The sequence below is a fragment of the Hibiscus syriacus genome, unplaced genomic scaffold (assembly GCF_006381635.1).
Source record: "Hibiscus syriacus cultivar Baekdansim isolate YM2019G1 unplaced genomic scaffold, ASM638163v2 tig00110704_pilon, whole genome shotgun sequence".
Lineage (NCBI taxonomy): Eukaryota > Viridiplantae > Streptophyta > Magnoliopsida > Malvales > Malvaceae > Hibiscus > Hibiscus syriacus.
Genome location: NW_024062830.1, coordinates 399,026 through 459,836, shown reverse-complemented (window position 1 = coordinate 459,836; position 60,811 = coordinate 399,026). Strand labels below are relative to the sequence as shown.

The 60,811-nt window shown below is 34.6% G+C and overlaps 8 protein-coding genes, 1 long non-coding RNA gene, 1 other non-coding gene and 1 pseudogene across 11 annotated transcripts; 4 read left to right on the top strand and 7 right to left on the bottom strand.

Moving 5' to 3' along the window:
* Positions 1-5,148: 5,148 nt before the first annotated feature.
* LOC120138640 lies at positions 5,149-16,499 on the top strand (annotated as a pseudogene).
* Positions 12,749-15,669, bottom strand: LOC120138662 (disease resistance protein RPS4B-like). The gene is made up of 3 exons (XM_039154085.1): positions 14,994-15,669; positions 14,465-14,773; positions 12,749-14,365 (listed from the first exon to the last, which is right to left on the bottom strand). Exons 1-3 carry the CDS (start codon positions 15,636-15,638, stop codon positions 13,115-13,117), a joined length of 2,205 nt encoding a protein of 734 aa, XP_039010016.1. The 5' UTR covers positions 15,639-15,669; the 3' UTR covers positions 12,749-13,114.
* LOC120138664 (disease resistance protein RPV1-like) lies at positions 15,783-17,344 on the bottom strand. Its single transcript, XM_039154087.1, has 3 exons — positions 16,701-17,344; positions 16,143-16,610; positions 15,783-16,069 (listed from the first exon to the last, which is right to left on the bottom strand). The coding sequence occupies exons 1-3, from the start codon at positions 17,060-17,062 to the stop codon at positions 15,790-15,792; spliced, it is 1,110 nt and encodes a 369-aa protein (XP_039010018.1). The 5' UTR covers positions 17,063-17,344; the 3' UTR covers positions 15,783-15,789.
* Positions 17,345-21,893: 4,549 nt separating this feature from the next.
* Positions 21,894-25,647, bottom strand: LOC120138660 (disease resistance protein TAO1-like). Of its 2 annotated transcripts, none has more exons than XM_039154084.1 (6): positions 25,316-25,647; positions 24,491-24,796; positions 22,611-24,409; positions 22,418-22,506; positions 22,207-22,326; positions 21,894-22,106 (listed from the first exon to the last, which is right to left on the bottom strand). In XM_039154084.1, the coding sequence occupies exons 1-3, from the start codon at positions 25,622-25,624 to the stop codon at positions 22,667-22,669; spliced, it is 2,358 nt and encodes a 785-aa protein (XP_039010015.1). In that variant the 5' UTR covers positions 25,625-25,647; the 3' UTR covers positions 21,894-22,106; positions 22,207-22,326; positions 22,418-22,506; positions 22,611-22,666. The 2 variants fall into 2 exon arrangements, with proteins under 2 accessions (XP_039010015.1, XP_039010014.1); XM_039154083.1 differs by having other exon boundaries at positions 22,422-22,506.
* On the bottom strand, positions 25,624-26,959 carry LOC120138639 (disease resistance protein RUN1-like). Its single transcript, XM_039154070.1, has 2 exons — positions 26,481-26,959; positions 25,624-26,392 (listed from the first exon to the last, which is right to left on the bottom strand). The coding sequence occupies exons 1-2, from the start codon at positions 26,957-26,959 to the stop codon at positions 25,624-25,626; spliced, it is 1,248 nt and encodes a 415-aa protein (XP_039010001.1).
* Positions 26,960-33,965: 7,006 nt separating this feature from the next.
* On the bottom strand, positions 33,966-34,038 carry TRNAA-AGC. Its single transcript has one exon. It is a non-coding gene; the product is annotated as a tRNA-Ala (tRNA).
* A 1,088-nt stretch (positions 34,039-35,126) lies between these two features.
* Positions 35,127-38,357, bottom strand: LOC120138663 (protein ESKIMO 1-like). Its single transcript, XM_039154086.1, has 5 exons — positions 37,680-38,357; positions 37,402-37,573; positions 36,438-36,637; positions 36,199-36,357; positions 35,127-35,490 (listed from the first exon to the last, which is right to left on the bottom strand). Exons 1-5 carry the CDS (start codon positions 38,255-38,257, stop codon positions 35,142-35,144), a joined length of 1,458 nt encoding a protein of 485 aa, XP_039010017.1. The 5' UTR covers positions 38,258-38,357; the 3' UTR covers positions 35,127-35,141.
* A 4,835-nt stretch (positions 38,358-43,192) lies between these two features.
* LOC120138616 (omega-3 fatty acid desaturase, chloroplastic-like) lies at positions 43,193-45,395 on the top strand. The gene is made up of 8 exons (XM_039154048.1): positions 43,193-43,765; positions 43,879-43,968; positions 44,047-44,113; positions 44,196-44,288; positions 44,377-44,562; positions 44,648-44,728; positions 44,819-44,956; positions 45,040-45,395. The coding sequence occupies exons 1-8, from the start codon at positions 43,287-43,289 to the stop codon at positions 45,223-45,225; spliced, it is 1,320 nt and encodes a 439-aa protein (XP_039009979.1). The 5' UTR covers positions 43,193-43,286; the 3' UTR covers positions 45,226-45,395.
* Positions 45,396-46,680: 1,285 nt separating this feature from the next.
* LOC120138643 lies at positions 46,681-47,071 on the top strand. Its single transcript, XR_005517555.1, has 2 exons — positions 46,681-46,797; positions 46,828-47,071. It is a non-coding gene; the product is annotated as an uncharacterized LOC120138643 (long non-coding RNA).
* A 3,979-nt stretch (positions 47,072-51,050) lies between these two features.
* Positions 51,051-53,523, bottom strand: LOC120138613 (zinc finger CCCH domain-containing protein 29-like). The gene is made up of 2 exons (XM_039154047.1): positions 53,431-53,523; positions 51,051-53,265 (listed from the first exon to the last, which is right to left on the bottom strand). Exon 2 carries the CDS (start codon positions 53,204-53,206, stop codon positions 51,266-51,268), a length of 1,941 nt encoding a protein of 646 aa, XP_039009978.1. The 5' UTR covers positions 53,207-53,265; positions 53,431-53,523; the 3' UTR covers positions 51,051-51,265.
* A 3,569-nt stretch (positions 53,524-57,092) lies between these two features.
* On the top strand, positions 57,093-60,236 carry LOC120138638. The gene is made up of 9 exons (XM_039154069.1): positions 57,093-57,227; positions 57,339-57,518; positions 57,634-57,659; positions 57,759-57,873; positions 57,958-58,125; positions 58,327-58,974; positions 59,089-59,248; positions 59,372-59,558; positions 59,975-60,236. Exons 1-9 carry the CDS (start codon positions 57,093-57,095, stop codon positions 60,234-60,236), a joined length of 1,881 nt encoding a protein of 626 aa, XP_039010000.1.
* Positions 60,237-60,811: the final 575 nt, after the last annotated feature.

Here is a 60,811-nt window from a genome sequence, read left to right as displayed (position 1 = left end):
CTTGAACTCCTCTTTTAACCAATTCGGATTTAACTGCAATTTTTTGAAGCACAATTTGCCAAACTAATGTTTCAACTCTAGGGGGAACCAATCCTCTCCAAACAATCTTGTTCCAGAAATGAACTCTTCTGAAATTGAAGCACAACTCTTAACACAAGAACCGACTGTATAAACCCCATCCCACTGCCTTTCCAGATCAATCCATCGCTAGAATCAATAGATAGAGAGAAGAAGAAATGATGCTCACCAAATTGCACCATTGTTCAAGCTCCCAATCGTTTAAATTTCTTCGAACTTTAACATCCCAAATCCAGCCCGAAGAAAGAAATTCCCCAAACTCACAAAGTTACCGAATTATTAGTTGACAGTGAAACAGTCTAGGAATAAATCTGAAACGGAAAATCAGCAGCCCAGCTATCTTGCCAAAATCAACATGCTTACCATTCTGACATAAAACTTGCACAAACTACGGAACTTACAACCAAATGAGTCTTGTTTGAAATGGTTATTAACCACTGATCTCCACAACAGGAGGATTGAGAAGGAATCTTGCTGTCAAACAATAATCTAGAAGAGTCAATGTTGTATTTGCTACAAATAAATTCCTCCAAACAGAATTTCTCTCATTTGCAAACCTCCAAGACCATTTCCCTAGCAATGCTCTGTTCATAGAAATCAGATTCCGAACTCCCAGCCTCCCTCAGTCTTTGATTTGCAGACATCATCCCATTTAACCCAGTGTATCTTCTTAATACCATTGCCCCCTACCCATAAAATTAGACATAATAGAATTGAGAGTCTTGAGGATAGAAGCTGAATCTTGAAGATGGACAAAAAATACGTAGGTAGTGAGACAGAACGGATTTGATCAAAACCACTCTCCCTACTAAAGAAAGAGTAGCAGCCTTCCAACCTGCTAATTTAGAGTGAAATTCTGTACCACTGGTTCCCAGATACAGAGGAATTCCTAGTAGCACCTAGAGGGAGGCCTAGATAATTAGATGGGAAGTTTCCCACCAAACAACCCGATAGAATCTGCCCAAGTTTTAACCTCCTGTTGGGATATATTAATCCGAAGAGTCTTTTTCTTAAGGTTTAGTTGCAGCCCTGACATAACCTTAAATACTCTAAGCACCCTCTTCACATTCATAATTTGAGTCTTCGAAGCTCCACAGAAATAATTAAGTCATCCGCAAACTGCAAGTGTGAAAGATTAAAAGACCCCTCCTCCTTGCCAACTGTCAAACCAGTAAATAAACCCTCCGAAACAGCTCTTCGGATTAAAAGATTCAATAATTCCCCCACTAGGTTAAAAAGTAAAGGCGAGAGTGAACATCCCTGTCTAAGGCCCTTGGCCATTGGAAACTCCTCGGAGGAACCCCATTAACTAACACTGAGATTGAAGCTGTAGAAACACATCTCCTAATCCAACTTATCCATGTGAAACCGAAACCCATTTTTTCCATCACCTTGAACAAGATAGGCAGTCAACCGTATCGTATGTCTTTTGAAATCAACTTTAAACACAACCCTTTAGCCCTTTCTTCCTCCAATATCAATACCCTCGTTAACAATGAGTGAGCAGTCCAAATTTGTCGACCGGGAATAAAAGCGAATTAGTCGGGCTTATAAGATCTCCTATACTTTTAAGCCTCCTTGAAAGACACTTGGATAATATCTTATACACTCCTCCTACTAGGCTTATAGGTCTATAATCATCAAGACTTCCAATGTTAGATTCCTTAGGAATAAGGGTAATAAAAGTATGGTTAATACCATGTTCCCATTCTTCCCCACAAAAATCTGTGAAAAAACTGCATAATATTCCCCTTAAGAACAGACCAAAACCTTTTAAAAAACCAAGTTCAATCCGTCGGGCCCCGGAGCTTTATTGCTATCACAAGACTTTAGAGTTTCCCAAACCTCCTCCTCGGAAAACTCCTTCTCTAAAAGCATATTCTGTTCGAAAGAAATTGGGAAAAACCAAACCAATATCTTCAACTTCTAAAGTAGATCGATCATTATAAATTTTGAAAAAATGATCTTTGACCTTGGCCTGATAAACAGTTGGATCGTGAGTAGTATTCCCATCAACAATTAAAGCATTCAGAGCATTTCGTTTCCTCCTAACTGAAGCACAGTATGAAAGAATCTTGTGTTTCGGTCCCCATCTTAAGCCACTTCTTCCTAGAATTTTGAAGCCAAATCTGCTCCTCAATTCTGTGAAGTCTCCATAACTCTGCTCTACAAACACTAAGCTCTTTAGCAATCCCCTGAACAGAGCTGTTATTCAGCTGTTGGGCGTCCTCCTCAAGCTTCTGAATTTTCTTTTCCAAATCTGATATTGCACTCCCGGAAATTGATTCTTCTTCCCTGACCATTTCTTGATGGTAGCTTTAGAGTTCTTCAAATACTTAAGATCCCACCTTTTCTCCCAGTCTTCTTACAGTCTGTGATAGAATGTCTGACCATATCCTCAAAGCGGTCTTCCTCCATCAGATAATTAAAGAGTCTAAACGGTCTTTTCCCCCAATCAATACCTTCATCTTTCAATAAAAGCATTGTGATCTGAAATGGATTTAGGAATAAGAGACTGAGAAATCTCAGGAAAAGTAGCTAAAAATTGACCATCCACCAAGAATCTGTCCAATCTAACAAAAGTTGGATCATCTTGGTTATTACACCAAGTGAACCTTCCCCCATTCAAAGGCAGATTAATTAAACCTAAAGACTGAATAAACTGAGAGAAAATCCTCATAGAGAACCTATTCTGTGCTTTACCCACCTTCTCATCTTCACACAAGTAAACATTAAAATCTCCTCCAACACAAACCGGCAGATTTCTGTCCAGAAATGAACACACTGAGTTCTTCAAAAAAACTCTCTTTTTCTTCCTCCACTGAAGGCCCATAAACATTAATGAGGACACTTCTGAATTGATGCAACCTGAATTTCCCTACAACAGCAATGAATCTTCTGTTAATGCAGTGATTTCCATCTCAAACACATTGTCATCCCAACAACATAAGCCCCCTGAAGAACCAATAGCTGGAGATTCAATAACACTCTGAAGAGTATTCAGTCCATTCCTTCTCAGAAAAGACCTTTGAACCTTCTCTACTTTAGTTTCTTGTAACCAAAGAAAAGAAGGATATGAGCTAGAGACCAATCTCTGGACTGCTTTCTGTTTTTCTCTTTTCCCCAAGCCCCTAACATTCCATGAAATTATTGCTAATTTGTCTTTCATTAAAATTTCTTGAAAACCTAACTTCCCCACTGGCAACTCAACTGGCCAAATTCAAGCCCTGTTCTAATTTAATTATTTTGTCCAGAAAAGCTTCCTTCCCCTTAGTAAAGAGACCCCCAAAATCTGACTCACTTGCCATGTGGCTACTGCTTCATCTAAAAGCTCTGAGAATTCTGTAGAAGAGGCTGTAAAAATATTAACATGTTCTAGAGCTTCTCTTACCAATGATCTTCTTGCCCTTCTTTTGCAAAATCCTGATTTGGAATTAATCAAATGACTGTCCGTAACACAACCCTCTGGCTCTCCATCGAGACTACTAATCCCAGCTTTCTCTACTAAATTTGTCTCCTCTCTGCCTGGAGAATTAAGCTCTGCTGCTGTAGAAATCTTTTGTATTGGTGTGCAGACCTGATCACAAACTTTCTTTTGAACTGGAACAACCTGTAACATTAATTTCCTTATGAATCTCCCATGCCAATGTTTTCTCTCCCTCCTTCTATAAACTTTGCTGTAACTGGCCATTCTCCTTCTCTGTAGAGGCTCACTTTTTATGGATAGCGAGCTTCTATGCACCACCATCGCTTTATTTCTTAACTGGCTCTTCAAACAATTCGAGTTAGGAACTATCAGCGAAAAATTAGGATCAGGAACCTCAATATCTACACTGGCAGACGAAGCTGAAATGCAACTGGTCCCTTTATTCTTGTTTTTAACACTGCTAGCCTCTATAATTCCCGTTTTTAACCAGTTTACCAAACTTGTTAATTGTATATCCTGGCCAGAAGGAAAAAACTTTGAAGCCTCCGATCCAGTCAGCTCATTGTCAACAATAGGGCCTCCGGCCCATTAGCCGAAATATTTGAATTTCTGATGCCCAAACCTGCAAACTCACCTACTATGGTATTCCCACCATTCTGAACACCTGACAACCCTCTTTTAATGCCTTTCCCATGTTTAGAAAGTCTTGGAAAGTGCATTTCCCCATCAGACTGTGCTGTGCCGAAAGAAACACCATCATCATTCCACAAGTCAACCTTCTGTCTGAACATCTCTGTTGATTTGACTGAACTTTCCTCATATTCTGACTTCTCCCTGACTCTACCTTCCTCAGACCCCAACTCGCCATACTGTTTCCCATCTGCACCGATCACCGGAAAAAATTTGAAAAAAGGATTTGCATCTTCCCAGCCCGCTCCAACTTTGATCTTAATCCGATACGATCTGCCATAGGATCCAAAATTAGTGAATTCTGGAACATCGAAAGGACTTGCAACTCGCAAAAGAATCCTCACAGACGAGAGATCCTCCCTGTTCTTAGTGGACTCATGGATTTCTACCATACTTCCCCATCTTCCAGCAGCTCGTTCCAAGAAGGATTCATCCCAACATAACAGAGGAACCCCACTTAACTCAAGCTGACAATAAGCCATTGGAACACCTTCTTCATTCAGTAAAGGTGCTAATCTATCAAAACAAAAGTTTATTACATCTCTCTTCTTTGTCCATGCCTCCATCATTTCTTCGAGAGATTTGAAAATGATAACACAGGAATTACGGACATAACCCCAACCAACAATCTGAACTTCGTAACCATTAGTAATGAAGAACTCCTGAACTGACTGTTTTAAATTCAACGTGGATGGGGCAGTAAATGTTGATGGCTTAAGAGGTGGAATTGGAGGAATTATGAAAGATTCTTATGGATCTATCCTGATCACTTTTCTACTGCTGTGGGACCTGGTCCCCCTTTATTTGTTGAGTTGAAAGCAATTAAAGAAGGAATTGATTTATTTCTTTGTTCTCAATGGGCGGTGAAAGGTAGACTTGTTCTAGAGAGTTACTGCTTAAAGGCAGTCGAGTGGATTTCGAACCCTTCTTCGGCCCCTGTGTTTCTTAGTTTGATGGTAGGAGAAATTGGATCCTTAGTTACTGCCAAGGACATAATGGTTAAATGGATTCCTAGGAGCTGTAATTTGGAGGCAGACAAGCTAGCTAAGGAAGGGATAGACTGATGGTTTTTTTGTTTCCTGTTGTTATCGTAGTTATGTTCTGTTTAATCAAGGAGGGTTATAGTGTAATGTGTATCTTATGTATTTCAGGATTAGAGAGTAATGTGTATCTTATGTAATTCAGGTTTAGAGTGCATTTTGTATCTTATGTAATTCAGGTTTAGAGTGCATTTTGTATCTTATGTAATTCAGGTTAATTAATAAATTGGGGTCTCTTTTCATCCTCCAATTAGTTGCCTCTTCATAAGAGCCAACTTTGAGGGAGGTTGTTATTGAGACTTCCTATTCCTATCAAAAAAAAAAATTAGTTGCAGCACAACATAGTTATGTGATCCTGTAACTGAAATTCTCAAGATAAAAGGGAAGAAATCAGTATTTTATTAAATGCAAATTTCTGAGAGAACAAACTTTGAAGTGACAAATCATGATTCGAAGTCTTTAATTGTGATGACCTGAAGCAATTGCATTCACTTTATGATTTCTGGTATTACTATAGCTGTAATCACTGAGGTGGGAACTTTTCTAACACTTCATGTAATACACTTGTTACTTTTGATAATTACTCTGAATACTCAAATAGCTCCTATTATTATCATCATTAGGTTTTAATATGCTTTACTGATTTTTTCACCAATAGGAACATGAAAGCACAACTGCAGGTTTAATGCTGGGTCTGGCAACTTCTTATAGAGGTACTATGCAACCTTCAATAGCAAAGGTATTCTATGCATTTTTGAGGTTTAACCTAGTACCCAAGGGTTCATTGATAAGATTAACATTCTTTCATCATTGCTGATTTACATATATCAGCTATTTCATTTAACCTAATCAATGGCTCTACTCTATACAGTGTCTTTATGTGCATATACCTGCTCACCATCCATCTTCCTATCCAGAGTTGGAGTTACCAACACTGCTGCAGGTAAGAGATTGCATTTCTCTCATTGTATCACTTGCATGCTTGTACGCATTAGGATTTGAATATAGATACATTCATTCTTGTCCCCAGATTGCCACCATTGATGTTTGAACTGATATAAACCTTGCACATGCAGCTTTAGCAAGTAGTGAAGTATTGTTCTTTGAGTGTCTTTATATGAACGTTACAGTTACCTTCTCTGTTCTTTAGAATAATGATCCTTGCAAACTTTATTCTACAGACTGCAGCACTAATGTCACTCGGGCTTCTTTTTGAAGGATCAGCACACCCCCAAACAATGCAAAGATTACTGGTATGATTTTACCTCTTAAGTTTTTTTTCTCATTAACTTAATCAGATTTTTTTTGGATAATTTTAGGTCAAATACAAGCATCCTTATAATATTCTTGAGAAAATTCAAAATATATTTAAATGCACGCATGTATACTTACAAATATGAAAATGGATATACTTACATAATCAATATTTGCATGTATGCACACATGTATACTGCAGACATGCAAGATATATCTTTTGCATCCTGTATTTGTCCAACAAATTTCTGGTAACTGTAGCTTTTTGCATTATTCTATGGTTCCTTGGGTAATGATAAAGCTTCCACTCAAAAAATAATAATTTGGTATATTAGTAAGTCAGTTTCTACCCATGAGTTCTGACCATTCAATTTGAGGTTTTGGATAGATAACCAACTTGGGTTTTGCTTATTTGTAACTGTGATTAAAAAGCATTATTCCTTTTTGTTAGAGTGGTGAAAATTCCTGTCCCTATCATTGTAACATATGCAGTGCCTTTGGACTGTTTATGTGTTTCTCTTAATCCTTACACTCTTAAACTTGCGTATCTCACAGAGTGAAATAGGCCGAAGAAGTGGAGGCGACAATGTCCTTGAAAGGGAGGGTTATGCTGTTTCTGCAGGCTTTTCATTGGGTCTTGTTGCATTGGGTATGTATCATTATGGGCTTCTATATTAATGCATGTCTTAAAGTTATGGTTCAGCTAATTTCTATCTTAACTGAAGGCCGAGGAGAAGACACATTGGGATTCATGGATACACCGGTTGATCGGCTATTTCACTATATTGGTGGGAAGGAAATTCGAAATGTATGCTGCCCATTTTAAACTTGAATTATTCTTTTACATTTTCTTCTGGTGGAGGGTATTGGTTCACAATCAATGCCTTTTGAAACATATTTCTTAGTTCTATACAAAAATAAATGATCTGCTATCCTCACTGAAAAGTTTCCCCCGTTCAATTTGCACAAGGTACCATAGGTGCATTTTTTATTTCATACTACTTTTCTCTTTTACACTTTTTGATATTTTTCATTTTCTTCTAGTTAGTGCTTCTTTACATTTTAGGAGTGGACAGACATATCGGATAGCTAAAGAAAAAATTGGATGAGTATTTTGGGGAGGAAGCTGAATTTTCCAATTGCTTTTTTAACCTTGAATTTCTATACATTTTTTGAAGTGCAAATCCTCTCTCTACTTTCTCTTCTTTTACTAACTATTTTCATTCAGGAAAGGCCCCCCCTGCTTGCTACATCAGTGGATGAACATAACCGGGGCACTGGGCAGGTTTTTTTTACCTCTCATTGACTTAATTAAGCTCCCTATTTATTTTGAAAATTAAAATATCTGAAGGTTGCTGATACTGTTATTTTGGCGTGCTAGATGATGGATGGGACCTCTGTCAATGTTGATGTCACTGCACCTGGGGCTATGATAGCTCTTGCTCTAATGTTTTTGAAGGTAATATTTAACATAGACAAATGTGAGCAGATCATCATGTATATGATGTAAATCAGATATTCACCCTTCTCATTTTTTATGCCAGAGTGAATCAGAGGTGATTGTCTCTAGGCTCACAATCCCCCAAACACATTTCGATTTGCAATACGTAAGACCTGATTTTATAATGCTTCGTGTCATTGCTCGGAATTTGATCATGTGGGGCAGGTAATTTAATAAATGTCTCAATTATTGAATCACACACTGTCTAATCTTCTAGTTTTTAGATCTGAGTTTAGGATTATCGTCTCAGGATTCATCCCTCTAAAGACTGGATTCAGTCCCAGATTCCTGAAATTGTAGAAAATGGCGTCAATAGCCTTGGAGATGATACTATGGATATTGATGAAATGGATGCAGAAACTACTGTACAGGCATATGTCAATATAGTAGCCGGGGCATGTATTTCTCTTGGTATGGTATTCCTGCTGATTCATATGCTATTTACCACATTTAGTCTTGCATATTCTCTTATTCATGTGGTCGTGGACGCCCCTAGAAAGAGAGTGTATCTTAAGTCTGTTATGATTAATTGTTGGCAGGGTTGAGATTTGCTGGCACAAAGGATGGAAATGCACAGGAGTTGCTTTATGAATATGCTGTCTACTTCCTGAATGAGGTCTTACATATGATATGCTACTTCTCAACAAGTACAATTCGTTTTTGGTAGATAACTAAGTAATTTTAATGGCAGCAGATCAAGCTTGTTTCCACTACAAATAGGAATACCTTCCCCAAGGGTTTATCTCAGTATGTTGACCGAGGCACATTGGAGATGTGCCTTCATCTTATTGTTCTATCCTTGTCTGTGGTAAATGAACTTGATAATTTGATTCCTATTCTTATTTTTGTTATTTTGCCTATTTATGCCAAGTAATAGTGGGTGACTTCTGAGCCCTTTTGGAAGCAGGTTATGGCTGGTTCTGGACATTTACAGACCTTCCGGCTTCTAAGGTTTCTCCGCAACCGAAGCTTGTAGATGGTCATGCCAACTATGGTATCCAGATAGTGGTAATGTTTCTACACATTCCTTACTGATGGATCCAATTGAACTATATTAAGTGCTTATTATGTTTTTCCCCCCTGCTGATCTAGGATATAATTCATTATATGCCTGTTTTTATGATCTCATGCTTGTCATGAACTCTCAAATTATATGGAAATTGCAATTTTTATGATGAGAATCTATAAGATAAAGATATATTGATTTATGAACATGGATTCTATAATTCACCTTCTGCAAAAGAAAATCATATGCTGTTTATCATCATATATATCATGCCTTGCATATCCCCTGCATTGCCTTGCCAAATGTCCGCTTGTTGAATCTATGCGGAGGTCTTATAAACCCTTTGAGCATTGAGAGTTCAATGACTCTTCTTCCATTTCTTCATGGAACATTAAGAACATCTCCCAAGCTTTCATCAGAAAACAATGCTAAATGCGTAAGAATGTATGGCTTCTTGGTCACAAGTCAGTGTAGCTTCCCAGAGACAACATATATCATGTTCTTTTGCATTAATTTAAATGGACAGTCTGGCTATAACATGCATTCAAACAATTTGCTTATTTCTAGGGCATCTTAATTTATTCGCATACTCTGGTTTTAGGTGAGCTTAGCAATTGGTTTCTTGTTTCTTGGTGGAGGAACGAGGACATTTTCTACCAGCAACAGTTCCATTGCAGCATTGCTTATCACTCTCTATCCACAGTTGCCTACAGGACCCAATGACAACCGTTGCCACCTTCAGGTATGTTAAGATTTGAGTTTTAAGGTGTTTTTTGGGTAGCTTAAAATTGATCGGGTGGAAATAGTACATGGTTCATTACAAGCAATATGAACAGTATTTTACTATTGATTTTTGACGGTAAAGTCTGGTGGGTTATATTTTCTTGAAGAACTTGAATTCTTTTTCATTTTTCCAAATTGGCACATATGTTCTACTTTTACCACTTCTCTATAAGATACTGCATTTTCCAGGCATTCAGACATTTGTATGTCCTTGCAACGGAGGCTCGCTGGCTTCAAACTATTGATGTCGACACTGGCCTCCCCGTTTATGCTCCTCTTGAAGTCACAATCAGGGAAACTGAGCATTATTCTGAAACAAGTTTTTGTGAGATTACTCCTTGCATTCTGCCCGAGCGTTCTATTGTAAGTTCAAGATCTGTTAACAGATTTCGAAGGATTTTCATTATTTCAGACCTTAATTTTCATGGAATAGCTTTGGAGGTTAATTTGCATGAATCTGCTTGCTTTTGAGTAACACTTTGAGCTTTGAAATAACGTTTAAACTTTCTGTTGCTACTGTAGCATAAACTACCTGTCTGCTAATTCATCTATTATCAAAATTTCTTGCCTTTAATGCTTTACATGCCATGTTGTTGCAGTTGAAGACAGTTCGTGTTTGTGGCCCTCGATACTGGCCTCAAGTGATTGAGCTTGTTCCCGAAAGTATGTGGAGTTTGTTGCTGCAATTTTTCTTGCCATATGTTAATATGCATATTTCTGATAATTTCCCCTCTACAGATGAGCCTTGGTGGAGTTTGGGTGACAGGAATGACCCATTTCACTCTGGTATTCTCCATGTCAAACGGAAGGTTGGATTGTGTTCATATGTGGATGATCCCATAGGGTGTCAGTCACTGCTTTCACGAGCAATGCACAAGGTTTGTTTGCAGAACTTTACTTTAACGTGGCCTTCTTCCCCTGTTATAGTTTCCTTATCATGGAAGTTGATTTATCTTGTCATTTAGGTCTTTGGTTCGACAAGTCTAAGAGCAGGCAATGATGGACCTACTGCTGTTACTGTTGATCAACTTGTCAGCACTTTCTCTTCTGATCCAAGTTAATTGTTTTTGCACAACTCTTCTGTGACCTTTCCTGGAATAGCAAGTAAGTTAAAGAAATCTCTCCTTATTGTTGGTGACAATTGTAAATTATAGAACGTATTGAATGAATTAAAGGTGCATATTGTCATAATCTATTTCCCAAATCAACGTGCTTGCAGATCTGATGTTGACTTCCAGGAGTTTTGCTTGCAAGTATTATTTGAGTGTATAAGCAAGGATAGACCAGCTCTTCTGCAGGTAATAGTCTGATTTAGTCGTAAATTCTTCTTCTTCTGTATAGGATTTTGGTCAATTACATTGCAATGTCAACTGGAAATAAGCTAATTTGTTGGCATACTGATAGTCGGTTGATCAGATCAAGTTTCCTAGACGTGTATATGATTCTTCCCGTATTCCGTATTCATGTCGTCTATTTCTCAATATGTGAATGTCTTTATAATAATCTTTGTTAACGCCTCTCTCTGCTTTTTAGGTCTATTTATCCTTGTACACCACCATTGGCACATTGGCAGAGCAGGTCTCCAGCAGTGATCTTCTTGTTGGCGACTCATTATCTCTCTCTAGTTTGAAGGTACTTTTCTGCAACTTTATGCAACTCCATGTCATTTTACTTGAAGTTCCCTAAAGTTACATGGAAAAACTTCAAATATTTGAACATTACCCATATCGGCCTGTCAGGCACATACCCGAATCTGTAACATATGCCATATCCTTATGTTTTGTAGCTTGCACTGTCCTATAATGAGGCTGTCTTGACTGGAAGGTTGACCACTTCAAATGGCAGCATTGTTCAATCTGTGTTTCTAGGATCTCTTCGGAAACGAGTTGAAGAACTCCTGAATTGTTCAGAGGCGTTACAGAACGATTTGCGTAATTATTTGAACTCTGGTAGTTGGCCTGATGATAGATCCAGAGGAGTGAAAAGTTCTACAATTTTGTCTTGGTATCTTCAATGGTTTGGTGTAGCAGCCCCGGCTACGGTGAAGACAACGGTGGACAGAATTAATCACATGGACATCTCTTCGTCTCGGGTCCCTTTGTTATGTTTGTTGTTACCAGGCACTCACATAAATGCAATTGAAGAGATAAATCGGCTTCTGTTGTCTTCCTGAGTGAACAGAAGAAGGCTTGTGTATTTTAATTTTATGATATTTTTTATTTTATAATGTTATTAGTTATTCAAAATAATTAATATTGTTATTTTTACAATTACGATACTGACCTGAATTGATCTTAAAACAAGTATTCCAACATAAATCAAAATCTGTCAGCATGATGAGTTGAAAAATTTTAGTCTTTTAACAAAAACTGAGCATTTTAACCTTAATATCGTTAGCATTTGGATTAATTTGTGATATCATAAAAGTAGAATGACCAAAGTATAAAAAATAATAAGGATTAAATTTTAAATTTGACCATTATAGAGGGATCAAAGCAATTGTTTTGACCAAAAATTCTGATTAATTAAGTAATAAGTGAGAATACCATACTGTCTTGTTCCCATACTGTTGCACAGGCTCAAGGGCACTTTTGTAATTCCCAAACAATTCCAATTTGCAGTTTCATCAAAGTTTTAGAAAAGGCTAAAGAACGTGTAAAAGGGGCTTATTCCATGTATCAGGCAACCCTGATAAGCACCAATGGATACAGTCTGCATCCGTGGTCAAATTGGCCTGTACCTTCATGGATTCAGTCACATTTACTACTCTGTGAAATAGCCGACGGTTCGTGCTGACATTTGGTGGCTCGGTCACCGGAAGCGTTTCCTTAGCACTATCAGATTCCATTTGAATTCTGCCAACCCGAAATCCTGTTTTAAGGCAGAAGCTAATTACATCATTCAAACAATGAACAATGAGATGACAGATTATGTAATAAAAGTTTAGGATTGATGTGAGGAGGGGACATGCTCGACTGAAGTGAAGTTGGGATGTAACAGTTTCCCCAATCCACTTGGCTCATGTCTTCAGATCTCTCTGATACGCTAATATGGAAAAGAAAATGAAACTCGATTGGAGTTTTCAATAATGCTCAAACAACGTAAGAGACAGTAACACACAAAGAAACTGATATGATGATCAAAATCCAAGAAAAGAAAACATCAACTCCAAATGCTCTATATACAAACCAACTCCTGAGTTCAAAGTTCTTATTCCCTTGAAAATTAAATAGAAATGATTCCTCACTCTTTAACAAGCAACCATCACAAACTATATTTTGTAGAAAGAAATTCAACCCTGAACTCTTTGACAAATCTCAAAAGTATCACAAAGATTAATAAAATAAGTGAACATATCTCAATATTTTAGGCCCTCCATCCCCTTCTTCACCATCATCCTCGGGTCTCATTTTTGTTGCAGAATCAAAATTCTGGTCGGATTTTTCACATCTCATCACATCATAAATGGTATAACTCTCCGCATCCACGTAAAACACATGAACACCACATTCCTCCACTTTAATTTCTCCTCTGGGGTAAAGATTCTCGATTTTGAATTCAAATGATGCGTCCTCATAATCATTGTCTATTATTATCATGTTCTCACTAAACAGAACAAGCACATGATCACACTTGTAGAACGCTTCCGGAATATAAAAAATGCAGCACACACTTGTTAACTTTTCGCCACCGGCGGCTTTCAGTTGGTATTTACAGGTAACTTTAAGACCGCCATATGCACGTGTGAAATCAGCCACAAGGCAGATAGCAAAAGCCAAGAATCTGCTCCCACTAGACCTGTTTGGGGTTATCTTCAAATTTAACCAAGAATTCATGCTTCCATAGCAAAACACATTTTCTGGAACTTCATTTCCTGGGAAACGGCAAAACAAATGACTTCGATAAAAATAACTATTATACTCCTCTCGGAGTATCCCTTTCCTCCTCGCCCATCTCGATGCTAGGGACTGAATTTGAAGCATAGCATTTGCCACAATGTTTTTAATTGAATCTTGGTTCAAGGTTAAGCAATTCCTGAATAACATGGAAACTTTTTCTCCATTACGAACTTCATCACCACCATCATGTAAAGAATGGAATGAATTGAAACAATGATCGGTGAACGATACTGTTTCTAATGATGTGCACTCATCTGCATCCAAGTACCGCAGATATCGTGGAAGCTTCGAGAGTGTTTCAAGGCTTGTGCAACCAGCAAGATCCAAAACGTGAAGGGATTCCAACTTCGAAATATTGCTTGATACACTCTCCACCCTTGAGTTTCTCAACCGCAACTTTCTAAGCCCGACAAGATGCCGAATTGAATCAGGCACTTCTTCTATACTAGTGTTTGACAAGTCTAACTCAGAAATGTTATTTGGGAGTTCAGGGAACTTCTTGAGTGCCGGACATCCGTCAAATTCAAGCTTTTTAAGAGATGTCAAATGATTGAGGCTAGGAAGTTCAACCAAACTTTTACACCGTGAACATATAAGGCTTTCAAGGTTGATGGCTCCCGATAGATTAGGAATCCTCCTTAGTTTATCGCAATAAAAAAGTTTAATCACCCTTAAATTAAGGAGATCCTGTACAATGAAAATATAAAATAATTACAGTACCTCATATCACTGTCTACTTATTTTGGACCGTATCAAAAATAAATAGAAAAAAAAAATCTAAAATACCTGATGATCTTCATTCCAAAGTTGTTCTATCTGACCAAAATGTAATTTCAACACAACAAGATTCTTTGGATTAAAACTTGGAGATAAGGATCTGAAGGGATAATCATTCCAACGAAGATACCTTAGCTGATCAGGAAGAGATACACTATCAACTTTATCTAAGTGTAGCTTCTCATTCTTCGATAATTTCATAGCCCGGACGCCGAGATATCTAAGATTAAACATGTTCTCAAAACCATGACGACATAATAAAATCGGATCTTCCATTAGAGACATGTTTAACTCTATTCCTTCAATTGATTCATTTCCCTAATAACAAGAAACAGTTTATCAAGTACAGGTGTAGGGAAATTTATGGGCATTCCATCAAATTATTCATTATAATTTGAAGGGTTAATATTTGATACACTTTAACATATAGCAACATATAATTAAATGAATTTATATATTGATATATCAAGTATAAATTATAATTAAAACCACACAAATATATCTAAAATAAAAAGAAATAAATACAATTAGCACTTACTTTATTATATTTGAGCACTTGATTCACGTCTTTGGATCTCCACAACCTTCTGTACTTTCCCGGGTCATTAGATCCTTGTCGAGCAATGTCCTTACCGAGATCTTCAAGCATATCATGCATAGAAATTTCTCTAGAAGAATCAGTAGTATGAAGTAGAGACTTGTCGAGCAATTTGCTTATTCCACTCGCTGCACCCTTATATAAGCAATTTATAATTTCTTCTACATCTTCCTTGAGATTCCCTTTCAAGAAACATGCTACGCCAAGAAATATATTCTTACTTATCTCGTCCAACCCATCAAAGCTACTCTTGAAAATATGTTCAAATTTTGGTTCCGCACATTCCTTGAGCTTGTCCACCTCACTTTCCCACTCTTCTTTAGACTTTGTGCGAAGATTAGAACCCAAAACTTTAAGAGCAAGTGGATTGCCTTGGGAGTACCGCAAAAACTTGTTCGATAGATCTCGAAAATCAGGAGGAGGATTCAAAAGCTTAAATGCAAATGTAGAAAAGAGTTGAAGAGAGTCCTTCTCATTTAGAATCTTCACTTCATGTATTGTGTCAGCTCCTCCATTCTTCAACACTTGTTTATCTCTGGATGTTATGATGATTTTACTTCCATCACCAAAATGTTTAACACCCATAAAATCTATTTGGTTCGAGTCATTAACATCATCGAGGACCACAAACACCTTTTTACTCTTCAGCCTCTGTCGGTAAAGGTATCCTATGGAGGGGGTTTTATATCAATTTTATCGGCTAATAGTTTGGAGAGAAGTTCATTTCTTACAGAATTCATTCTTTTGTCTTCAATTTCCTCTCTAACATTTTGAAGAAAGCAATGAGTTCAAACTCTGAGGAGATTTCATGGTATACAGCATCAGCAAGGGTGGTTTTGCCAATACCACCCATCCCCCAAAGTCCTATTACACGACTGTCTTCTTGTTCAATCAGCCTCAAAATCGTTTCTTTCTGATCATCTATTCCAACCAAATCATCAGAAACGCTTTTAGACTGGCGGTTCAACTTTTTTATGACATATTGAACGACTTCTTCAATGAATTCAGTATCAGGTCTGAAAAATATTAGTAAAAATGATTGTCAAAACAAAAACAAATCAAGCATAAGAAGATGAAATATATGGTTACCTATCAAAATAGCCTCCTTCTATAGGCCACCCTTGTAATATACCAACTTCAGCGAAGTCCTTTTTCCACTGTTGCACTTGCAGTAGCCCATTTGATTCATGGTGATCAAAGGAAGCTTTGAAACTCACACTGAGATTCTCCACATCAGAAGGTTTAACGTGGTAAAAGATGGGCAGAACAATATGTTTTTCAGTGCTCATGATGGCAGAGAGTTGGGTTAAGCATGATTCCGAAGAAGCATAGTCTTTAGATAAAACGATTATTGAGAGATTTGAGGCTGCAACTGCCTGAGAGATTTCAATCTCCGCCTTATCGGAGACGACATTTATTCCCGTGTCTTCCAAAGCTTTGAGAAGATGACTGCTGAAGTTGAGGCGCGTGTCGTCACCAAAGCTCAAGAAAACTTGATGCTTCATCAACTTTTGTATAGCATATCCAACAATATGCTTGATGTGCTCGGCTTCAGGTCTTGCAAATAATCAAAACAAAAATATATCTATATCAAATCGAAAACAAAGTTAAGTCAAATATAAGAAGAGCAGAAAAATATATAGTTACTTGTCGCATTTTATATGAATTCCATCTAATGTTCCGACTTGAGCCAGGTCAGCTTTCCATTGCTTCACTTTCACTTGATCAAGTTTTTCGTTTGATTCATGATTATCAAAGGTTTTTTTGAAACTACCACGTAGATTTTTCACATCGGAGGGATCAACATGGAAGAAGATGGGAAGAACAATATGCCCTTGATTGCGCGTGAGGGCCATGATGTGGGAGAGTTCGGCTAAGCATACATCCGAAGAAGCATAGTCGGCAGACAAAATGATTATCGAGAGATTTGAGACTTCAATTGCTTGGGTAAGTTGTCCCGCAAATTGCTCCCCTTTTTCCAATTTTTCTTCATCGAAGAATACATTCATTCCGGTGGCTTTCAAAGCTTGGAGTAGTTGGCTGGTGAAGTTACGGCGTGTTTCACCTCTGAAGCTCAAGAAAACTTGATACTTTAATTTACGAGAAGGGGAGGAAGTTCCCTTCAATTGACAAGAAGGGGATGAAAAATACTTTAATTGGCGAGAAGAGGATGAAAAATACTTTAATTGATGAGACGGGGAGAAAAAATACTTCAGTTGACGAGAAAAGGATGAAGAATACTTCAATTGACTAGAAGGGGAGAGAAAACACTTCAACTGACGAGAAGGGGATGAAAACACTTCAATTGAGAAGAAGAGCAGTTAAATGAAGAAGCCATGAGGAAGATGGCAGCTGAACCTCGAATAGAGTGAATGTGAATTGTAAGCTGTTAGCACTCCCTTGAAACTCGAAGAGGGGTTCAAGAATACAACTTTAAGCAAATGGTGATCAGTTTCAGAGATGGACTTAGGAGGAGCGATGAGATACTAAAAAATTTAAGTTGTTTTAAAATGTTCATATTTCTTTACCACATGACAATGCCACATACTTTACTAGATTCCGGTTTACACTTCTTGGAGCAGTATAATCATTAACTCCCACCTAAACCCAATTTCAATTAAAATTATGTGAGTATTATGTTGATTTCTTTAATACACAAATTCAATGTTAAAACTGATGGATTAAATTGACTTCTATATAACAACTTGAACAATGGTCGATGAGTGATCAAAATAGGAGTAAAACAATTCATGTTATTGTAGAGTGATCAAAATAAGAGTAAAACATCTTTGAGTTTATTTCTATTTCGCGAAATAATTTCGAGAGAACCCTATTCAAATAATTTTTTCTAATTGCATTGATTTCTAAAATTTTATAAACTCGTATCTCTAAAAATTTATAACATAAAATTATAGATGGATCCTTAACCCCATAATCAAAGTCTTTCTCGCGGGCCATTGTGAAGTGAATAATCTATTTGCTAATTGTTTATTCGCTAGTTGGGTTTGGTAACTAAATTCAGTGGATGAAAATTACTTGGTATTATTATAAAGATAAGAGCTTTGTCAAGTTTACTTGGTAAACTACGCCTCATTTTTTATAACATCTCTGCATTTAATTCTACCAATAAAGGTTTTTATAAAGATAAGATCATTGTCAAGTTTACATAGTAAACTACGCCTCATTTTTTATAATATTTCTACATGTAAATCCATGGAAAAAAAATCAAAAGAAAGAAAAATAATAAAGAACAATTCCATGGTTAAGTACACAATTCTTTTTTATTATACAAAATTATATGTGATCTAATCAGAAAACAACTTGTAATATTTTGGCAAAAATGTCATAATAATGCAGTATGGTAAAAAAAATTTCACTGGTTCTAACATTATTTCCTCAAATAAGATATTTTTACAGTACGTCTAAAAATCCCAAGATATCTTGACGTCTTCATTCTAAAAATTTTACATTGCATAATCATGGGATTACTCGGAGTCTTTAGATAAATTCTTCCTCTGATTAATGTGATTTTTGGTGATTTTCCTGAAAAATCATCTTCCTTAAATATTTACGTATCATACACCCTTTGAGATAATATTCCCGATCTAACACCCTTTGCAGAAAGACGCGACCCATACACCTCGACTTACGCTGATGTGACACCACGTAAGGTAAGGTGCGGCTCACGTTAGGGAAGAATAAATAACGAAGGCGCGACCCATGCACCTTCTATCCCACCGACCAACTGACCGTTCACACCCTCTATTCCACCCTATAAATACCCCCTCTCAACTATTTTCACCACACCAAATCCTCTCAAAAACCAAACCTCGTTCAAATTTTATTTATAAGGTATATTTTATTATATTTAATATTTTGTTAGTATTTTATTTAATTATTATATTATTTAATTTTTTAGTATTTTATTTAATTATTTTTTTACAGTTATAAAATAGAAGGCGATCTGTTTCGTTTGGATGAAAGTCTGTATAAGTTAACGGAAACAATGATGTTGGAAATATGTACTGAAGCGACGACATTCTTCTAGTACTTCCATCATGAACCTTCCTTGAAATCTTCATTATCACCTCCTCAAGAGTTATGTTTCTCTTGAAGGATATTTTAACATAATGATTTGATACGAAAACAACGCCAGTTTCATCTTCCCAAAATTTTCCATCATAATAAACAATAGCTGAAATTTGCGTCATTCTTAGAGTTTGAAAGGGAGACATTATTAATATTTACAAAAAAAAACCTGAAACAATTAAATAAATAATATACGAATTAAAGGGTGTTATATCGAGAATATTATCTCAAAGGGTGTCTGACACGTAAATATTTAAGGAAAATGTGATTTTTTTGAGAAAATCTCCAAAAATGCGCAGTAATGGGAGAAAGAATTTAACTAAAGACGCAGAGTAGTTCCAGCAAAATTTTAGCGTCGAGATATCTTGGGATCTTTAGACGTGTACTGTAGAAAATACTTTAGATGGAGAAATAATATTGGAACCACATTATTGTGGGAAAAACACGTTATTGTGGGAAATTTTTTTCTCATACTGCATTATTCTGACATTTTTGCTGTAATATTTTAGGTTAGATTGACATTAATATTTAAGGTTCAAATCAATGGCGGATCTAGAAATTAAAAAACGAGGTCCAAAATTATAATATTATATTTTTAAAAAAATTTGGGTATGCAAATTTCCTTATTTTTCTTATTTCCATTAACAAATTAAACTAAATTTAAATTTTTTCCCAAAATAATGAGTCTGCAAGTGCTCCCCTAGAGAGCCCATGTATCCGCAACTTGTTCAAATCATACGAAATCAAGTTAAAGTTCAAACAATTGGATTATAGTTTTACAGAACTTGCTAAAAGAAAGGAATATCGCAAAAGAAGAAAGAATTTTGTGAGATTTCATTCATAAAATGTAAGATAATTACCTTGTACATCGTATCTCTGTGTATTCAATACATTAATTAACAAATTATCTATAATATTATTGAATTTTTAATTGTAACAATCTTCTTTTTAGAACTTGCATTATAATCGTTATCATCAATTAATTTATTGTTTGCTATAGCTTATGAGACACCTCAACATATGTGCATCATAGAGATATGAGCTCAAGACGGATTATTGAAAAGTTATTTTATTAATGTTGCCTATGATTAGCTTGTCGATTTCGGGAAATAATATACATGTCATAAAGTCTACAATGCGTGTACGAGTATTGGAAGACTTTTGTTAGTGACGGATGGATGATGATTTGATCCAACTTATCCAGATTGTGACGGAAAGATTAAAATTATTGAGATCTCTTTAGGCGCAAATTCGAAGAAAATTAAAATTTGGGATTAAGTTATTGAGAGATTCAGATTTAAACTATCATGCTGGAAAAACCGATCGTTGTCTTTCGCTGGAAAAGGAACGCTCGTCCATGTAATGTTATCAACATTACCATTGGATTATGTGTCCTTATTCGAAGTTCCGAAAATGATCATCTTAAAGATTGAAAAAATAGACGAAGCTTCTTATGGGGCGAGAAAAAATGACTCGAGTTAATTGAGGATTCATCTTTTGACTTGGATAGAATTTGGAAACTAAAAATCCCTCCCAAGTTGCAAAGCTTCCTATGGATGTTGCATATCAATAGGATCCCTACTAAAGTCTATCTTAGGAGTTGGGAGATGAGGATGAATCTAGCTCAATGCAATTATCCTTGGTGCGGGTCTGTATTAGAGTATACATCCGAAGAAGCATAGTCGGCAGACAAAATTATTATCGAGAGATTTGAGACTTCAACTGCTTGGGTAAGTTGTCCTGCAAATTGCTCCCCTTTTTCCAGTTTTTCTTCATCAAAGAAGACATTCATTCCTGTGGCTTTCAAAGCTTGGAGTAGTTTGCTTATGAAGTTCTCAAGAAAAATACTTCAACTGAGGAGAAGAGGATGAAAATACTTGAATCGACGAGGAGGGGAGAGAAAACAATTCAATTGAGGAGAAGGGAAGGAAGAATACTTGAATTGACAAGAAAAATGAAGAAGCCACGAGGAAGATGGCAGCTGAAACTCCAAGAGGGATAGCGGCGATAAATAAAGATGAATAGTAAGATGTTAGCATTCCTTTTAAATGTAACTTTAATTCCACAGGAAAATGGCGGTCGGTGTGTAGACCAGTAGTGAAGGCCTTCTAGTGGGGCAAAATTGTGATGCAAATAATCTATTTGTTAATTATTTATCCACTAAAACCATATTAGTTGGGTTTGGTAACTAAATTCAGCGGATGTATAATAAGAATTCAATTACCAGGGATTATTATAAAGATAAGAGCATTGTCAAGTTTCAGCTGCCATCTTCCTCGTAGCTTCTTCATTCCTGTGGCTTTCAAAGCTTGGAGTAGTTGGCTTATGAAGTTCTCAAGAAAAATACTTCAACCGAGGAGAAGAGGATGAAAATACTTGAATTGGCGAGGAGGGGAGAGAAAACAATTCAACTGAGGAGAAGGGAAGGAAGAATACTTGAATTAGACTAACCCTTATGGATATGGAGGAGTCTGGATAATATAAACATTGTATCAAGTTGTATGTTGAAAAGATATTTTATTTTATTATTATTATTATTTTTTTGAAAATCGTCATGTACATATAATTAGCAGACACAACAGTCAGTCATAAGCAAATACAAACGACCCGTTCAGTAGGGTTACAAATACAAACTTATAAAAATACCCTATCAGCAACCAGTAAAGTAGTAAATGAGGGCGAGGATGATCAAACCGAAGATTAATAGTTATGATTAATAAAATTAAAAGATCAATAGTCAGATTAAATTCTTTGATAATTAAATAGGTATGAGTATAATTCATCATTGAAAATATAACTTTAATTTCACAGGCAAATGGTGATTGGTGTGTCATCCCATAGTGAAGGTCTTCTAGTGGGACAAAATTGTGATGGAAATCACTCTAACATGTCTCTAAATACTGGGTTTGAAGCCCGAACCGCAATAGTGACCGAAATCATGAAGTGCAAGGCCAAGCCTCCCACCTACAGGTTCACCCAACATAGAAGCAAAAACGTTTGTGTATAGTAGGGAGACCATCGAGCATTCAATATCTTAAAAACACGTGATATATTGCTGACTTACGCTACAGTAGAATCCCTCGACTTTTCTTTCTGCTGCAATCCCTCCGATTCTTCCAACAAGCATTCAAGTCTAACGCTTTTGAGCATCCGATTTTGATGGTAACTCCAAAGCTGTTAATATCTGAAATATGATGACATTGATATATGAAAACATAGATGGAGGGATGAAGAAATCATTGAAGGAAAATGGAGATGTCTAAATCTCTACTTACTTACTTACTGCCCAATCCATGGCATGAAACCAATGGAGCTGAATCAAGTCCACCACTGATTCTATGAATTAAAAAACCACCACTGCCTCCTATACAAAGAAATACAATTATCATAAGCAATTAAATTCTTAGTGTAAAAATTTACTCTAACTAGAATCACTAAGTAAGAGTAGTTTTCAATTTGGAAATTTACCAATGCATTTGGATGACAATGGCATTATTGCCATCTCGCATCTGCATACACAAAGATTAAAAGAAGTGAAAATATTTCAATCTTTTAGGCCCTCTATCCCCATCTTCACCACCAATAAAGCTAAACCTTGTTTCTTCTTGAGAATCAAAATTCTGGTTGGATGTATCACTAATGCTATAACTCTCTTCATCCACATAAAATACATGAACACCACATTCCTTCACTTTAATTTCTCTGCCACGATTTCTGATGTAGAACTCAAATGATGCTTCCTCGTAATAATTGTCTCTTATGATCATATCCTGATTAAACACAATGAACACATGATAACTGAAGATCTTGTCCCATCTCTTAGAAACGCGACACTCACTCATGAACTTTTCGCCACTGGCGGCTGTCAGTTGGTATTTACAGATAAATTCAACATTTCTGTATGTATCTGAGAGATTAGCCACAAAGCAGATAGCAAAAGTCAAGAATCTGCTCCTGCTACACCCATTTGGGGCTATCTTTAAATTTATCCAAGAACTCACGCTTCGATTCTCAAACTCATTTTCTGAAACTTCATTTCCTGGGAAACTACATAACAATTGATTTGGAAAAGAACCCCTCCCTTTCCTCCTTGCCCATCTCTGTGCTAGGGATTGAATTTGAAGCATCGCATTTGTCCCAATGTTTTTAATTGAATCTTGATTCAATCTTGTGCAATTAAGGAATGACATGGAAACCTTTTCATCACGAGGAGTATCATCACAATCATGTAAAGAATGGAATGAATTGGAATTATAATCGGTGAAGGATATTTTTTCCAATGATGTGCAATTATTTGCAACCAAGCACCACAGATATCGTGGAAGCCCTGAGAGTGTTGTAAGCCTTTCGCAACCCTCAAGATCCAAAACGCGAAGGGATTCCAACTTTGAAATACTGCTTGATACATTTTCTATCCTTGACTCTCTTCTCAACATTATAAGAAGTCGATTTGAATCCGGCACTTCTTCGATTTCAGTGTATCTTAAACGTAACTCAGAAAAATGATTTGGGAGCTCAGCAAACTTCTTGAGATTATGACATCCCTTCAATTCTAGCTCTTTAAGAGATGTCAAATGATTGAGGCATGGTAGTTCAACCAAATTTTCACACCCATTGAAGCAAAGGCTTTGAAGGTTGATAACTCCGGATAGATTAGGAATCTTCCTTAAATTATTGCAACAAGACAGGTCAAGGCGTTTAAGAGATTCCAAATGATTGAGGCAAGGTAGTTCAACCAGATTTTCACACCCACAGAAGAAAATGCTTTGAAGGTTGATGGCTCCTGATAGATTAGAGATCTTCCTTAGACTCTTGCAATGAGAAAGTTCAAGGCTTTCAAGAAATACCAAATGATTGAGGCAAGGTAGTTCAATCAAATTTTCACACCTATAGCAGCAAAGGCTTTGAAGGTTGATGACTCCTGAAAGATTAGGGATCTTCCTTAGACTCTTGCAATGAGAAAGGTCAAGGCTTTGAAGAGATGTCAACTGATTGACGCAAGGTAGTTCAATCAAATTTTCACACCTATGGCAGCAAAGGCTTTGAAGGTTGACGGCTCCCGATAGATTAGGGATCTTCCTTAGACTCTTGCAATGAGAAAGGTCAAGACGTTGAAGAGATGTCAATTGATTGAGAGAAGATAGTTCAACCAAATTTTCACATCCATTGCAGCAAAGGGTTTGAAGGTTGATGGCTCCTGATAGATTAGGGATCTTCCTTAGTCTCTTGCAATCAGAAAGGTCAATTGACCTTAAATTATCAAGATCCTGTACATTGAAAATATATAATAATTGCATTATCTACTTATTTTGGACCATATGAAAAGTAAAAACAAAAATATGAAATACCTGATGATCTTCCTTCCAAAGTTGTTCTATGTAGCTATCACTTAGTTTCAACACAACAAGATTCTTTGGATTAAAATTTGATGATAAGGATTTCAAGGGACAAAATTCCCAACGAAGATACCTTAGCTCATCAGAAAAAGATACACTATCAACTTTGTCTACGGCAAGTTGTTGAAACAAGAACGAAGGACAAGTATAAAGGATGATACATCTAAGATTATGCATATTCTCAAAGCCCGAACATAATAACAGCAGGTCTTCAATTCGATAAACGAAAAGTTTTATTCCTTCAATTGATTTATTCACCTGGAAATAAGAAACAATTTATCAAGTTTCGTTACAAAATAAATTATGAACATTTCATTAAAATTACTCATTAAAAATATAATTATATTAAGAAATGCTTAGACTAATCAGACATATCTTTTTATTACTGAAAAATGTTTTTAGACAATACAAAAATGTTTTCTATTTTATAAGCAACGCATTAGATATTTGACTTGGTAAAACTTGAGTAGATTCCAAGTTATACCCTAAAGCATTGGTCATTAGATGTAAAAAAAATTAACTGACCCTATTCCCATATGTAATGGGGTAAGGGGAAGGTAGGATAGTAGGCTGCCCCCAACACCAGGTTGAGAGTAGCTTTCGTGGAAAACCTCCAATTATGAATTGATCACCGTGGGACTCGATCCCACGACCACAAGATTAAGAGCCTTGAGCTCTACCAACTGAGCTAGACGAGCAACATACCAAACATAAATTTCAATTAAAATCACACAAATATGTAATAAAAAAAGGAATATTGATACGATTAATGCTTACTTTATTATATTTGAACACTTGGCTCATGTCTTCGAGACTCCATAACCTATTGCACTTTCTAGGATTCTTAGATTCTCGGTGAACAATGCCCTTCCCCATCTCTTCAAGCATATCATGCATAGAAATCCGCCCATCAGAATCCATATGAAGTAGACACTTGTCTAGCAAATTGTTTATTCCACACGTTGCACCCTTATACAAGCAACTTAAAACTTCTTCTACTTCTTCCTTGAAGTCCCCTTTGAAGAGACACGCTATGTCAAGAAATATATTCTTCTCTAACTCATCCAACTCATCAAAACTACTCATCAAAATCTTTGAGATCTTTGGTTGTGCATATTCCTTGAGCTTGTTCGCCTCACTTTCCACTCTTTTCTAGACTTTGTATATAGTTTAGAACCCAGAACTTTAAGAGCAAGTGGGCTGCCTTGGGCGTACTCCAAAAACTCGTTCGATAGATCTTGAAAATTAGGAGCGGGATTCAACAACTTAAATGAAAACGTAGAAAAGAGTTGAAGAGAGTCATTCTCATTTAACTGCTTTACCTCATGTATTGTGTCAACTCCTCCATTCTTAAGCACTTGTCTATCTCTGGATGTTACAATGATTTTACTTCCATCACCAAAATGTTTAACACCCATAAGATCTATTTGGTCCGAGTCATTAACATCGTCAAGGACAACAATTACTTTTATATTATGTAGCCTCTGTTGGGTTAAAGTGGATCCTATGGAGGGGGTGTCTACACAAGTTCTCGAGTTCAATAGTTTGGAAAGAAGTTCATTTCGTAAAGATTCCTTCCCCTGTTTTTCTATTTTCTCTCTAACATCTTGAAGAAAGTAACGAGCTTGAAACGTTGGAGAGATTTCATTATAGACAGTTTCAGCAAGGGTAGTCTTACCTATACCACCCATTCCCCAAAGTCCTATTATTCGACTATCTTCTTGCTCGATCAATTGCAAGATTGTTTTTTTCTGATCATCTATTCCAACTAATTCTTCAGAAACTCTTCTAGACTTGCTATTCAACTTTTTTATGATATACTGAACTACATCTTTAATGTATTCAGTCTCAGATCTGAGAAATAATTTTCAAAAAATGATGGTCAAAAGAAAGACAAGTCAAAAAATAAGAAGATGAAATGTACATATGTGTATCTAGTTACCTATCGAATTTACCGCCTTGTATATGCCACCCTTTTAATTTGCCGATTTCAACGAAAGCAGCTTTCCATCGCTTCGCTTCATCAAGTGGCCTATTTGATTCATGCTCTTCAAAGGATGCCTTAAAACTCCCACAAATGTTTCGGACATGGGAAGGATCAACATGGTAAAAGATGGGCAGAACAGTATGCTGTTGAGTGTTTTTGCGCCCCATGATGTCAGAAAGTTCGGCTAAGCATGATTTTGAAGAAGCATAGTCGACAGACAAGATGACTATTGAGAGATTTGAGGCTGCAATTGCTTGGGAAAGTGCTTGTGCAAGCTGCTCCCCTTTTTCTAGTTTTTCTTCATCGAAGAAGACATTCATTCCGGTGTCTTTTAGAGCTTTGAGGAGATGGCTGGTGAAGTTAAGGCGTGTGTCTTCACCTCTGAAGCTCAAGAAAACTTGATATTTCAATTGACTTGAAGAAGAAGAAGCCATGAAGACAAAAGAAAATGGATAGTGTGATTGATAGACAGAGAAACCACTAATACCAAAAATGGCTGCTTTTGAGAAAGTAAAGTAAAGGTCATCACATGGACAAAATGATGATGCGAATACAAATACCAATCTTCATGTATTTTCCGGGAAGCTACATACAGATCAGATATTGTTTATAAATTAAAATCAAATCAAATCTTTGACTGTAGTCTAGTATGCAATCTTTAATGTCTATTAGCCTTGAATCAAGGTATTGTTTTTATTTTTTCCCTACTTCTCTATCCTTCATATTTAAAAGAAGGATAAACTATATCATATACCACCGAACTTTAAATATTGCATTGTTTATATTACTAAACTTTCAATTTTATTAATTATGGCAATTAACTTTGATTTTCGTTTCAATTATACCAGCGAATCATTAAATCATTAACGACACGATGACGTGACTAACGACTGCCGACGTAGACGCTCACCAAAATGATGTCGTTTTGATCTGAACGTTAACGATTTAACGGTCAAGTGATATAATTGAAACAAAAATAAAAATTTAGCGCTATAATTGACAAAATTAAAAGTTTGGTGATATAAATGACACGATGCTTAAAGTCCGGTGGTATCTGATGAAATTTACCCTTAAAAGAAAGTACTTCGATTGATCAAATGAGAGTTTAAAAATTTGGATTTCACATTAAAGTTTAGAAAATCATTTTTATACATAAGTTCATTGAAAAAGTTTAAACGATGTTAAAATTTTAGGGACCAATAATTAAAACGAACGAAATTCAAGTGTTTATTAATGAAATTAAAAAAAATTAAAGTTAAATCACTAAAATAAAAATACAAAGTTAAATAAAAAAGCATCGAATCTTGCAATTATTTATTTATTCATAAAATAATCATAACAAAAGACAAATTTATACAATACAAATAATTTATTTTTGCTTTGTCCTTAAAGAAACTAATTAATCACTTATGAACTTGAACCAAACTCTTCCACTATCGTGAGGGCAGAGAATCTTTGCAACTATGTTTAACTAATGAACTTCGTTGTCATTACTCATTACCAAAAAAAATATCATTAAAAAGCACAAATTTTATTGGAATTTGGGATTTAGTTTCTATATTTTGATTTTACATTATTTGGTACCTTTATTTTTATAGTTAGGGGGTGTTTGGTTCAAGGATTGTGGGATTCCCATGGGATGGGAATCTCACATTCCCATGTTTGGTTGGCCGGGAATTTCATTCCCGGTAATGTTTTATTACCAATAGTAGATTTTTGGGGTATATTACCGGGAATGTCATTACCTCCATTCCCTTAGGTATTGTAACATTACCGGCGTTTTGGACTAAAATGCCCTTAAATTTTTAATTTTTTTCAAAAATATCATTCTTCTGTCATTGAATAATAAAAATTCTACGAAGGTTAAATTACAAATTTATCTTTAAATTATTTTAGATTTACAAAAAAAATCTATAATTAAAATTTTATATGAAGTTCAGGGGTTAAAAAAATTTTACCGTTTCATTAAACCTTTTTTATATTTTTAATTTTGTAAAAAAATTATATAAATATTATGAATTTAATTTTTAAAAAAAATATATAAATATTTTACAATTTGTAATATTATACAAATATATAATAAGGACAATTTGGTCAAATATACATTCCAATAATCTTTTATTCCTTTAACCAAACACGGCAATCTTACATTCATGCTAAACCAACCAAACACAAAATACAACATTCCCAGTAATCCTATTCCCTGGTAATCTTTTATTCTCACTGGTAATCTTACATTCCGTGAACCAAACGCACCCTTAATACCTTTAATTATTTCGGTTAAAATTTTGAACTGATTTTTTTAAGGATAAGTTATAAATTTACTCACTGAACTTTATTCCCTCTCATATTTCATTCATTGTACTTTTATTTTTTCTCACTAACGAGGTGCTCATGTGGATTATTTTAATAATAAACCTGCCACATATACAACTATCATCTTTTTCTTTTTTCACCCTTTTCCTTGAGCCACCATAATCTTTAACGGCAGGGTAACCAAAACATGAGCAATGTCAAAGTTTAGTGAGCAAATCAAAGAAAAATTAAAAGTACAGTGAATGAAATAAGAAAGAGAGTAAAATTCAGTGAGTAAATTTATAATTTACCCTTTTTTATTAATCTAGGTAAGTATAAGATAGTATTTGTTTAAAGCTCAACCTTTATAATTTATCATTTTTTAAAAGAAGTATTCCAACAAAAAAGAACCATTTCAATATGACGGGTTGGAAGAGCTTTTTTCTCAAAGAAAAAATCTAGTGGGTATTTAAACTCGATATCGTTCATTATTTGGGTTGACTAATGATATTATAAAAATTGAGAGATCAATTATGGTAAATTATAGAGAATAAATTTCAATTTTGAGTATAATAGGACGACCAGAACAACACTTTAATTTTTTTCTATTAATTTAAGAATAATTGACCATTTCTTGAGATTTTCCGGTGCAGCTACACAAACTGACAGTTTTGTAATTCATTTGAGCTCCAATTTGCAGTTTCATACAGGTTTCAAAGAAAGAAAGAAAAGGGTCAATAATGTGAAATAATGTGTTCAAAGAGAAGCTCATTCCATGTATCAGGTAACCCTGGTAAGCATTAATGGATGCAGTCTGCATATGTGGCCGGATCGGCCTGCTGTTCCGGGGGTATTAACCGATGTATGCACATCTTTTCGATACTCGGAGAGGGTCGTAATGTCGAGGCAAAAGATCGGTACATCCATGGATTCAGTCACATTTGCTACTCTCCGAAATAGTCTACAATCTGTGCCGGCTCGGACATGTTCATCGCCGGAAGTGTTTCTTAGCACGTCAGGTTCTGTTCGGATTGTTCCAATCACCATCGGCGTTCTAGATTGATTAAGGCGTGATTATGCTATATTTTATGGTGCCCAATCGAACTCAACTGTGGTGTTATATTCCTATGGTGAAACAGCAGATTGAAGCAAACAATGGATTCACAATGGTTTCTAGTCAATGAATACCCTCACAAAAGCCTCTTTCATCTAAGCTTTTCAAGCTACAATCTTGGTTTGAATCTTACCATATACCAAAACGAAGCATCTCAGTAACTAATTAATATGTAGAGTCAAGTATGGCCGGATCGAATCTGGATCTCATTTTGAGACAAGCTCTCATAAAGCTTGAACTTGAGGCCTTGCTCAAAAGGCATCGATGTCCTCACCACCCAACTCAGCAGATGTTGATGTAATGCAATATATACCTACTTGGGTAAAGAACAATCCCTGGGTTACCAAATCCAATTCTGATGAAGAGAATATTTTCTTCCATTCTTCATGCAAGTAATTTTTTAGTTTGAAAAAAAAATGCGCATATGAATGAGGTAAGAAGAAAGCTGCAACTTTGAGATTTAGTAGGAGGATCCACACTAGAACTTGACCTGAAAATCCCAAGGATTAGGAATCCTACATCATGCAAGTAAAAAACAGACGAGAAAGGAGCTGCGGGGGGAATTGATACCCGTACCTATCGCATGCTAAGTTAACACTCTACCATCCTATCTACATCCCCATTGCAATAAATCATTAAAACCACTGTTATTGTAGATCTGCTCTACAAAATTGGACTATTATTTGTAATCTGTCAACATGTGTGATTAAAGAAATCTTAATCATTTAAATAAAGCTTAAGAGAGGTTAATAGGCATTTTAACTTATATTGCTGTTAACTGTCAAATTATATGTCATCATATCTTGTACAAAATTAACTCTTTCTTGCTGACCGGCTTGCTATCAAAAATGACCCCTTGATGGAACTTTTCCCTAAAAAATGCCCTCAAAGATCAACGCATCTAACAATCCAAGAGGGTCTTGTTTTGCTTTATTAAAGGCTGTTCATAACTACATGTATACATGCATGCTTTTATCAAGGCTCTCTCTTATATTCAAGGATTTTAAAATGAATAACAATTGAACGTCTTACTATTTAAGCTACATTTCCCCGTTAATGCTAAAGTATCTTATATGGATACATGCATATTATATAGACGCTTTTAACTTTTTTATTTTCATAATTTTAAAGGTAAAACTACGCATTTAATACCTAAACTATCAGTTTTGATCCGTTTTAATACATAAACTTTTAATTTTTTTCAAAATCATACCTAAAGTTTAGTTTTTGTTTCATTCTTAGTGCAAAAACTTAAGTGTTGAAAAAAATTGAAAGTTTAGGTACCAAAACACATTTAGTACCTAAACCATACTTCAATTTTGAAAAAAAATAAAAGTTTAGGTACTAAAACGGACCAAAACTAATAGTTTAGGTATTAAACGCGTTAAATTTTTAACGACGGATACTAAAATGAAACAAAAACTAAACGATAGACATGGTTTTGAAAAATATTGAAAGTTTAAGTATTAAAACGGACCAAAATGAATAGTTTAGGTACTAAACACCTAATATACCCTAATTTTAAAGATCAAATACTTTATATTCATATTCGAGCTCCAATATTTAGGTACATTTGATCAAATTTTGGAGAGAAAATTACAAGAAACTTACAAGAAAAAAATAGAGTAGATTATAAATTTCACCACTAAACTTAATTATTATCTCTCCTATTTTGCTCCTTCAACTTTAAAAGTTTTCAATTTCCTCACTGAACTTAATACATTGGGTTTTTTGATCACTTCGCGATTAAATAGCTAACGGCGTTAAAACGATGCCGTTTTTAAAAAAACAAAATTTTCACCAAAACGACATCGTTTTGAATCTATATAACAGCTCATTTATAATACCGTTAGTGAGAAAACGACTGAGTGACAAAAAAACCAAAAATATTAAGTTTAATGAGGAAATTGAAAAGATTTAAAGAATAGTGAGTAAAACAGAAGAGAGAGTAAAGTTCAGTTACCAAATTTGTAATTTACCCAAAAAATTAAAAATATTTGAACACGAACTACGTGTTATGTGTCACGATCGGGGAATAATACGTGTAATGAGGAATTTGTTCCATGTATCAGGTAAACCGAGGAGGCACCAATGGATATAATCGGCATACTCGGTCGGGTTATTTTTGTTCAGGGGTTAAGATTTTACCTTCTCGGATGGTGTGGGTACAGTATGTGCGTCTTTTCTGTATTCCAAAAGGGTTGTAATGTCAATGAAATGGACCGGATCTTTCATGTTTCGAGTACTATTGACGGCAATGACACAGAGCCGACGGTCCAAGCCCACATTTAGGTACATTGATTGGTTGAGAATTGAGGTCGTCTCTAGGGCACATTTGATCCTATCTGGGTTGTTCCAATCCAAGCTCCTGCACATATTGATGGGTTCTAAAATTTATATGGCTCAATTCGATTGGTTAAGATCTAATCTGTTTCGATTTAGTTTTTAAAATTTTACAAATCATTTATGAATAATTTGATTTAACTCGATTCAATTTTTCTATATTAATTTTAGATTTTAAGTTAATGATTTGATCTAATTATCACCGGTTGAAAGGTCATAGATCCACATATCAACCACTGTGGTTGACCTAAATTTGGATGCTTTATTCTAATTACCATGGCCATTGACAGCTAATCACAATCAAAAGAATATAAAACAGCTATATATATATATATTAGTTATAAATTTTTTAGACCTCAAACTAATTAAATTAAAATATTACACTCTTAAATATTAAATAATAATTAATTAAGTTCATTTACATTAAATAAACCTCTGCTATAAGGTTTAATCACAATTAGCAAGTGGCGTTTTCTCCTTGTTTTTTGTTTACATACAAGATTAGGTTTTGTTTTTGGTGAAGTTAGGGTCTCTTTGTTTGCTTCAGAATGATTAAGCGTTAAATGATTCAATAGCCTGAATGATTCAGATGTTCTGTATGAATTAGTTCTGAATGTGACATGCTGTTTGATAATGACTCTGAATCATTCATAATGTACTTTGATGCTGGATCATTCAGCACTGTTTTACTGAATCATTCAGCACAATCTTCATTTAGAGGTTAGAAACAAACATGCTGAATGCTGAAGATAATTTAATATGACTCGAATATTACAATATTTTTTGTACATTACCAAATTATTGTTGACTTATTTTATTACAACTTAAATATTACGAACATAATTTAATATGACTCGGATATTACGATCTAAATTAGAGGATTTATCTTGAAAATTTCTTTAGCACATCAGGTTTCGTTCGGATTGTTGCAATCATCACCACCGTTCTTGATTGGTTCAGGCATGACTATGCGATCTTTTATGGTGCCCAATAGAACTCAACTGTGGTGTTATACTGACATATATGCTAGCATTCAAGAAATACTGTCATATACACAGGCTAAAAGAACCCGACTTTTTCAAGCTCTTCCTCCCTGGTGAAATAGCAGGTTGAAGAAGCAAACAAACTATGGATTCCCAATGGTTTCTATTCAATGAATACCCCCACAAAGGCCTCTTTCATCTAAACTTTTCAAGAAACAATCTTGGTTTGAATCTTACCATATACCCAAAAAAAAAACATCGCAATAACTCATTAACAAGTACAGTTAAGTCAGATAAGATCGGATCGGATATAATTTTGAGACAAGCTCTCAAAGCTTGAATTTGAGGTCTTGCTCAAAAGCATCGATGTCTTCACCGCCCAACTCAGCAAATGTTGATGTAATGCAATATATACTTGTGTAAAGAACAATCCCATCTATCCAAAAAAAATCCCTGGGTTACCATCTCCAATTCTGATAAAAAGAAGCTTTTCTCCCATTCTTCTTGCAAGTAATGTTTTTAGTTTGAAAAAGAATATGCTAGGGGAGCTTTATTAGTTAACTATTTATCAATGTTGCATACGAGGTAAGAAGAAAGCTGCAATTTTGAGATTTAGTAAGATCCAAACTAGAATTTTTGACTTGAAAACCCCAAGGATTAGGAATCCTACTTCTTGCAGGTAAAAAGATAAGAGAAAAATTCCAATGGAGATGCAGGGTATCGATCCCCGTACCTCTCGCATGCTAAGCGAGCGCTCTACCATCTGAGCTACATCCCCTTTTTGATAGTTTTTAAAAGCTTATATATTCTAGTATGATAACCTTTACAAAAACTGGATTAATACCTGTAATCTGTCAACATGTGTGATTAAAGAAATCTTAATCATTTAAGTAAAGCTTAAGAGAGATTAATAAACATTTTAACTATATTTCTGTTAACTTTCAAATTATATGAAATCATCATATCTTGTACAAAATTAACTCTTTAACGCCCTCAAAGATCAAAACATCTAACAATCCAAGAGGGTCTTGTTTTGCTTCCTCTTTATCTAATGACATTTGTTACTCAGATTCAAATAAAAGTATCTTATATGAATACATATATCTTACATGATCGCTTCTTTTTATATAAAGATCAAGTGCTTTATGCTCATGCTGGAGCATAAATATTTTAATAAAAATGAAGAATCATACTACCATAAGCCACTGCTAATGTTTAGCAATCATAAATGGTTGAAGATGCAAAACCATAATTTGACTAGAACACTTCAAGGATGCTAAAATGAAATACAAATAGAGAGATATGGGGTATCAATCCTCATACCCATGGATAGATAAGGGGGTATGGGGCCATTGTCTCCTTAAAATTTCAAATTTTCATATATTTTAAATATTTTCTTTGTAATTTTTATTAATATGTTTTTTCCCCTTAAAGTTTAATAAGTTCGTCTCCTAACATAAATTTATGTGCTCGTTTCTGCTAATACCTCTCGCATGCAAACCAAGCACTCAACCATTTGAATTATATGCCCATTGATAATGAAATATATAAACTAATGCTAAAATTAAACATGGTATAGGGACCAAAATCATAATTTGATCAGAACACTCCAAGGATGCTAGAATGAAATGCAAATGGAGATGGTAAGTGACTTAGTTTCCATATGAAATTTCCCAACATATGCAATCTACAAATTTGTGCATTGGCTGGAGCCATATTTTGCTTCAGGTGAGTGTTTGAAATCTGACATTAAACCAACAAAAGAAAAACAAAGAAAAAAAAACGATGATCCATCCCTATACAAAGTTACATTTTATCAAATTTTAGAGAGAAATTTATAATAAAAAAAATAAAAAGTAATTTGATAACACAAATTACGTGTCACGATCGAGAAATAATACGCGCATAGAGGAATTCATTCCACGTATCGGGTAATCCGGGGAGGCACCAATGGATACAATCAGCATATTTGGCGGGGTCGGCCTTTTGTTCTGGGGTTAGGATTTTACCTTGTCGGATGGTATGGGTTGCAGTATGTGCATCTTTTCTGTATTCTGAAAGAGTTGTAATGTCGATAAAATGAACTAGGACTTTCATGTTTCGAGTAATGTTGGCGGCAATGACATAGAGCCGACGGTCCGTGCCCACGTTTAGGTACATTGACTGGTTGAGAATTGGGGTCGTCTCTAGGGCACATTTGATCCCATCTGGGTTGTTCCAATCTAAGCTCCTGCACACATTGATGGGTTCAAAATTTTATATGACTCAATTCGATAGGTTAAAATCTAATATATTTCGATCTGATTTGTTAAATTATTTATGAATAATTTGACTTTATTCGATTCTCGATTTTTTTTTTATCAATTTTAAATTTTAAATTAATAATTTGATTCAATTATCACCGGTTGAAAGGTCATAGACCCACATATCAACCACTGGGGTTGACCTAAATTTAGACACTTTATTCTAACCACTATGGCCATTGACAGCTAATCACAATCAAAAGAATATAAAAAAAACTATATATATTATTTATAAAAAAATTTAGACCTCAAACTAATTAAATTAAAATGTTACTCTTAAATATTAAATAATAATAATGCCGATTAAGACTTAATCGACATAATTAATCACCTAATTAAGTTCATTTACATTGGATCAACCTCTGTTATAAGGTTTAATCACCATTAACAAGTGGTGTTTTCTCCTCTCTTTTTTATTGGCTTAAAAGATTAGGTTTTGTTTTTGGTGAAGTTGGTTATAGCTACTCTTTATTTATACAATATTTTTTTGTACACTACCAAATTATTGTTGACTCTTTTTTATAGCTACTCTTTACTTATTCAATTAATAGATCTAGATTAAATGAGTTTGGGTTCGAATACTATAATATAATTATTAGAAACTTAAAAACGAGGATGGCAATTGATTTGTTTACCTGATATGAAGGGGAGACATGCTGCTGAAGAAGACAGTGGTTCGATTTGGATTCACATTTTTATTAACCCACTTAGACCATGTGCTCAACACTCTTTTGTACGCTATCGGCCGGTCGATCTCATCGTACTCGGTGTCTCCTTTGTCGAACGATCCTCGTCTGTTGCACGAATCCAACAAAAAACATTACATTAAATAAAATATTTGATGAAACAACAATTTTTTTTCTGGATAACTTACAAGACTTTCATGGTGAAAGTGTTCATCCACCAAATGTATGTGTTGAAAACCAAATAGTCAACGTCTTTCCAGTTCTTGCCATGGTTTTTGATGGATCCAGGCATGATTATGCGGTTCAAGACGCTGTGCATGTCTGGGTTGTCTGAATTTGATTGCACCAGAAATGGTGCCCAATAAAACTCCACCGTTGCATTGTAATCCTGCAATCACAACACACAAAAATATTCGTTAATCATGCATAGATCCGGTCTACTTCAAGTTTGAATCATTCAAGGTTTAAGTTTCTTTTTGGATTCGAATTGTTCATGTTTGAGCCTTGAATTTTTTGAGTCTGATCATAAAGTTAAGATCATTTTTAGTTTTAGTTACTTCGAGTTTTAGACATTTTAAGATAAACATATGTATCAACTTGAGCTTATATTGTTAAATATTTTATGACTAAATCAAAATATATAAAATTTGAGTTTTTTTTTTAAAATAATACAATGTAATTATAAGGTAGTATATGTTTAGAATTTTCGATAATTTATTGACAATGGACACATATCCTATGTACACAGCTGTTGAATCCGAATCTTTTAGATAGAGTAATATTTTTTTACTACTAAAATCGCTAAATAAATTTAATTTAAGTTTAAATTTTGTGGGATCGAATTTTAGAGTTTACGGATTACCAAGGAAAAAGAAAGGTCAACAAATGAATGTTTGTATCTGAGGAGCCACTATGCTTTAAGAAATACTAAATAATTGTTTGGTTTTAGGTAAAAAAAATGTTCAAATATTCATTAAAGAATGCAGCCATGAGAAATGTGATAATTAATGACTATTTAATCATTAATGAACGACAAAGACATGAACTTTAAATTATATTAAACAAATATTATAATAAAGATTGAAGAATACGATATGAAAACGACATTTTCCCATGGAATATCTGTTTTGCAAGTGAGAAAAATAATTTTACCTCGATTCTGAATATAGAGAGAGAATCTATCTTCTTCAAGCTCTTTCTTCCAGGAGGAACAACAGATTGAACCAGACAAACCATGGATTCCCATTGGTTTCTGTTCAGTGAATCTCCAACAAACATTAGCCTCTTGTTCCTCAGTTTCTCGAGCAATAATCTTGGTTTGTACCTTAAAAGAACAGAAAATAAACATGTCAGAAACATGATTTAATTGTGTTTTTAATCCCTCTAATTTATAATACTTGAGACATTAGTCCCTATATTTTGATACATACTTGGGTAAGTTACAATCTCTAGGCTGCCATCTCCAATTCTGATACCTAGAATCCTTTCTCCCATTCCTCATGCATGTTACTTGCGCCGAAAGGAACTCACACTCATCTTCTTTGTACAAAGGATGCGTTTCATTATCAAACACCCATTGTCCGGTGAAGAGATCACAGTCTTCCGGCGGCAATTCAACATCTTCGTCTTCTTCTTCAACGACCGGTAGAATCTCGATCTTTTGTTGTTTTTCATCATCTTCTTTATTCTCTACAATCTTTATTGGTTCATCGTCTTTTACTGTCGCCATCGATTTCAACTCGTCGTTGACTGTACCGTCTCCCTTCGTTGTTTCCTCGGTTTTGATAAATTCTCGAAGCACTACCGGGTTGTTATTACCCTGAATTTCAGTAGCTTTAGGCCTCAACGAGAACGGGAACTCGGCTATGGACTTGACGTCCTCATTGTACATGAAAAGCCCGAACAAGAAGACGGAGAAGACGACGGCGAATATGGAGAGATTGTTGCTTCTCCGGTGTTTCATGGCTCCGGTTTCGGTGAAAGTCTTACTACGACGAAATGAATGCATGAGGAATTGAAAGAGTGCTGATGGAAGCCGATGGAAACGAAGGGAAACGGAAGGAAATATAGAGTGGGAAAAAGTAAATGAAAATAATTACGTAAGATATTGTTTTAGTTTATTATTTTATCTTTTGTTTAATTAGGGTTAGGTAAGAAGGGTTTTTCTTCAAGAAACTGGCCAGGGTTTCTGGTTGAAGGGTAGTTGTTTTTCTTTTTCATATATATATATATATATATATTAAGATCAACCTATACAATGTAAAACTCGAACTGAATAGTGAAAATATGGCTAAGATTGATTCATTATTTTTTTTCTAGTGAATATTATATATATATATATCGACCAAAATCCAAAATTGACTGATCTAATTTAACCATTAAAAAAAATCGACCCGAACCTGATAACAAAAAAACGACTCTACCAAATCGAGTTGGTCAAAATATGTCGTTTTCATATTAAATTATCATCTCTAATTGTAGTTTTTTATTGTTATATTTATTGATTGATTTTTGTTATAAATATTTGCATCTTTAACTACTTTGTTTGATTGAAACAATCTGAGGTAGAAAAGCGAAGTGAGGAGTGAAATCGAAGGTTTGCCAAGTTGGTCTTTATCTACCAAAGATTAGACATGGAAGGTGTAGTGTTGAATTTTCTGTTAATCAGATGTTTGATATGGAAGCTTCATCTGACACGAAAATATGTTGTCTATCAGATATATATCCCCATGGAAAGTTAAAAGGCTGTTTCTTATATGTGAGGTCAAATACTAAATTTTTGGATTTTAAAACTCAACTCGATTAATTTGATTCAACTTGTATAAAGTACATATACGGTGTATAATTAATGAAATTTTATCTGGTAAATTATATGTCGAATCATGATTGTTATTCCGTGGGGCTGTCCAAAATATAAAATTTTGCAGTTACAGCAACCATTTTTGGACCACAGCGAAGCTTAGACTTTCGGGCAGAGATTTTTTTTTAAGAAAACAACAGTGTTGGTTTGAAATAAACAAATAAAAAATGCCAGCATGTTTTTGCCAGAACAGTCCAAACAAAAATATTAATTTTGGATACCATAAGCATGCATTATTTGTTAACTATTAACCCTTTTATTTAAAAATAAAGATTCAGATAATGTTGGGACATAAATTAATTAATATTGAAAATACCACGAATAATGAACATACGTCCCTCACATATTCTCTTAACCTAACATTATAATGTGATTCCATTGAATAAATCAAAATTACAAATTTTCAATGTAATAAACATAACATATGTATGAGAAGAATAATGAACTGGATAAGTTTGGTTGAATTTCCGGTTAATTTAGATCAGGTCTTTTAAATTTAAAATTTTTTGAATTATTTTGGATGAGCTATTTTTTGAGTTTGATTTCTATGGATTAGGTTTAGTTTGGTATTATAGTCATTTTAGTTACTTATTTGAATCATTTTAAATTTAATTATTTCAAGTTTGATATAGTTTTAGATTTAGGGTTTAGGGTTTATTTTTTATGAATTATACCATGCATGGTGGTTTAATAAAACGTATCTCCCCGACTGGCCTTCCGTTAGTCAATAACGCCAACAAATCCAAAAGGGTACATATTTTGACATAATTATTTATTCATATTGTATTTTTAATTATTTATGCTTTCGATACCTTATCTAAAATGGAATAAATTAATTTAAAATTTCAACAAAAAAAAAAGCTTAAATTCCAAATTATTAGTAACTTTATGTTTGAGAAAGGTAAAGACCAAGGAACCCTTGATTTATTGGTTTATTTCTTCATTTGGGAGAACAAAAGGAATCATAAAAGTGAATTTAGGGCTTGTGTAGTTTCTCACTTTACTCTCTGTTGGTGAACCATCACTTGTATTCCAAGCCAAGGCACCTATACTCAGTGTAACATACAATACCTTATGAAGGAAAACAGATCTTTACACTCTCTTTAAGTTAACTTCTAGCTTCACTATAAAATACTTTTATTTTGAATTTTAAAAATAATAAATTATTTAATAAATATAATTTTATATTAACATTTATGTATTTTAATAATTAAATTTTAGACACCATTAAGTGGCCTCAATGGTAAAAGGAAATGTTGTTCTCCGTAGATAACTCGAGTTTGAGCAGTTGTATCTGTAGTGTATGTGTACATTATGAATAACTAAATGAGATTTTATACATATATTACCTTATAATTACCTCAGGTTGTTAAAAAAAATTTACATTAACTTATGTTACAGAACGATGCTCTAATATTATCTAAATTTGTATTATCCAAGTAAACTTTTTTTTTTTTTTTGAATATTTACGAATATAATAATCCATGCTTTCTGTTTTCATCCTTATTTGATTATATTAGAATAATAAGTTCTATCAAAAGCCCAAAGTCATGCGATGGCAAATAGGCTCAATTACTAAACGTAAAAGTACTAGAAGCCCCAATCTCGTATTTAATCGGATTGATTTTGGGCCTCAAGGAAGCCTAGTTTTGAGCCCATTCTTCTTCCCATGTAAACTAATATTTGGGTGGGGTGAATGAATCTCATATCATCCTTATCTATATTGTTCAGTTTTAATATAAAGTAATAGTTTAATCTTTTTAAAATATATTTAAGCAATGAAAAAATTAGTTGATAATATGTAAATCTCATACAATAGACGATTTGGACGGATTTACAAAAACGATTAAGATGAGCCCAAATCCTACTAAGGAAATAATATATTATCACATCAATTACAATATTATTATCCCTAGATAGATTATCACACTGATTATGACAATATTCTTCTAAAATATCATTTTTGCTTTTCATTTTTTTTCAAGGTAAATATGAACTTATTTTCTAACATTTTTCAAGGATCGGACGAAATTTAATAGTTTAGACAAATCTAACACTTTGTACAGTACCTCTTTAACAAATATGAAAATTAAAATTAAGAGTATTCGAATTAGAAACGCAACATAATTACATATGGATATTAAAATTAAAATCGAAACAAAATTCAAATAACAAATTAAAGTTGTATATGTTAGAAACTAAAATAAAATATTCTAAAACTGTTACCATGATTTTTCTTGATTTTTCATCTATATGAAAAGGTAATTTTCTCATCAATTATAAAGAAAATGACTCTCCACATAAATTAAGCTCTAAGTAACTATGGGTAAAATATACAAATGGTTCACTTAGTATAGGATATTATTTTGTCAAGTCTTCAACTATTGAAAGTTACAAGATGATCTCTTAATTATATGGTGTTGTTTCGTTGAGTCTCTCTACTATTAAAAGTTACAAAATAGTCACTTGATTATTTATAATATTCCAAACTCGTCATTTTCTGTTAAAAAATTAATGGTTGTCTGAGCTGAATGTTAACATGTTGATTGGGATATGATATTCGTTTGAGATTATGAGATCATATTTTATCATATCTCAATTAGCAGGTTAACGACCAACTCAAATTATCGTCAATTTGTTAACGAAAAAGGATGAGTTTAAAACATATGAATAATCGAATGATCATTTTGTAACTTTTAATAGTCGATGGACTCAACAAAGTAAGACCTTATAGTCAGGATATCATTTGTGTAGTTTATCCATATATATATATATATATATATATATATATATATATATATATATATACACGTTAAATGTTGGAATCGTATTCCAATCAATTAAATTATTTTAAAAGGGAAACTTTTCTTCTTATCAAATATGATTTTTATGTCAATTAAATTAAAACTTAATAAAAATATTGATTTTTTTACCTTTTGATTATACATTAACAAGGCTCATGACCTTAACTTTGTTTTTCTTTTTAATTATATTTCAACAAAAATATCTAATACGTTTTACTTTTTTATTGATAAAGAATAAAATATAAAATAATCTAATTAATATTGAAATAATTAAATATAAATAATATAGAAGGTGAAATGACCACGTCGACCATTTTTCTTAAAATCCACAAACTTTTAACTGTGTTTCAGTTGTGGGTCAAATTCTCCCACCCAACAGTCCAAAACTAACCAACAAAACACAGCTCAACCGTTATTGTCACTCCCATAATTACATGGATTAAAGGTCTAGGAAAGGTTGTATTTTTTTAATTTTAATTTTTTATATATTTAATAATAATTTAATTTTTTATATATTTTAAAAATTTTAATATAATTTCATAAAAATATTTTTTAAATTTTAAATTTCACGCTCGTAATGTCATGTTATTACTGAAAAAACAAAAAAAAAACTATCATATGTTAGATTTTTAATGCAAATTATCAAAATAGAAGCAAAATGAAATTTTTAATATAATTTCATAAAAATAAAAATATTTTTTGAGTTTCTTGTCTAACTCAGTGGGTAGACCACAATACTCTTAACCTTGTGGTTGTGGGATCGAGTCCCACTGAGGGCAATTCATAACGTAGGTCTTCCACGGAAGCTGCTCTCAACCTGGCGTTGGGGTCAACCTCTTACCCTATCTCCCTCTTACCCTATTACATATGCGAATAGGGTCAACTAATTTTTTAAATAGTTTGGTGACCTAAATAAAATCATAAGAATAATTGAGTGACTAAATTTATAGTTTACTCTAAATTATAACACAATTTATATCTAATTTTAAAATTAATTATTAATATTCGATCTATTGATTTAACCATATTTTATATTGCCCCTTTATCAAGTTCCCATGTGCCGTTTCTTTGAAAGATTTGAAGAATATCTTCCGTTATTCAAACACATTAAAACATATTAATTTAAACCAGATTTTATCCAAAAAAATATGATGATTGTACCAGCTCACATGAAGAAATTACAGTTATTACTACTAAGTGACAAGCAACAAGCAAAACAAGTTGCTGGAAAATAGGAGCAGAGGAAGCCCTTAGCCCCATACGTTATCTGCTTTATTTCTTTCCATATATATCTCTGTTCTTGTCTAACTAAACCCTTTTTAAAGGCTGAAACTTTGTGGCATTAGCCCTCACAATCTTTGGGGACTGCAGCAATGGCCAGTTGGGTTTTATCAGAATGTGGATTAAGACCCCTCCCCATAATCAGATTCTATTCAAAAATCAGACCTTCAATTCCTTCAAACATCAACAACAATGGACTAAAGTTGAGAACTTTACCTGGTTCTTCTCCATTGAAATTCTCCACTTGGTTTAGAAGAAGAAGCTTTGTGGGTTCTTTGAATGTGAGTGCTCCTTTGGAGGTTGAGACCATTAACGGGGTTGAAGAAGATGATGGGAAATTTGACCCTGCTGCGCCGCCTCCGTTCAACCTGGCCGACATTCGAGCTGCTATACCGAAGCATTGTTGGGTTAAGAATCCATGGAGATCCATGAGTTATGTTTTGAGAGATGTTGTTGTTGTTTTTGGTTTGGCTGCTGTTGCTGCATATTTCAATAACTGGCTTGTTTGGCCTATTTATTGGGTCGCTCAGGGAACCATGTTCTGGGCTCTTTTTGTTCTTGGTCATGACTGGTAAAATATCACTTGTCCCACCCTTGGTATTGTCCCTGCTTTTTTTTGTTTTTTTTTTCTTGAATTTGGACTTTGATATGTGTGTTTTGTTTTGTTTTTTTCTCTCTTTTCAGTGGACATGGTAGTTTCTCCAACAACACGGCATTGAACAGTGTTGCTGGTCATCTTCTTCATTCTTCAATACTTGTCCCATACCATGGATGGTTAGTGCTTTGAATACTCTTAATCTGGTCCCATATAGATCAATTTGATAACAATTTCAACGATATATCAATCTGCAGGAGAATTAGCCATAGAACACATCATCAGAATCATGGACATGCCAAGAATGACGAATCGTGGCATCCGGTAACATCGTCGATTCTTTTTTCCGATGGAATTCTTTAAGTGTAGTTTTCTTTTCAAGTGATTGTAATTTACTCTTCTGCAGTTGTCTGAGAAAATTTACCAGAGTTTAGATAATGCAACCAGATTACTAAGGTTCACCTTGCCTTTCCCCATGCTTGCTTATCCAATCTATCTGGTAAGCTCTCGATGCTATCGCCTGTTGAATCCTCATTTACGAACCTATGATTTGCGTTGATATTGATTTGTTTCGTCGACTGACACAGTGGAGTCGAAGTCCCGGGAAGAAAGGTTCACATTTTGATCCGGAAAGCGATTTGTTCGTCCCGAACGAAAGAACAGATATAATTACCTCCACTGCTTGTTGGGCAGCAATGGTTGGCTTGCTTGTGTATTTATCTTTTGCAATGGGACCAATTCAGTTGCTTAAGCTCTACGGAATTCCTTACTGGGTATTTTTCAGTCCCTTCAAACACATATTTCTTCAATGTCTTTGTTTTCCTATATTATATCTCTCGAATTTGGTATAAAATGCAGATATTCGTCATGTGGCTGGACTTGGTAACTTACCTACACCACCACGGCCATGACGAGAAGCTTCCGTGGTACCGAGGAAAGGTTCGGAAACTGTTTCAGCTACACCATGAAACATCATGTAATTGAAATTCTACTCTGCAATTGAACTGCTTTATGTTTAATAATAAACAGGAATGGAGTTATTTGAGAGGAGGGCTTACGACGCTCGATCGGGACTACGGATGGATCAACAACATCCATCACGATATCGGAACTCATGTTACACATCATCTCTTCCCCCAAATCCCACACTATCACTTAACTGAAGCCGTGAGTATATCATCATCTCCCTTTCCTACATCAATCATGTTTCCCCATACTGATAAAAAATGTTACATGAACTTGAATTGCAGACCGAAGCAGCAAAGCCGGTGCTTGGAAAATACTACCGGGAGCCACAGAAATCCAGTCCTTTCCCATTTTATTTATTCGTGATCCTCGTACGAAGCTTGAAAAAGGATCACTATGTGAGTGACAAAGGTGATGTTGTGTTCTATCAAACAGACCCTCAACTATATGGAGCTAACAAATCAGATTGAAAGCCCTGAACTTTTTTTTCTAGCCGAACTAGTTAAACCCAACAGATTTCTTCCAGCTAAACCGCAATTGCGGAAATGTAATACGGCATGTCAACCGTCATTCTTTCTCCCCCGGATTGAAAATTAGCCTGTGTTTGATGTTGACAATACCAAAATCTGCAATTTTCAGTTGGGTATCTCTCTTACTGGTGCTTATCACTCTTATCAGCATAATAGATTTTGTGGATGAAATATATAATTATAGCCAAATAAAGTGCCTTTGATTGATGGTCCTGCAAGACAAGAACAAAGTACAAACATATATGGTGTTAAAAAAATGTTGTTCTCGTAGTTTCCCAACCACATAATGACCATGTGCAATGTATGAAGGTGGTGTGTTACATGATGTCTGAACAATTTTACCTAAAAAAATCAAGGGAAAAAAAGAGAGAAAAGACTAGTTTTTCGGATACTTATAGTTGGAGGTACATTATTACAGTCGATTGTGCTTCATATAACTTATCCATGAACGAGAGCAGTCCGATTGCTATCAATGAGTTAATCAACATGGTGCAGAGTGGACTGCATTCATGAAAGAAAAGACTAGTCTGTGTTCATCAGAAATTCGGTTTTGGATGTCTCCCTCCTCATTTGCATGAAGAACTTATACAGCTGTGTTCTTGCACCAACTTTGGAAAAGCTGCTTGAAAAAAATCTCCATGAAACTATGTAAGATTGAAGCAATAGCGTTAACAGATTTATTACCTGCACCTGCACAAATTCAATGTCTGATTTATAAGGTCTTAAACTTGTGTCTAAATCATCATCCACAAAGAATCCAACAGACTCGGCCCCGTGTTCCGTTCCAACTTTTAGATTTCCTTTACAATCAAGAGTGAAATGGAGCGTTTCACCATCATCCCAATAAAATTGGCGCCGGCTTCCGCTTCGATAGCAGGCATCTCTAGCTGATGTAATACCCAACACATTTTGACCAAATGATGATTCTTTTCACTCCCTCAATCGAGTCGAACTTGACAATTTTAGACTCTTGAGTTTTCGAGTCGAGTTCAGTAATACACGAGCTCGTATACAACCCTATTTGCATCTACTTTTTTTTTTATTAATCTGGGGTAAATACAAGTAGTATCTGTTCAAAAATAACTCTTAATCATTTGACATTGGACGCTCACACCCCTAATATTCATGGTGCTCGAATCCGAGACCTTAAGAAATAACAACAATTCCTTTACCACCGAAATCTTTTGGTTCGTGCTAGTTGTATCTAACTTTATTCTTCGGATACCACCCGATTCTTAAGGTCAGCAATTTCCCCTTTCACTTGAAATCGGAAAACTCATAAGTTACCGGCAATTTGCCACGAATGAAAGTTAAAAACTTTAAGTTGGAATTGACTTCCTGCATCAAAACCAGTGCCAACAATGAACAAAAATGCAAAATAAAAGTGACAAATGTATCACACTTAAAGTTGGTTTCATACTGAGATAAAGCTAAGATACAACAGACAAAGTTCATTGCAGTGTGATTACTGATACCAAAAACAGACTGAAAATTCATTCATTGGGAAGAAAAGTTTGATTTTAACATTGATATTGGTCCCAGATACAGAACAATGTACATTAATCATTTAGGCAAAAAGGATCAAACAAATTCCCCTAGACCATAAAGTCTATAACAAAAGATGAAAAAATGAACAACTTTACATCAAAATATTACTACAAATTCATCAAACCCAGAAATAGTAAGACATTTGTATTTGTCCTACATACATCAAAATGTAGATTAGTAATTTAGATAGAGAGGGTCAAACAAATTCCCCTTGACTATAAAGTATACAACAAACCATTAAAAAGTAGGAATTTGCATCAAAGTATTACTAAAAATTCATCATACCCAGAAATACTCTAATCTTACAAGCGAGAAAACAGAGTATGGGGGGAAAGGTGAAACCTGGATGCACTATCTCTTTCCTTCTGTTTCTGGAAAACTGAATTAAACAAAACAAAATTCGTGAAATGACAAGTTGAACGGCAGGAAATCAGATGTCGATTTTATGTTTGTAGAAATGCCAAGCTAAAATGTTAAATGATTTTTTTCTAGTAAACTACGCCCATCACCACTTATCGTTCAATTATATAAATTAGACTATTTAATTATTTAAATATTATCAATCATATCAACTATTATTAATATTTGACGAAAATATTAATATTTGACGAAAATATTATTTTTATAGTTAATAAAATTAATATAATTATATATTTCATCCTTATTATTATATTCTATCAATGTGATATTAATTTTAATCTAATTTAATAAATTTAATCATAAATTATAAATTTTAAGATCTCAAAACTCACATTCATCTTGTATCAATTCATCTATATCGTAAGTTATTTTTAAATTCAATCTATTATAAAAAAAATACTAATAATATTTATCGAGAATTTAATCTTAAAAATTATTTACCTCTAGAATAATATTTTAAATAAAAAATGGAAAGAAATATTAGTATTGCTTGGTGGGATGAAGAATTAGAACCAGAGTTTTGATGAAAAGAAATGAGAAATTTGAAAGCATCAGGCCTGCCTGCCGCAACATGAAAGTGGGAATCGCACCCTAAACCGACCATAATCACCTTCTTCGTATTGTCCATTGATTACAGCCACTGAGCCACACATACATTTCAACCCGTTTGTCCTTTATGCTGTCCTACAAGAAATCCACTTGTATTCCTTCATTATTACATTTCTCCCATAAAATCTACTTCAATTTTGTGAAATTTAAATGAAAATTAAGGTTTAAATTATATTTTTAATTTATTTTAGTTTATTTAAAATTTTATTTTTGTTAAATCAAATGTTTAACGTTTTCAAAGTTATTATTTAAGGTGTTTGGTTGTAACGATCTTTAAAAAAATATTATTTAATCAATGTTTAACACACAACATTTTTTTAATTCCTTTTAATTTTATTTAAAAAAATAAAATCATTAGTTTTCTAAAATCCTCAAATAATAATTTCAGATTATCCAAAATCTTTAACCTTAAATCCCTAAATCTCATATGCCTTCGTCGAATCAATCTTGTACTTTCGTAAGTTTTCTTTAAATCTCGTTGCACAAAATTATTTATTCATCCAACCGTCACTTCTCCGTCGTAGTTGATGACACTATACAATCGTTATCACCCAAATTTTTAAGGGTGTGTTTGGTTCACGGAATGTAAGATTATCAGTGAGAATAAAAGATTACCAGAGAATTTTGTATTTTCTGTTTAGTTGGTTTAGCAGGAATGTTAGATTACCGTGTTTGGTTAAAGGAATAAAAGATTATTGTAATGTATATTTGATCAAATTATCCTTATTATATATTTGTTTTTTAACAAGTTGGAAAATATTTATATATATTTTTTAAAAATTTTAAATTCATAAAATTTATATAATTTTTTTTACAAAATTGAAAATATAAAAAGATTTAATGAAAGGGAAAAATTTTATTTTAACCCATGAACTTCATATAAAATTTTAATTATATACGTAATAGATCACTTGTTGATTGATCTCCAATCTTTAAGGGTGTGTTTGGTTGGGGGAATGTGAGATTCTCATGGGAATGGAATCCACATTCCCCCGTTTGGTTGGTCGAGAATGTCATTCCCGGTAATCTTATATTACCAATAGTGGATTTTTTAGGGGTATATTACTGGGAATGTCATTACCTCCCTTTCCTTAGGTATTGTTGGATTACCGACGTTTTGGACTAAAATGCCCTTAATTTTTTTTCTTTAAAAAATATATTTATTCTGTCATTAAATAATAATAATTTTATGAAGGTTAAATTATAATTTTATTATTAAATTATTTTAGATTTACAAAAAAAAATATAATTAAAATTTTATATGAAGTTCATGGGTTAAAATAAAATTTTACCCTTTCATTAAACATTTTTATATTTTCAATTTTGTAAAAAAATATATAAATTTTATGAATTTAAAATTTTTAAAGAAAATATATAAATATTTTCCAACTTGTTAAAAAACAAATATATAATAAGAATAATTTGATCAAATATACATTACAATAATCTTTTATTCCTTTAACCAAATACGGTAATCTAACATTCATGCTAAACCAACCAAACACAAAATACAACATTCCCAGTAATCCTATTTCCTGGTAATTTTTTATTCCCACTGGTAATCTTATATTCCGTGAACCAAACGCACCCTAAGGGAATTTAAGGGGTTTTGAGAAATTTAAAATTTTAGAGGTTTTAGAAATTATGAAATTTGATATTTTTATTTTTTTTTAAATAATATCACGTGTCAAGTAACTATTGGTTGACGAATTTTTTTAACGATCGTTGACAGAATGACCTTAAAATGATAAAATAATGAAACTTTAAATACCTTAAATAATAACATAAGAAATATTATATACTTATTTTGGTTAAAAAACTTCAAATACTTAAAATAAACGAAAAGTATAATATGAACATTTATTTTTTTTAATCAAGTCTATAAAAAGAATATATGAATTAAATCTCTAATTTAAACATAATAAAAGGATCAAAATCAAATTTGACCCAAAAAGTGAAGAGACTAGTGGGAAATCCAACAAGTTGCTAACATTTGGTTGAGAATTAGTCTAGTGGGCGGCTCTCAACATTTTCTTATCTTTTTATTATTTTATAATTTTTTAAGTATAAATTTGGTGGGTCCATTGATAAAAATCTTATCTCCCTCAACAAACATAAGGTTTGAGCCTCCATAGAATTATATAAAAAAATTATGATAACTTGGTGTGTGGGTATATTATTATATCATACGATCAACTTTGGCATATGGTCAGCTTCAAATTTCAGAACTAGCTTATGTCCTCTAATTTTCCATGATATCATCTATTGAATATATTAAGGTTCTATTTATAGATAATAGTAAAAAAATTATTAAATATTTTAGATCAAATGAAAATTTTAAAATAATTTTATAGATTAAGTTGGCTTATAAATTTATTATATGTTAAATATATTTATTTATTTATTTTTATAAATATGAAATGAGTATGAAGTAATATATGTTAAAATACTTTTAATCCTTTGATAATGAACTTTTATACTTTTGTATATGCGATGCTCAAACTCAAAATTTCAAAAGATAACAATAAATCTATTAATCATTGCATATTTAATTAAATATGTTTTAATTTTAAAAAATTACATCGTCATTTTAACAGTAACAACTGGTGGATGGTGTTGGTAATTTAAATCTACTAATAGTATAAAGAATAAATTAATGTCAAATTAAAGTAGAGAAATAAATCCCCAATTTTGAATTTTGACATAGTAAAAGGACTAAAACTATAATTGTATCATAAAATAAAATAAAATAAAATGAGAGAATGAAACATGAAACATGAAACATGAAACCTTAAAACTTATTTTATAATGAGATTAAGCAATTCTTTAGTCCTAAATTTGATCCAAAACATTTTTGTCCATATTGATTCCTAAAACTCTTAACAAGTTTTCCATTATTGGTTTGACACAATTTCAGAGTATCACTTAATCAAAATAATTAAAAATCTGATTTCACGACCGAATTAGAAAAAAACACACCAAATTTAAGGACTAAATGCCGTTTTACCCCTTTTATCAATTTTCTTGTTTGTACCAGTGATTCTGAAAATAAATAAATAAATAAACTGTGTGTACCAGTGGGAACTCAGAAAAATGATAAAAGCACCAATATATCACAACAATGGAGTTCATATGAAGATAAAAACTTAAGTAGGATTACAATGAGTCGTTGATGAAAACACAAAGAATTAAGAATATAAAGTAATAAATAAATTTATTTGTTGCTGCTTGCTTCATCTGTCTCCTAACTCTACCATGAGCAGTGAAACTTAAACCTTCTTGCTCATGTCTGTTTTACTTCTTCAACCGATCGGTTCTTCCACCGTCAACTATGGCTACCGAATACTATTACGAATAGAAGGAAAAGCTAGAGTAGAGCAAATGAGCAAAAGGGGTCTCTTCCTTATGCTACCATCTGCTCCTGTTCTATGTACATTTGTTCCACCCATGGTGGAAGCCTGTCTCGAACACCTTTACCGATGTTGTATTGCTGCTGAAGCGATGGACCTCCGGCAGGTGTAACGTCTTTCACGAGTGAATTAACCCATGACACGTCTGGCTCATCGATGTTGGATGGCGTCATCATGTCTTTTGTCGTTGTTGGTGCGGGAGTGTTGTTGCGGAACCCGAATGAAGCCGACCTCCTAAGCTTGTTCAGCTCATCTCCTTGCATACCCCAATCCAGTTTCCCATCAGGGGAGCTCCAGTCGGATATGTTTGAAGACATCATGGTCGTGGAATTCAAAGGTGCGGTGAGTCCAGCTCGACCGCGGTCTATGAAGCTCTGGCTTCGTTTTGCAAAAGCAGAAGATCTCGAATTCATTACTGCTGCTGCCACAGCAGCAGACGAATCGAAACCGAATGGTGAGGGACTCCTCGCTGGAGAGGATGGGAGATTTGTTGGATAGCTTGCACGAAGTTGGTTTTGGCGGATTTGATTCGCTGTTGGAGATTGCATCTGGCTTGGTGTTGCAGATTTTACCGAGAGTCCCTTCAATGGAGACAATAGGGAAGGATCGAGAGATCCGAATGCATCGTCGAGATTAGTAGGCTTCAAATCACCAAGCCTACTGTATTCCTTGCTCCAGCAGGATGGAGAGGAGAGACTAGAGATCTCATCCATCAATTGCTGCCGCTGCATCTGGTTCTTGAGCCCGAGTATTTCCATTTCCAAATCAAAATCTCGGGCACTAAAAGCCGTCTTCAAGCGGCTACCCGGTAGCTGCAAGGCAGGTGGGGTGAGGCTCATTTTGTTCTGCCATAAGCCCCCGTTCTTTTGAGAGGAAGAGGAAGCCAAAGGAGACATGGGAGGCGTCGAAACGGTAGGCAGAGGCAAGGATGATGAACCGAGTGCTAGAGAGCTCAAAGTTGTCATATCCACTGCATTGACCGCAGCAGACCTCGGTGAAGGCATCGCCGAACCGGTGGAAGCATACACCGGACGTAATTCCTCCGGCTTGTGAGCAAAGAAACAGACTTTGCGGGCGCAACCGATCTCGTCTTTGCAAAGTCTGGTCCGGTATTGAGCAGGATGAAGCCAGGATTCGAACACACCGTGTGCGTAATCACAAGCATCACCCTTAGGGCATGCCCCCTTACGGAACTCCGGGCACGGCACGCAGCTATAGGGGTACTTCCTTGGGTCTCGCCGCCTAGCGTTCTCGCCGGGATGAACGAAGGGACACTCGGTCCAATCATGGGAGTATGCCCTCGAGCAAGGCTTCACCTTAAAGGTATACATCCTAAATTCATCAGTTCCATATATCCCAATGTTGATATCAGGCAACGATACATCGACAGGATATTCCTTCTTCTCCGGAAGAACCGTCTTCTCCGACTCCTCTTCCGGGTTAACAGCAACAACATCACCACCTTGCAGCAGCAACTCAATCACCTTTCTCCTGGAACCACTCAAAGACTTTAAACCCGGCATGATCAGATCTACAGGTTTGTTCCCATTAGCATCAACGCAATTAACATCCGCAGACGCATCAAGCAAGAGCTTGACAATCTCGACCGAAGAACTCGCACCACCGGCAACCGCACAATGAAGGGCAGTAACTCCATCAACACCACAAGCTCCATTCACATCAGCCTCCCCACTTCCGACGATGTATTTCAAGACATCAACGCTACCAAACATGGCAGCGATTACCAGTGGTGTCCTCTCTTCGAACCCCATCTTTCTCGACCCGATTCTTCTACCGTACCAGAAGCTTGCCTCTGCAAGATCCAAACCCTTTTCTTCCACCTCCCTTCTGAAGGCCACTAGATCACCCGAGGCGGCTAATTCAAGCAAAACCGAGGATTTGTCGGCTTTAAGCTCGTCTAATTTTCCTTCCATGATGAAATTTTAAGGAACAAGTTCAGTCTTTGAACCACTGCACATCAAACAACAAAGACCTGCATAAATATTAAAAGCAACAAAAAAATAAGTTTCCTCATTCCGCAGCAATAATCCAATAACAAAAGAGAAACACCATAACATAACATACAGAAAACAGATGGCTAAGCTCATGAATTCATGAAAAACAAAGAGAATCAAACGCAAATATCGAGTCCTTTTACCTATTTGAGTGGTCTCTGATGGAGAAAACAGAGGAAGAGAAAAAGGGTACGTGTTGAAAAATGAGGAGGATTAAGAGATTTTGAGGAACTGAACAAGTTTGGGGGGCTTCTTAAGTAGGGGGTATTGCTGGTTTAAGGAGGAAGAAGGGAGGAAAGTATGGCTTTTCTTCCCCTTGCTTTCTGTTGGTGGTCAAAAGTCAAAACTTCAAAGTGAGTATTTTGAATTTTGGTTTAAAAAAAAATCTCTAGGATAAACTACATTTACTGGTCACTTTTATGTTATGTTTTCTGATTTTGACCATTCAACTCTCATAAATTATATTTTGATCATTTATGTTATCAATTTATCTCAAAATATTTAGTCTAACTCAATTATCATTATCTTGATGACGTGAAATATTAGCAAGAATATTTTATTTTTTATTTAATTCTTGAATTTTAGTTAAAATATAACATTGTTTTTCTTTCTTTTCTCTCTCTCTATCTCCTTTCTTTTTCTTCTCTTATTTCTTCCATTAAAAACCCTAATCGTCATCATCTTTATATCATCATTCAATTGACATTAAACCTTCATTCAGGCTATAAAAAGATCAAAGGATTCTTCTCTTTTTCTTCTTCTTCTTCTTCTTCTTTTTCTTTTCGATTCTCCGATTAATTTTCTTAAAAATTTGATGAAAATCTTGAGAATTTTATAAATCTCTAGAATTTCTAAGACTTAATTTAAAAAATTGGTCGTTGGATCATAGAAGAAATTGAATTGTATCTTCTCCCCAGTATTACCAATGTTTTTATCGTTCGATTTAACTCGTATCACAAAGTTCAAGATTATTGTAATTAGATTCGAACTGTAAAAAAAAGGGAGTTCACTGTAAAAGAAACAATCCAACATCAACCCGATAGGCGATATGACGATGAAACAGAAATCTGATGATTTATTTTGAAATTTTGACTTTGATTTTGAGGGTTTTTTTTAGTAAAATCCACATCGATAGAATAGTAGAAAAAAACGCTTTAATTTAATGTTGATTACTGATGAAAAGATGGGAGGAATCGACAACGAAATATATGATAGAAAAGAATAGTTATAGATTCTTTTTAACTTGTTTTTAATTTTATTAAGTAAAAGAAATAAATAATGTAGCATAATATTGGAAATAAAATAAAATAAAAGTATTAAATTTATATTTTAATTAAAATTTAAGGGTAAATTATTTTTTTATTAACATATCACGTCAGAAATGTAACGAGAGTTTAATATTCTAAATGATTATTTTACAATAAAACCATAACGTAAGAGCTTATTTTGTAATAAATTGTTAATATAGCTGATCAAAATATAATTTCCAAAAATTAAATGGCCTAAATAAAAAATAAAACAAAAATGACCGCTAATATAGTTTACCTAAAAATCAACAAACGAAGAAGATGAAATTTGAATTGAAATGCAAATGGAAATGAAATTGCAAGAGAGGTTTGATTTTGAATTTGAGTGTTTTTTTGGAGTTCCAAACTGGCTGGCCATCACGTGTGAGTCAGAGATTGGCTTTTAGGTTTCCCTCCCCAAGTGGGTACTGATTCATTGATTCCAACCTGTAACTGACTCAGTAAGTACTGAGTTGAGCTGAGCTGCCCCTTCGGTTTTAACGCGTTTCCTCATTCGCTTTAGGTGGGTCTCAAGGCCCGCACGCTCGGACAAAATACGCTTGACTAACCATTCCACTTTCTTTGCTTAGCCACATTCTACTTGAGCAATAACATAAAAAAATACAGTTAATGTTTGATTAAATAATTATTTAAATTTTTTAAAATATTTTGACATTTAATATTTTATATAATATTTAAAAAATAATAATATTTGATTAAATTATCACTTTAACTTTTATTTTTGTATTTTAGATGATTTTAGATACCAACATTTCATTTTATAGTAAATAAACTCTTATTTTGAAACATTTCTCATTAAATAACTATGCAAGACTATTCGTACCTAGTCGGTTTTGAGCAAATGAAGTTTCTCTGGGCGCACGTTAGCCGGATTAATGGGTCCTCGGTTTCTCTTCTTTGCTTCTGATATCTTCTGCATTTTTGTTAGTAGGGATTTTCGCAGTTGCTTTTTGTTTCATTGGTATGGATTCGACGAGTTTGAGTCTTGATTGGAGGAATTTATTTGTGGGATCGAAGAATCAGTCGATTGATTTTTCCCCCTGAGATTCATGATGGCGATGTTGCGGTTAAGCCTCCTCTTAAGGTAATTGAGGAAGGCATTGCTGATTGGAATCATGCCCTAGTGGGTCAGTTCATTTGCGTGGCTCCAAGATTTTTTTCATTGCAAAGTATAATCGTTTCGATTTAGGGGAATTCTTCGCATGTGAAGGTTAGTTTAGCTGGTCCTAACCTCTTTGTGTTTTCGTTTATAGATTCTAATCTGAGGGACTGGGTGCTCGAAAACGGTCCCTGGCATATCCAGAATAAACCTCTGGTTTTGAGGAGGTGGGAGCCTGGATTGCAGAGACTCAATTTTGACCTAGCTCTAATGCCTATCTGGGTTCAACTTTATAATATCCCGCTTGAGCTCTACACTCAAAAGGGACTTAGTTACATAGCTAGTGCATTAGGTAATCCTCTTTTTATGGATTCCATCACTGCATCTCGTGAGAGGCTAGAATTTGCTAAATTGTGTGTTGAGATTGAAGCTGGCAGTATTCTCCCTGATGTTATTCATGTAATACTTAAGGATGGGTCGTTTGTGGAAATAAAAGTGCATGTGCCATGGATGCCTCAGTCCTGTTCTACGTGTAAAGTGTTTGGGCATCATGTTAGCTTGTGTACTAAGGTTAGGCAAACTTTTGTTAAGCCTAAGGAAGTCCAAGTATGGAGAAGGAAAGAAGGTACCCATTCTGATGAGACTGGTAGTAAGGAACCTCTTATTACTACTGTTGAAGCTTCTTATGAGAAGTTTACTTTTGTTGATCATGGTTATGATCTCCAGGTTGAAATTGCCATGGAATCATCTGTCCATGATCTTCAGGAAGCTAGTAAGGTTACCCATCTTGCTGGTCTGGGGACTGATCCCATGCAACTTGTTACTGTTGACCAGTCTTCTGTTTTGAAGGATCATAATGGTGACTCTAGTGGGCTTGTTAGTAACTTGGGGGTCGAGGGAGTTGTCAAGCCTAGTGAATTTCCTTCTCTTCAGGATTCTCTGAAGAAGAAGACTAGGAGTAAGAAAAAAGAGAATGATGGATCCTCTAGTAAGGTAGAAAGCTTGGTGGATGGTCCCAGGAAGACCAGGGCTGCTTCCATTGGTGTAGCCTTGTTGCTTAATGAGATTAAGGCTAAGAAGATGGATCATTTGGATAAAGTGAAGAGAAATGTGATGTCTTTGGGTTCTGGTTGTGATGTTCCTTCCTTCTCTTGATAATGATAGTGAGTTTTTGGAATGTTAGGGGGATTAATAACCCCTTAAATTAGGTGAAAGTGCTTAAGAGGCTGGATTCTTGTGAAGTGGGTGTTATTTGTCTTATGGAGTCTAGGATTAGAAGGGATAACTCTGTCAAATTTTTCACTATTTTTTCTGCTGATTGGAATTTATTTGAAAATTATAATTGTGTAGATGGGGCAGATTATGGATTATTTGGAAGAAATAGCTATCTTTTTCTGTGATGAGAAGATGTGATCAGGACATTTCCATTATTGGCACTATTGATGGTCTTCAAACTGCTATTACTGCTGTTTATGGTAGTAATAGTGGTGGTACTAGAAGAGGTCTTTGGGAGCATTTGAGGACTGTTGAGAATGTTATTTGATCCTCTTCTTGGGTGATTGGTGGGGACTTCAACATAATTGCTAGAGCTGAGGAAAGTTTAGACTTTGAGGTTATGAAAGTTCATAATTCCTCTGACATGAAGGAGTTTCAAGACTGCTTGGAGGAGCTTGATCTGATGGACCATCATTTCCTTGGGCCTACCTTCACATGGTCAAATAGGCAGGAGGGTTCTTTTTTAGCTCGGAAGCTAGATAGGATTTTGGTTAATACTCAGTGGTTGCTGGATTACCCTGATTCTTTTATGGAATTCAAAGCACAAGGGGTCTCTGACCACTGCCTTGGGCTTTTATGATCTCAAAAGGGTGTTTTGATTAAGAAGCCTAGATCGTTTAAGTTCTTTAATTGTTTGGATTCACATGACAAATTCCTGACTATAGTTAAAGACTCCTGGCAAGTGCACTGTGTAGGTTCTGCCATGCAAGTTTTGTTCAGTAAAATGAGAAGGCTTAAGCCTCTCTTAAAAGAGCTCAATAAGGAGTTTTTTTCCTGATATCTCTGGTAGAATGAAGGGTAAAAGATCTAAGTTGGAGCAAATTCAGATTTTTAATCTGACTCATGTTGAGCAGAGAAGAGTTGATGAGGAGAAAAGAGTTTATGATGAGCTTGTTAACTTGGAAGTAGATGAGTCTCAGTTATATAGATAGAGAGCTAAGATGCATTAGTTGAATGAGGGAGATCTTAATACTAAATTCTTCCATCAGAGGGTTGAATCCAATAAGAAAAGAAATACCATCAGAGTAATTAAAGGTGAAGATGGTCAATTTTATGACACTTTTGAGGGCATGGCTGCTGAACTAGTGAGTTTTTTCACTAATCTAATTGGAGTTGAGGACCCTCTTGTCAAGAGCAGTTCTATTGAAGATCTGAAAGTCCTGTTAAACTACTCCCTGCCAGAAGGAGCTGCTGATTTTTTTAATTAGTGAAGTGAGTGATATGGAGGTTAAGGAGGTCCTGTTTAAGCAATGTAAGGACAAGAGCCCAGGTCTTGATGGGTACACCTCTGGGTTTTTCAAGGCTGCCTGGACATTATAGGTGCTGATTTCACTTCTGCTGTGAGGTATTTTTTCCAGGCCTCTTATTTGTTGCCTGCATTCAATGCCACTGCCATTGTTTTGGTTCCTAAATCTCTTAATGCATGTCTAGCTAAAGAATTTAGGCCTATTTCTTGTTGTTCAGTAGTTTACAAAACTATTACAAGAATTCTAGTCAACAGACTTGCTCATTTCTTTCCTAGTATGATATCACTTAGTCAGTCAGCCTTTCTTAAGGGCATGAACATTGTTGATAACACCTTGCTAGCTCATGAAATTATTAAAGGCTATTCTAGAAAGAGCCTTTCTCCTAGATGTGCAATCAAAGTTGATTTACAGAAGGCTTTTGACTCTGTTTGTTGGGATTTCTTATTGAAGGTTCTTGTTGTTATGGGTCTCCCTTGTACTTTCTGTAATTGGATTAAGGATTGTATTACTACACCTATGTTCTCTCTTTCTTTAAATGGTAGCTTGGTGGTGTTTTTTAAAGGAGCTAGGGGGATTAGGCAAGGAGATCTTTTATCTCCTTACCTATTTATTTTAGCTATGAATGTTCTGTCTTCTCTCCTAGATGCTGCTGCTAAGCATGGTATTTTTAAGTTCCACCCTAAATGCAGAAGAATATCTCTCACTCATCTCTGCTTTGCGGATGATCTACTTGTTTTTTGTCATGGCTCTTTGGGTGCTGTGTTGGGAGTGCAATGCACTTTAGATAAGTTCTATGAGCTTTCGGGACTTAAATTGAATGCCCAAAAGACATAATTATATGCTTGTGGTGTGAACGTATTTAACTTGGAGCAGATCATATTGGATACTGGGTTCAGGGTGGGACAGCTTCCTGTGAGGTATCGTGGTGTGCCCCTAGTGACCCGCAAGCTCACAGGCAAAGACTGTGAAGCACTTCTGACCAAGATAAAGGATAAGCTCAGGATTTGGTCTAACAAGAACTTGAGTTATGGTGGTAGGCTCCAATTGATTAAATATGTTTTATTCATTATTTTTAACTATTGGAGTAGGCAAATAGTTCTGCCCAAGGGAGTTATTAGGGATATTGAACGCATTTGTATGTGTTTTTTCTGGAAAGGCAGTGATTTATCAGCTAAAGGGGCTCGTGTGGGTTGGAGCCAGATTTGCTCCTTGAAGTCTGAGGGTGGTTTGGGTCTTCGAAGCCTTGTGATGTGGAATAAAGCTTGTTGTTTTCTCCTTATAAAGAACATTTTGGCTAATGAAGGCTCTCTGTGGATTGCCTGGATCAATGAATATTGCTTCAAGTCAGTTAGCATTTGGGATGTTGAGTGTAAAGCTCACTTCAATTGGGTCCTGAGCAAGCATCTAAGTATGCGTGAGGAGGCTAGACGTTTATTCCTTCCTTGTTCCAACTGGAGTCTTATTAAAGGTAAATAGATATGGGGCAATATCCGAGATTACAAGGCGAAGGTAAATTGGCACAGACTGATTTGGTTCCCTGCTCACATCCCAAAATTCTCTCTTGTCTCGTGGATGGTTATTCTCGATAGATTGCCTACTAAAGACAGGCTTGTTCGGTTTGGTTTGGCTATTGACAATGTATGTGGTTTGTGTGCTCTGGCATTGAATCTCGAGACCACCTTTTTGTTGAATGCCCTTTTGCAAAAGAAGTGTGGGGTATTGTTTTAATTACTTGCGATGTTCGTTATGACCTTAACAGTTGGGGTGACATTTTCAACTGGTTGATTGCAAATTTGAAGGGCAAATCCCTCAGAGTTCATATCATGAAGCTTGCTTGGACTGGTCTGCTGTATTTTGTTTGGGAAGAGCGTAATCATAGACTCTTTCGAGGCTCGTCTCGCTCGGTTGATGTAGTCGTAAATAGCATAAAAGAGGATGTTAGAGTCAAATTGTGTAGATTTGGTTGTCCTAGGATTGAAGATGTTAACAGACATTTATATTTGAACTGGGGTCTGTCTTGAGGTTCTTTGTTGGATGTAGCAGCTAGGCTGCTTTCTTGGATGGAATATAAATTACTTATCTAAAAAATCTATGCAAGACTAAAAAAAAGAGGATTGTGCTATCTCTCCGGTTTTCTTTTTCATAACAATAGTTCATCGCCGTTTTCAACTTATCTACTATCAATTTCTCATCCATCAACAAATAATGAAGGCTCTCTAACCAAATCAAAAGATTAAACAACTAAAACCACCATAACTCAATTTTTCCGATTAACGTATTCACATTCTAAAATTGTATCCAATTACTTTTGATGGTTTTATTCTAGTTTAGAATATTAAACTTCAGTCTAATCATGAAATACATATTTTACAATATCAAAATTTAGAAATTAATCTCTCAACTTTATTTTTTAGAACTTTGGTCCATACTTAACAGAAAATAGGTGTTGTGGCATTAGTTGCGTATAACATTTATAACCATCAACACTGATTTCAGGTTGTCTTCCTCTGCTGGTATGCCGACATCCATATAATTTATTAATTATGTTGTAATAACAGTTGAGGGATTATATACCATGCTATATTCAATGTTTATT

Coding starts and splice junctions, on each gene's coding strand:
- LOC120138662 (XM_039154085.1), bottom strand. CDS start 15,638: ATGGGTGTTAAACATTTTGGTGATGGAAGTAAAATCATCATAACATCC. Junction 14,774..14,993: donor AAGTGCTCAAATATAATAAA/GTAAGTGCTAAT, acceptor TCTTGTTATTAG/GGAAATGAATCAATTGAAGG. Junction 14,366..14,464: donor TTTGGAATGAAGATCATCAG/GTATTTTAGATT, acceptor TTCATTGTACAG/GATCTCCTTAATTTAAGGGT.
- LOC120138616 (XM_039154048.1), top strand. CDS start 43,287: ATGGCCAGTTGGGTTTTATCAGAATGTGGATTAAGACCCCTCCCCATA. Junction 43,969..44,046: donor CTTGTCCCATACCATGGATG/GTTAGTGCTTTG, acceptor ATCAATCTGCAG/GAGAATTAGCCATAGAACAC. Junction 44,957..45,039: donor ACTATCACTTAACTGAAGCC/GTGAGTATATCA, acceptor CTTGAATTGCAG/ACCGAAGCAGCAAAGCCGGT.
- LOC120138663 (XM_039154086.1), bottom strand. CDS start 38,257: ATGCATTCATTTCGTCGTAGTAAGACTTTCACCGAAACCGGAGCCATG. Junction 36,358..36,437: donor ACTTTCACCATGAAAGTCTT/GTAAGTTATCCA, acceptor TTCGTGCAACAG/ACGAGGATCGTTCGACAAAG. Junction 35,491..36,198: donor ATGTCTCCCCTTCATATCAG/GTAAACAAATCA, acceptor CAATGTGTGCAG/GAGCTTAGATTGGAACAACC.
- LOC120138664 (XM_039154087.1), bottom strand. CDS start 17,062: ATGAATGTATTCTTCGATGAAGAAAAATTGGAAAAAGGGGAGCAATTT. Junction 16,611..16,700: donor ATTCATATAAAATGCGACAA/GTAACTATATAT, acceptor ATTATTTGCAAG/ACCTGAAGCCGAGCACATCA. Junction 16,070..16,142: donor GAAGGAGGCTATTTTGATAG/GTAACCATATAT, acceptor AATATTTTTCAG/ACCTGATACTGAATTCATTG.
- LOC120138639 (XM_039154070.1), bottom strand. CDS start 26,959: ATGGCTTCTTCTTCTTCAAGTCAATTGAAATATCAAGTTTTCTTGAGC. Junction 26,393..26,480: donor CAAGGCGGTAAATTCGATAG/GTAACTAGATAC, acceptor ATTATTTCTCAG/ATCTGAGACTGAATACATTA.
- LOC120138660 (XM_039154084.1), bottom strand. CDS start 25,624: ATGAGTAGTTTTGATGAGTTGGATGAGTTAGAGAAGAATATATTTCTT. Junction 24,797..25,315: donor AAGTGTTCAAATATAATAAA/GTAAGCATTAAT, acceptor TCTTATTTCCAG/GTGAATAAATCAATTGAAGG. Junction 24,410..24,490: donor TTTGGAAGGAAGATCATCAG/GTATTTCATATT, acceptor TTCAATGTACAG/GATCTTGATAATTTAAGGTC.
- LOC120138638 (XM_039154069.1), top strand. CDS start 57,093: ATGAGAAGATGTGATCAGGACATTTCCATTATTGGCACTATTGATGGT. Junction 57,874..57,957: donor ATGAGCTTGTTAACTTGGAA/GTAGATGAGTCT, acceptor TTCTTCCATCAG/AGGGTTGAATCCAATAAGAA. Junction 59,559..59,974: donor ATCAATGAATATTGCTTCAA/GTCAGTTAGCAT, acceptor TGACCTTAACAG/TTGGGGTGACATTTTCAACT.
- LOC120138613 (XM_039154047.1), bottom strand. CDS start 53,206: ATGGAAGGAAAATTAGACGAGCTTAAAGCCGACAAATCCTCGGTTTTG.